Source organism: Ixodes scapularis, unplaced genomic scaffold (genome assembly GCF_016920785.2).
Source record: "Ixodes scapularis isolate PalLabHiFi unplaced genomic scaffold, ASM1692078v2 PGA_scaffold8__174_contigs__length_109621045, whole genome shotgun sequence".
Taxonomy (NCBI): Eukaryota; Metazoa; Arthropoda; class Arachnida; order Ixodida; family Ixodidae; genus Ixodes; species Ixodes scapularis.
The window spans coordinates 35,817,038-35,889,126 of record NW_024609883.1 but is presented as its reverse complement, the minus strand read 5'-3'; the positions used below and the strand labels follow the sequence as shown (position 1 = coordinate 35,889,126).

Here is a 72,089-nt window from a genome sequence, read left to right as displayed (position 1 = left end):
TTTTAAATTCGTCCACTCTTTGTGACAGCACACTTGGGCGAATAAGAGAGTACCGGTGTTAGTTCCCTCTTTGTTTAAAAAAAACAACAAAAATTATTCTAGGACAGCCTTCAATTGGTCTAAAAAAAACAAGCACTATCTCCACACAAGACAACACACATACGCACGCACGCACGCACGCAGAAACACACACACAAGCAAGAAGAAACGTTCAATGAAACCAAACAAAATTTAGAGTGCTGCCGTGCTCGGTTGTGCAGCTCTATAAATTTAACTCAAAAAGTGGGTGTGCGCATAAAAAAGAGGCGCGAAAAAAGAAAAAAAAAACACGATAAAACCTCTTGGAACAAGAATATAAAGTACCCCGTGTTTTCTTCTTGGACGCTGACGTGAATAAAAAACACAACTCGGCTTCGCAAAAAAAAAAAAATAATAATAAAACAACGATTAGAATAAAGCGGTAAGAGCGAGACATCAGAACGGCAATGTTTTAGAGCTCGAAATCTCCACTTCACGAGTTAAAAAGACTTGAGAAAGTTTGCCATCTCCATTTTTGAATAGAGCGGTAGATCTTGGAGCTCTGCTCACATGCGTAAGATTTCTTGAAATTTTTTTCTCGTATTTTACAATTTGTTTTCTCTTTCTTTCTCGCTTGCACGTTCTAAATGTCTTCTTTCTTTTCCATCTGGCTCTTTTTTTCATGCGCTGAGAAAGTGAGGGTGAAGAGGAAACGAGAGAGCACGGGGATTTTAGAACAACGAGTTCTGATTCGAACGATTAGTGGCTAGACCTAAAGCTAGGTACGTTTTTTTCACCACTGCACTGTTTGAACGCGTTCGAATATGAGGGTCAAACGCCAGATGTTACATTTGTTTTTGGGTACATAATCACCGACATTACATTTGTCGCATATAACTGTAACCGAAGACGCCCGTTAGCATTATGTGTAACGTTAACCAACTTGCCTGTTTATCAACCTTGACGTCTGTTACATTTGTCCAGAAACGTACAAAAATACCTGTACCTTTTTGTCAAAAATATAACGACCAACCTTTCTTAGCTGAACCGGCGTTGTAAGTGGTATCAGGGAAACGGGCTTGACAATCCAGTGCTCACAAAAGTCAAACAATCTCAGAATGAACAAATAATAATCTATGCAGTACACCAGTGGTTCTCAACCATCAATATTTCGCGGACCCCTTGAGAATCGGCGGGGATAGTGGAGGACCCCATTCGTGGTGAGAGGAGAGGGAATGCATAGGTGAAATATAAAAATTACTTAATAAATGAGTATAACTGAGGGACATTGTAAGGTAGACCTCTCTTATTCACATACACACGAGAAAATTCGTCCGAAAACTGAAACGTTTCATCTCAATTTGAAAACACACAACTTTTATTGCCAGGCTTGACTGAAACAGGGTTTTGCGGAGCCCTAGAACGCCTTCGCCGGCCCCCATTTAAGAAGCACTGCTCTACAGAAAACTCGGTACTAAAATTATTTTCCAGCAATGCAACTATTAGCTTCCATTTTCCTTCACAGCAGAGGAACCTACATACGATAGCGATATACAATAAGTTGTTCGAACTAAGGGACCCTTGCGTGCGTTAAAATTATGTCACTACTAATTAACGAACATTAATCTTCTAATCACAGAGAAGTCCCAGGGACCTTCTACAAACCGTCAAGCTGCCAACCGCACAAAGACGTTAGTGACCACAGTCTGTTTCCTAAAATAAAGGAATATTTGTTGTCTAGAAACGGCGTGAAGACATGTTTTTTATGTCAGACTCTATAAAAAAGGATATTTAATTGCTCCCTCCAAGAAAATAACAACAATTTCATATAATCCGTGTCATTAAAAAATTAACTTTAAAACAAAGAGAGGACATTTTGCTTCACATTTGCCCCACGGACAAAAGGTATTTCCCCGACCAAACGAAAAATATGCGTCCCAAATATGTTAACCGTTCTTTTTTTCAATACCAATATATCAAGAGTACCAACAAAATACCCGAGTTAAAAAAGGCTATTATTGTAACACGAGTACAATCGCCAGCATCAATTTTTAAAAACAGCGAATCGGCGTCTCGTAGCAGCTTTGCGTGACACAACTGACCATAATTCTAGATCAGGGCTGGGCAGAGATACTCCAAAAATTGTTCGGAAATATAAAATACTGAGATACATGTATTTTAAGGTTCAAGATAGCAATACTGAGATACATTTCTCTTTTATGTAACGGCATATTCCTGAGATACTCCTGCAAAACCAGCAAAGTGTCTTTTATGCAACGGGATATTCCTGAGATACTTCTGCAAAACCAGCGAAAAAGTATCCCGGAATACCAGATACAGATACTTATAAAAAATACATTAGCTCCCGAACAGTGTTAGGTGGGGAGGGTGCAGTTCGTGGCGAATATGAATGGTAATTTATGCTTGAGGGCCATTTTTTTTGTGTGTGTAATTTTACGCTGTTCCCCTTACCTCGAACACTTTATTTATCATAAATGCCGCTAAAGGAAACATGTCATGCCCGTTGAACCAGATACTGTAAACGACTTAATTTTCGCAAGGACCTAATTTTTGGCGAATTTCGCGAATCGCCTACAATTCGCGAAAAATAGGTCCCGCTAACGATTCCGGTAAAATCTAAACACATTGGAATCTATATCGAGATGCCACAGCGTCGCGAAAATTAGAACCGGAAAATAATTCCAGAACTTGAGATTTGACTTAAATCGCAAAATATTAAGCCCACGAAAAATAAGCCTTTACAGTAGTTGAAGAAAGGTAAAGACTGCGTACCACGCTTGAAAAAGACGTCTTGTCCGAAATAAACCCGTGTTTGCCGTGAGGGTGCATCTCAAAGTGTGGTATTATAAGCTTCTGAGTCACCCATTGTGTAGGGAGGTTGTACGACAGGACCATGCTTTTTCTTCACTCAACTCCTTTATGGTGCTCTCTGCAAAATTGGAGAGAGTGGAGGGCTTTGTGAATGAAGCTGATCTTGTTATTCTTGCACAAAATCTTTTTAAACCACAGTTTTTTTTTCTTATGTTGGTGATTGAGATGAATTATGTAATAAGGCGGGTTCAAATTATAAATTACGAAGAACTTGCACCAAACTAATGTTTTTGTATTTTAATTTTTGCTTACAAATGACAACAAATGACAATAAATGACAACGAGATACCTAAGTATGGCAAAGTATCACGATACAAGCGATACATCCTAAATGTATTTCACTACTGAGATACAAATACATTTTTCGAATGTATCTCGATACAGAGATACCGATACTCGAAAGTATCTCTAAAATACTATCGCGATACATCTGTATCGCTATACTGCCCAGCCCGCGTGTTCTAGATCAACCCCCGGTTCTGACGTCGTCCCGTCAGTGCGGTGGCGCTTTTCGTTGGCGGGGCGCTCGCGCAGATACTTCAACTCGCGATAATCTAACTATAGTCTCTGTTCACACGCACAGTCTAAACTTTATTTTTGCAAGCACGGGCTTTTATATATTATTTTATTACAGTTATTACACTTTCTTGCACGACGAAGCGGCTAGGCGTATCGAAAAACGAAAGGTTAGCCCCCAGGTGAAGCTACCATTCATTCTGTCTGATTCACTGCCAGTCGCAGGTGAATGTACCGGGTGATTCAAGGAGACGGCAGGCTCTTTAAATCGACCGGGAAATTCGGTTTCTTAGCCTATCGCGCTACGACTTTGTGCAGCGTTGCCCACAGATGGTGCTTTTTTTTTTTTTGTAAAATTTGCAAAGAGCGAACTTACCTGAGGAAAAAGTAAAGAAAGAAAAAGGCTTAGCTCCTATGGAAACGCAGCGACGCCACCGGTCTTCAAAGATCACGGCGCCGTTTCGCACGGAACACAAGAGATGGCGCAACGAACGGCGCCAACGAACGAGCATACGGAGCCGAGAGCCAGCGTCTTTAGCAGACAATCTTTTCGACTCGAAAGCGGCGCGCGTTCGGCAGGCGGCGACAGTCGCAGAAACAAAAAGAGGCGTGGTAAGAACAAGGCGCTGCAGTTCCTTGTCTGCCAAATACGCCGGCTCTCGGCGTCGTCTGCTCGTTCGTTGGCGGCAGTTGGCGTAGCGACCGCTTGCGCCATCTCTTGTCTGCCGTGCGAAACGGCGCCGTGTTGTTTGCAGACCGGTGGCGTCGCTGCGCTTCCATAGGAGCTAAGCCTTTTTCCTTCTTTACTTTTTCCTCGGATAAGCTCGCTCTTTGCAAATTTTACATAAAAAATGCACCATTTGTGGGCAACGCTGCACAAAGTCGTAGCGCCATAGGTTAAGAAACCGAATTTTCCGGTCGATTTAAAGAGCCTGCCGTCTCCTTGAATCACCCGGTAGTTAGGTAGTGACCCTCGCAGCGGTGATTCCGCAACCACCGCATAGAAGCGCGTTTTTTCTATGTCTCACCGAACGCCAATGGTGGCAGTCAAAAACAATAATGAAAAAAAGGCGCGTTAATACTTTTTATTGAGTGTTTGTAAACGGCTCGTCATCAATAAAAGCAGTGAAATCTATAAAAAAAAATGAACAAGACACGACATAGAATTTATTTATCGCCCCCGCTATTCTACTTATATATTATCTTTTTCTTGGAGTGTCTGAAGCACTTTTCGCGCGTCTGCTGCCAACCGATATGTCTGGTTGGTGGACAGAAAATGGGAATGGATGTATATAGAGTTCGATATTAATGTGGTGCAAGCAAAACCGCCAAAGTAACGGACGCAGAGGACAATGAAGATATAAAACGAAACACTATATCAACAATATAAATTGGAAAATTGTATACACTTCGACGCACCTCAAAATTCGTGGCTAGCGAAAGAAAAAAAATGCTTACACAAAACTAGTACGTCCTCTACTGAAATACGCTCACACAATTTTGTACCCGCACACAGCAGATAGAGTTTATAAACTTGAGAGCGTGCAAAAAGTGGCTGGGAGATTTATATCTAATAATTTCAGATATATTGTATCTGCGTCAAATTTACTAGAACAAGCCAATATCCAGCCATAGCGAAAATAAACAGATTAAAAAATTTGTATTCTTTTATTAACGGAATCTTTAATGGCAGTACTGATGGATACATCGAAGTTTCAACAAGAGCTTCGTCTAGACTAAATCAAACTAGAACTATTAAACAATATAGAACTAGCACGATGTCTTCAAATATTCTTTTTTCCCTCGGGCAATACAGGAATAGAACTCTTTGTCTAACGAAATGGTAACGCTTCCGCCACTTGATATTTTTGTTGAGGCAGTCGCTTCTTCTACGAGAAAGTGCTCGTAAGAAATCACACCAAGTCAATATGTAAGCATGTAAGCATGGCTCACAGATGTGAACCAAAGTATTCGTTAAATAAATAAATAAAAACATATTTGAGAAAACATATGCAAGAAACCAGTGGTGCTTCTCAGCTATTGCGACGGCTTTATATGCCTTCGTCGACAATCTCCCTTCGTGCCATTTTATTTGTTGACGCTGTCACTTGCTTCACTTCGTGGCGATAGCTTACCCACCACATCGCACTAACCCACTTCCGACATTACGGAGTCCGGCCTGTCCACAGCGAAGGACAAAAACGTATGCGCCAACTTCGCTAACCCTCCCCCCCTCCCCCCCCCCCCCCCTTCGTTTTACCAAAAACAAAGTATATATATATATATAAAACTAAAGAGTACAGAGAAGACGGACGAAAATGGAGCTCCGCACGTCGATAAGATTCAGCATAAATTACGCACGCCAACTCCGCCGCTCTGCATTCCAGGAGGTCTGGCTCTTTCCGCGTCACACCATCCTTCAGCAGAAACTTTTTTTGTTTTGTTTTATTATTTTCAGCTTCGCCCACCATTTCGCTCTCATTTTTTCTTCGCCTCACTTTATAGGCTAACCAACTTCCCCACGACTGTCAAAGGGGCGTGGGAAGAAGATTAAGTTGACGGCGATTAGTTTGCTCCGGCGACGAAGCTTAGTTTAATCCGGGTTCACTCAAAATATCGTGCCCCGAGCTCTTTTTGTTTGTTTGTTTGTTTGTCTGTTTGTTTGTTAGCTTTGTATTGGGATATGAGCCACATTTGTATAGCTCTGAAGTTCACGCGGAAGTAGGCGGGGTGTTGTACAGTGTAGCTGCTCGCGAGGGTCTTGTCGCAGCCGCTGAAGAGGATTGAGAACTTCGTATTTACCCTTTCACAAACAACGATAAATTACGAACGTTAAAAAAAAAAAAGACGCTGCCTTGACGTGAATGGAGGTGTGTTCGTGAGACGAGCTCGCCTCCAAGTTTATCAAGTTTCCGCGCTCGTGCCAAGAAATTGGGAGAAGTTTTAGCTCCCACACTTTAGTCTTAGACTGTCCCTGCCTTCAGCAACAATTTGTTTGTGAGGTTCCGTTGTATTTCGTCGAGTTTTGTTTGAAGTGAAAAGCGGTGCTTGTCTACTCTAAGCTGTCGACACGTTTACGACTGAACTGAAAAAGAAAATGTGTTTCGCTCATTTTCAGTTCTTTAACTTTGTCAGGAAATGTCCTAGGTTTGAATGTATATATTTATTCATTCATAAATTTGCTGTTCTCTCTCCATGTGAGTGTATGAGCGAACCTTATGTACAGTTTAAGTTTAGTGCGTGATGCATTTATTTTAAATTTGGGCTGAGCGGAATCATATCACTTATAAACAAAGCCTAAATTATTGTGCTTCGTTTGCATATGTTTTGCTTATTTTTTCTATGATCGAAGCGGTCTTTATGCGAATATAGAAAAAAACGCAAAATAGTAACATTTCGACGGTTATACGACTACACAAAAACCGCTGTTTTCCTTAACTACATAATTTCGTATTCCAAATATAACCTATAAATTTAGTACTACTATTTCGTAACAGTCGATCAAAGAGCACAATTCGCTAACCAAAGTTCGCTCGATAAGTATCTTCGCTTTATGCGGCACAAAAAATGCCATTGACCTGTTCATTGTCTGTTTTCTTTTTTTTTTTTTGCATCAGAAAACCCGCTTAATCAAACTAGCCTTTATAGCTGTTTTGAATTCCAGTTTGCCGTTAGAAATGGGAATGTTATTCGTACTACCATTGTCTATTCCCAGTAGATCAAAGCACACTTTTATATTATTTATTGATATTTTACAATAAAATTGCTTTTCACCAAACCTCATTTCATAAAACATGCCTATGCAAACTCGAACAGGAAGAAACTGATTTCCAGTTAGACGACCCGTTTCGTTCTGTTAAACATCGAGTTAATTTTAACAAAGCAACAGCTCCATGAAACTATCTATGTACAAAGAGTGGCGAGTTCAGAGCCTCTCCTTATGATACGCAGCCAATGGGACGGCAGCATTTGCCAATAAGAATGCCTAGTTACCAATCGCGAAGCAAGGAACGCGAACATTAATTAGTAAGCCAGACCGTGCTTCGTTGAGCTGGCAGTGACAACGGCCATTGTATGCAGCCCAAGGACAAAGCGCGGCGTCAGCAAACACCCGTGAACGACAAATGCAGGCTCAATGAAGAAAGCGCGGAAGCTTTGTGTCCCAAAACGACACTCGAGTCTTCCACTTAATCGATATCGGCCAGGAAACCAACTTCCCGTCGTTCCGATGGTCAACCGATTCCACTAGAATCGACTCGTCGCATCGCCGGAGTTCGTTGGTGTGCGAGCAATTACCTCGACCTTCTAAAGAATTCGGCCCGGGCCAAAGCTTGAGCGCAGTCTTCCGATGCCCATCTTCAATCGGCCTTATGAGCCGAGAGGAGGAGGAGGAGGAGAAGGCCTCTCTTTCCCCCCTCCCTCCCCCAACTTTTTTTGCTTTTTTTGACCTTGGTCGGGAGTTCCGGATTCCCGGGAAACGAAGCCTGACGTCAGCTCCGGTTGTTTGACGTCACGTTGACGTCAGCAGACGTCAGCGCGCGCTGGTTCCTGCGTCCCGCTGTGCGTGCCAGAATCCAAGCAATAGAAGACAAATTTACAATCATTGTTCGCGTGGTTGAAAGCGCTAAGTGGCTTGCTTTTTGTGTTTTTGTTCGTCCTTTCATTTCGATGTTTTTTTTTTTTAGCAGTTTGTTGAATTGATTTTTTACAGTATAAGCAGTGAAATGTTTAAAGAAAGCGGCAGGCGCGTTTAGACAGTTTTTTTGCAATATTTCTTCTAATATATTCTGTTTTTTGTGGCCCAAGAAACTGCTGCATTTTACATGCGCGAGGGTAGGCATGCCCCTACTTGTTATATAGTTCTTTCCTTTTTTTTTCTTTTCTTTAGCCATGCAAACATTTGGGTTTATTCAATTTTCATTGCCTCAAAGACCCACAACCAGTTCGCGCTTTCCACTTTTCCTCTACTTCCTCCTCTCTCACCTCCTACCCTGTCCACTGTTGCCTTTCTTTCCCTCTCAGATGGCGAAGAGGATCTTCTGCCTTGCAGAACCTCGAGTCTGGTTGTCGGCCTTTAAGTTCATTTAGCGTTAACAAACTAAAAATGGCAGATCTATTGGATCCACCATCACCGAAGAGCGCGAAAAGCTGATCGTACAAAAATAAATAAATTATTGCAGAATATGGGAAGACCAGATGCGCCAGGACCGCGTGATGACCCTTTCAACGATATGACTTGTTACCAGAAACACGCTCTGTTTAAATTCATCTTAAATTAAATCTTTTTTTTTTTTAGGGTGGAGTTGAAGGAATGCACTTTTTACGAACACGTTGACGCCTTAATCTTATTCAATTGTACGTCTGGTAACTGACAGCTTAAGAAATGCAGGGCGCTACTTATGATGTTGAGGAGTTCTGCTTTGCGAGTCGTCAGCTTCTTTTGCAGGGGTTGTGGTGACGTCAGAAAGACGCCAAGCTCTGATTGGCTCTGGCTGAAGGATAGGTGGTAGACCTCAAAACAAGCAGTCTTCAGATTACCCACTATCCGTCCGGTCGGAGCCAATCAAAGCTCTGCGTTCTGACGTCACCACAACCCTTGCAAGCAGAAGTAGCAGACGGACTTGCGCTCCGTATAGCCTAACGTTCTTAGATTAGCTCAGTTACGGAACTGCTCTTAGACGCTGCGTGCACGAGCAGTACCCCCCTCACTCACCACTACTCGCCTCCCGTCTTTCGACGCGCCGGACGGCTGCTTTGGTAACTGCGGTGTATTCTATGGGATATGAACGTTTCGAAGCGCAGCGTCTAGATGGCGTTCCACCGTACCCTATATGGGAACACACAGTTTGTAGCAAAAATCTAGATGGCGCTTCGAATGACGGGAGGCGGACTGAAGTGAGTGAGGGGGGGGAGTAACCCCTTCCGCGGGATTGCCACAACTAAGGTAATCTATATAGTAATGCTGGCAGAGCCTAATGCCGAAATCTCGCTGGTTTCGGAGAGATTACAAGATGTTCAGAACCTGCCATGTCCGGCATTTTTTTAGTTTGTCAGTAGCTCTAGTAAATGCTTGCTTTCGGAAATAAATTTACACGCGTCGATACGCGTTTTCTTCGAGCGACATGATATCCAAATTCGCTTCCTTTGTTTGCTGCGTTCCCACAGCCACCTGTTGCAGGAGAGCATTTGCGTTAGTGAAACCAATTGGCGTCTGCCGCAGAAAAAACAAAATCGGGTGAGTATTAGGTACAGCTTTTAATATCCAATAAAAGAAATATATTCTCTTTGTAGCTGAAAAAAAGTGCCGTTTCTTACGCATGCATGTTTTGTGGGAAGCAAAGCACGAAGGTAAACAAGCACCAAAAGCATCGCTTCTTACTCCGACAACCAAGCCTTGTAAGAACTACTTCGCGCTGAGTATGAACAATGCACAAAACTTCCATTTTTTTCTTAAGGTGTGAACGAGTATAGTGAGTTTAAAGGATCGCGCAGGCACAACGAAGGTATGCCGGAATGCCGCGCTCGCGCGCAGAAGGTCGGACTTTGTCTGATTCGCGACTCCCGCGACCTGTAAGGGGTCGCCGTTCTCGACAACAAATGGCGGCCGAACGCCCCTCCAGGTCGAGACACATACCACGTACCAACCCAACGCACAACGCTTGGGCTTAACTAGGCAAGCATAAGCTTCGAAGAGTGTTTGCCTCGATATTTGTCCACTACGTTACAAAACCTGCGGTAGTGTGTTGGCGCCAGTAAGCGTTCTTTCAAAGGCTTAGCTGTCTTCGGGGAAGCGATGGCCAACTGTCTTTCTACACCGCCGATGATTGTTGACACGCCAACAATGTTTGGTTCGCGCGGTTGCGTAGGTTGCGTTCCGAGCGCCCCCGGGCAACACGCTGTTGCGAAAATGAAGACGAGTCACAGGTACAACTATTCCATCGCGCCAACTGCAGTCTGAAATAAGTGGCAAAACGAAAGTAGAATTTTATCAGCTTCGCTAAAGGAGTGCCAAAAGTAAACGTAGAAGATAAGCAAAAAAAAAAAAAAACTATTCAACACACAAACATCCAGAACACTGACGTTTTTTTTTTTCTTTCGGAAATTGTGGCCGAATATTTAGAGATTACACCCCAGTGTCCCAAATAATCAGCAGATTTTCTCGAGGATTAAGGTCCAGAGATGCCATGTGACAACTGAACATATACACGAAGTGAAGCCTAACTTTGCGGCTTGTATCGCGATATAGGACAAAATAACAAAAAAAACTATATATATATATATATATATATATATATATATATATAAAAGATTCGGTCTTATCGCGACTTTTTTTTATTTTAAATTGCCAAACCAAACAAAAATGTTGGCCCAAAAGAACTGTGCTACTTGACGAGCTAACGATTCAGTTGGAAGGTTAATTACATTGAATTTTCAAATAGATGATACTGCTCAGTTTGAAGGTTACGATTCCACCTAAAGAAGGCAGGAATAATTGATTTTTCTTATCTCTACAATAGCGACAGAGTGTAAAATAACATAAAAAGAATTTAAAAAAAAGAAAATCAAAAAAGAATTATTAAAAAGCAAAAAATACTAAATATGAACTTAAAGAAAAACAAGAAAACACATCAAATACATTGTCGGGAAGCACTCTCGGTGTTGTGTTTATGTCAGACGCGTCCCCCTGGAAACATCAGATCAATTATTTAGCAGCTCATCGAGCCACGATGGTATGGACGGCACCTGTTGCATCCATGGCATTCTTTAAGCCGGACACTGAAAGTGTTCAAATATTTTGTTCTTTGTAACGCTCTATAATTATTACGGGAGGTTTGGAGAAAATTTCCAACGCCAGAGATGATATTCTGTCACCAGTATTCGTTTGTATTTTTTAAGCATGACATGCTTTTTAACTCTACACCCCGTTCCGAACTTTTGTCCGACATCTCCGCCCGTGCATTTTCTGCTAAATTTAAAGGAAAAAGCAGCGTCATGGGACATGACGTGACCTATGCTCCTTGAGGAAATTGACGGTATGTAAGCTAAACGTAAACTCAGTTTCTCCGCTCAATTTAGCGGGAAATTGGCGTCACGTGACATGTACACCAACCTAGTTTCCCGCCAAATTTAGCGGGAAATTTCACATCTTGTAACCACAACACAAATCTAGTTTCCCGGCTAAATTTAGCGGGGAAAATCGATGTCAGATGACCTATAGAACCATTCAGTTTCCCCGCTAACTTTAGCGGGAAAATATACGTCACGTGACCACACCAGTTTTTTCACCACTTTCACGTCACTGGCTGCTGCACGGCCAAGGGCAGTGTAGTTGCGAGCGTTGCAGCTTGATGGCGCCAACGCGTGACACTCTCGACTGTATGCCCTATGGCTAAAATTCTGTCTTTTCGGAGTTTATTTCTCGAGAAATTCAGAAAGTGTTTTTCGGAGTTTGTTTTTCGCTGGCGATTCGGGGTTTATCGGAGTTTATTTTTGTTAGATTCCCAGTTGTTTGAAATTCGGGGTTTATATTACCGCGTAAATATTTAGAATATAAAAAAAATAGGGTCCGGGCACCATCACTCGTTGTTCCTAAGGAACCTCGACGTGCAGAAAAGGCGAACCCCTTTGGTCAGTAGCTCCAGATTTCAAAAGAAACTGAAGTAAAATTTCCAAAGGACCACTGACCTTGTAATCTTATAAAGTTTAATAAACTCTCTCTTTTTTTATGTTTATTTTGTCGCTGCGACCTTGAAATTCGGAAGTATTTTTTTTTATAAATCCAATTTAACAGGAGATTTACCGGCGAGTGCTTTTTTGGATGTTTTCGGATTTATCCGAAAACACGGAACCCTAAAGTCTATGGCCTACATAGCTTGCCCGTGAAGTCATTATTGGCAATGCCGGTATTTTATATGTTACGAGCGTTCGGTTCGCCGTTCGTTTAAAACCGAGTTCGAGGGAACCAGTTACTAGAAATAACCGTGATTACCCAACAATGGCGACCCACGCAAGCTACGTATTCGCCGCAATTGGCGGGAGTTGATACCACGAGGCCGTCAGAGTATTTGGTGTTCGAGCAGACTTTCGGTAGTGTATTTATTTATGCTTCAGCAACGCACATCGAAGGGATAAGAAGAATTTCCTTCGGAAAAGTTTCTGTTATATGTCTCTAAGAACATTAGTGCATTGTAGAAAGTAAAATAAATAAAAAAAAATGCGGAACACAAACTAAAAAAAAGAAATCCCGAAGAACACAGGGGTTCGCCGACAGCGGGCGGTAGCGAGTTAGTTTACAAACAAAAAATCGGCGAATATAAGGTATTCACTGGGTGCCATAGTTGAGTGCGTTGTTCATAGTGCATTGCGTGTGTGCGTGTGTGTGTGTGTGGGGGGGGGGGGGGGGTATGGTTAGCCTGGCAGAGGTCCTCACATTCTTAGATTAAGGTACTACCTAATGTCTGCAAAGTAACGGCGATCTTGATGGTGTGGAATGCACGTTGCGGAAGCACTGTGGAAGTTAACGTAGACAACGTAGCAGACACGTAAGCGTTCTCCACCAAATCGCATTAAGGTCTAAGTAACTCAACGAGAGACCCAATCTGTCGTAAACTGGCGCTGCTTCCTAGAGACCGATGACGTGGCGGCATTTCAACGGAGCTTCATAGACGCAATCTTGAAACCTGTTCATTTGTTTTAAAATGAATTTTCGGTATCCGGCAATTCACAAACAATACATTACACTAGTGTTTCTGGACAGCCGCTACAACGTAGACCATATCTAATCAAAGACATAGTTGGTACTGCTCCCAGGGTGTTTCACAGCATTTCATGCATTAAAAAACTTTAAAGCAACAACGGCTGCTTTTTCCTTTTTCGTCTGTGTGGTGCAGTTTTTAAGTTTTTACGCCGTGGCAACGTGGTCAGTGGCACAATCCAAGCATACGTTTGGCTACGAATATCCCATCGGTTTGTATTTGTGTTTGTACATAAGCGTGGCTCAGGAAATAATGTTGCTTAGACAGTTGTGACTCCAGCTGAGGCGTGAAATATAGAACAGTAATAACAGAACAAGTCATAACATAAAAGCCTCGAAGTACATGTAACGGACTGAAGACCCAAAGGGTTGCTGTTCCTATGCCGTTTAAAGCTACATGTGCGCGCATTAAACAACCCCTTCTTATTTAGCTCGCACATTTCACGTTGAAATATGCAAAATGTATAGTTTAGTGTTAAATGCGTTATTATACTCTCGCCGCCATGTACGCCAAGCGGCGCGTTCTTAGCTTGCTGTATCTGTGCAAATATTTGTCACGTTCTTTTTATATCTGCTTTCTAAACTTAATTACAATTTCGACTTGATTCATTTCCTTACAAACTAAAAATTAAAAAAAAATTGTTGCACTTCTTTTTATACGTACAGCGGGCCTATAAATATATATATATATATATATATATATATATATATATATATATTGTGCCTGGCTTTGTATATTCATTTTTTCCAAACGGGGAAAAAAATGCCATGTACATTCCGGAATATTCAAATTCGCATGTCGAATTTTATAACGGTAATTTTCGATTATATTGGATCAATGCAGGACCGATGGTTGTTGGACTTGTTGGGAACATCCAAACAAAACAAAAGAAAGTTCTTCTGATCTGCTGTTAAAACACTTGGCGTTCTCGTGTCCCGAAAGAAGTTAAGTGTCCGCGCAAGACATCCGCTGCTATATAAAGCTTCCATGAAATATCTTAATGAGCTGTCACAAAAACATGGTAAGTGTCGAATAATATCCAATCGCGTCCTACTCATTTCGCGCAACTTTGGTGATTTAGGGGTGAGCAAAGACTATTGTCGATGCTTGCCTCTGCTTAAGATTGAGTGCGTTAGAACCTCTTGTGATATCTTACGACGGGATCATACAGTGGCTCCATCTATTATCTAGCCGTGGAACACATCTGATATATGCATATTTACTATTTTGCCCGCATACGTTTTTGTGGTTTAGGCTTGGAATACTGTTTACAATGTTATAAGCGACCATTGCGTTTCGATAGCAGAAACATTTGATCTAACAAATGCTGCGAAACCTCCGCTCTAGTGAAACGCAGTTCCAGGGCCACCTTATAGATGGCGCCAGCATGCCAGTGTGTTATTTCGTTGTAAGATATCACAAGAGGTTGCAATGCTCTCGGTCGCAAAAAGTCGCAGGTGTGTGAACCAGCCCTAAGGCCGGGGTGACAATGCTTATGGATCCTGAAAAAGGCAGTCTGCAGATATCCGTCACCGCGATATCAGTAACTCGAATGCGTGCCGAGTATCTCCTTCAACTCGTTTCCATGCGGCATTCGAAGCAGGGATCTCGTAGTGAATTGCGTTCAAACCTGTTCGCAGACTGTCTTTTCTGTGATGTATTAAGCAGTTGGACACCAGCTTTGGGGCACTTGAAACGCTGTTTAACAGACAGCAGCCCCGCGAAACGAAACTAAGGGTGAGCCGCCCTAAGCCATGCATTTCTCCAGTCCGACCAATGGTGTGGGGAAGCCAACGCGCAGTTCGTTTTAGTGATATAAAGTTAAGAATTTTAGTTATATTTTTTTTGTGAGCTATATATAGCAATTGAAATTCCAGTTATATTACAAGATCTCGGCTTTGGTAGCGGCGTGTTTCCGTGTACTAAAAGTTCACTTGAGTCGAACATCGAAGAACGGGGAATTTTCAAGCGAGTACTTACTCTATTTTCGCAGTAGTGTAACGCAGCGTACAGTCGGTTACGAAAGTTTACGGACCATGCGAGTCGTGGCCGAGCTACATCACTGCGCTACCTTGCGGTGCGGCACCTACTGTCGAGACACGTAATGCGCGCGTACGCGATCTTTGGTACTTGCAAGCGTGTCAACCCTCCCGCTTCCGGCCGGCGCCATCTTATTTTCACGACTACGGCGTCGGACGCCGCTTCGATCGCTGCCGTAGGCTGCCGTGCTGCAGCGGTATATCGGCGTCGCGATGAGTGGCAAAAGCTGCGGTATCAGCTCTATCTTCCGCCATCCGGCATAGAATCGGTTTACCCAACTCAGCGGCATAAAAACAGCCTTCTACCTTTTCCTTTCTTCAAAAGTTTACAAAGTTATTTTAAATTATATTTAATGGGGTGTGCACTACAGAATCAAATAATTCCTTCTGAACTAATTGTCAGTGATTGGTTGACGGAAATTCAAATACAGACAGAAATTAAAATAAAAAAAATTAAAAAAACAGATTGGCTGTTTTCCTGGTTGCTGAGCTGAGAAAAACGATATCAGCCTGCGGCTCGCGTGGTCCGTAAACGTTTGGGGCCGACTGCAAAATATACTTGGAGGTATCAAACGGTCTCTTAAGAATATAGGATTATTTCGATAAACATTTGAAGTGTCCTTTTATTGTGCCTAAGTAATCTAGTGACAGTTTCCAGTCAACGTTAACATATACATAGTTCATCAAGTGCATCGTCTCTACCACCCCTTGAAGCGCTCTAGTGGAAATAAAGGAAGTGCAGGGTGCAGGGATGTGAAACTGTCAACAACCATACACACGAATAGCCACAGAGCCCACGAATCACCCCACATGTACGAGAAAATTACACCGCAAGTGCAAAATGTGACGCCGTCAGCACTTGGACATGTGGCTGCTCCATATATCTAGGGTTATTAAGGAGAAGCGAGCTTGCCCTTTTAAACGGCAGCTTTGGGAAAGGTGACTTGACGTGCTAGCATCCAGTAACACGCGTATGGCGACTATATATTATAACACTATTTAAAAACCCCAAAAAACAAAAAAAAAATATTTACCTTTCTGCTGTGTTTAAAAAACAAACTGTGGCATCAACTGACGCGCTGCGCACTCTGGTCGACACAAACTCCACCACAATCACATACACACGCATTTTCCCGCAGAGTTTATCGGATTAATGTTTCCGCTAAAGTCAGTGTCCTAGCCAAGCGATTCTCGTATCCTTTCTTCGCTAAATTTAACGAGTAAAGGATGCGACCCAGCTACCGTTCGCATCCCCCAGTCTCCACGGTTTCTCCAAACTAACTCACCGCACTCTGCGTCACCACTGCATTTGCCACGAGTGTAAGACAAAGGGCTAACTTCTTTATTTCTTTTTTTGTTTTTGACGTGATTTTTTGCAAATGTACAAATGAACAGTGGCGCCACCAGGTTCGGTTCACGCCAGACGTACGGTGAGACAACTGGAGGTCCCTAAAGTCTGTTTAACTTTTCAATGGACTACCGAGGGCGCTACGAGTCATTTAATCAAATTCAACGCCGTGTAAATGTCACATGACTGACAATCCAGCGCGCTAAGGTGCTCGATTGACTGCATTGGCTCGTATCACAGCCTCCTATATACTGACAAAACCTGGCAGATCGCCCTGAGAACTGGCCGCCGAAATGGAAAAGGTGGAGCGGCAGACAACGAATGAAAAGAGAACCACGTGACTGGCGCCCCGCTGCGGCGAGACACCGAAACACACTTCTTCCAAGCGAAGGAGTGTATTTCGGGTTTTAGCGGCTACAAAAGTCGTGCCCTGACGTCCAGGTTCCCCGAAACATGGCTCTTTGATGCTCTGTGCTACCAGATCTTCGCGCTCTAAATCTGCGACCGGGCACTTTACGGCTCCGTCGTCGAACTGCCAGGCTTTGTGAGTGTACAGGAGGCTATGCTCATAGCTAAGTCTGCAGTCCATTGCAGGTCGAAACGGAATATAGCAGCGGATGATATGAGACCCATGGGGCCGTCGGTTTGCTAATGACCTTACCCTCTGTTTGTACTTATTTTCAAACTCTTTCATTCTTTTCACCTAATAGTATGAGTGCGGTGACCAACTTCCAACCCCTCATTCGTTCACTTCCGATGGGCCGGTTTCAGCGAGGTCAACGTGGAGGCTAACACGAAAAAGCGCTCTAATTAATAAGGAGAAGGGGTAGGATGCCGTTTCCTTAAAAAGGCACGACCGGTTATTGTAGACGTTCTGATTCGAAAAAGAAACGCCATGGTTAGAGGCTTACGAATGCGCGGGGTCGCTTGTAGCACAACCTTTTAAACGAGAGTGGTGGAGGATTGTAAGTTCGGGACTCGTGAATAGCGAAAGCATTTGAAATATGGTCCTCGGAAAAAGAAAAAAAAAAAAGAGACCTGTTTCAGAATGTTACAAGGGAGGGGCGTGGGGAGTAACAGCAGGTGTTTCATAGGGCTTTTTCGTGGATCAACACAGTCAAATATTAATCTTAATGCTCTCGGCGACACGGCAGAGCCGAGTCGTTTTTCAGGTTTTGAATTATGCAGGTTGCGCGGAAAAAAAGTACCTGTATCAAGGAAAAAAGGAAAGGCAAATTTAAGATGATAAATAAATCAAAACGGGCTGTTCTTTTCTTGACTTCGTCTTGGTTTCTTCATAATTAAGTTTAGTGTACACCACTTTGTTTGCGCGCTTACGTTTTGTAAAAAGAATCATATATATATATATATCACATGTACCAATGGCGGCGTCTGCTGCAACCTGGCGTGCTTTTTTTTTCATTTTTAAACGATATTTGACACGTGACACGACCCGGGAGTGGAAAGCAAAAACAGCTATGTGACCGATTTCGGCAGGCAGTCTTGAAAAAGGCCTGGCTCAGGCCGAAACGTCGACCAACTTTACCAATAATATGTTTTTAAAGACTCCAACAACCGTTTCAGGTGCGTTTTCTTCCGTATATACTTTGCGTCATCCTGCGCTACGTTTCTCTCTCTCTCTCTCTCTCTCTCTCTATATATATATATATATATATATATAACTGAGAAGAAAAAAACCCTTAGTGAAAACAGCAACAACGGACGATTTAATCTTCGAAGTTTCGGCCGGAGTCCGGCCTTCGTCAGGAAGACTCTTCCTGACGAAGGCCGGACTCCGGCCGAAACGTCGAAGATTAAATCGTCCATTGTTGCTGTTTTCACTAAGGGTTTTTTTCTTCTCAGTTTTATACCCACGCCTTCGGCCTCCCGCCACCATGCCCGTTATATATATATATATATATATATATAATTTATTGTGTCTGTCCTTAGATGGGGATTTTATATATATATATATAATAACGTGTCTTCGGGGTTTAGATTTCGGTGGCTTATATATAATGAACCAATTCAAAACGCTTTTAGCAGTTTAAGCAGCTCATCGCTCGTTCAGAGAAAGAAAATGTAGTTCTCCCTTCTGCAGGCTGCACTCTGACTAAGTTCTGCCGTTGCCAGGAAACAGGACAGTAGCAGAATGGCGGGAGAACGAGACAGTGTTAGAGTCAACATTTTGACGAAGCACGTCATACTCTAGACATCCTCCTACTTGATTTTGGTTCTGTCGAAAACTGCTTGGAGTTTTTTTTTATTTCCTCAGCATTAGTCTTGAGCGTACTCCCCCGAAATGGCACAGCAGAACGGCGAGAGCACGTCCCTCGGAGCCAAATGGAGGCTTTCCTGCATGACCGGTGTGAAGTTCTTCTTTGTCTTGCACGAAATATTTGGTGAGTGCTGTTGGCGAGAGATACAGAGCTGCCACGAGCAAGCTGTTGTCGACCTTGGCGGCACACAATTTACCAACTTCCTCTGACGTGCCACAGAGATTGATGGATACAGCACAGACCCGTAGCAGTGTAGATAGCCACTTGAATAACGAATGCACCATATTTTCATACGTGCCTCCCTGTGATTTATGAATGACTTGCCTGCACAATGAGTAGCTGGCTTCTTCCCTTTTCCTCCTCCTCCTCCCATCTCCCTTTCTTCTCCCCCTCTTCTCCTCCTCCGCTCCTCTACCCTTGTCCTCTTCCTCCTTCTCCCTCCTTCTTCCTCTCCTTCTTTTTCCTCCTTCTCCACCTCATCCCTCCTCCTCCCCTCCTCGTGACGTCAATATGTAAAACGTCCCATAATGCAACGCGCGGTTACGTCGACGGCGACGCCGCTCAAGCCGGAAATAGGCGCCTAAGAGCTGCGTTCTAAAACAAAGGCGTGAAAATCCGTAACAGCTTGATTGCGCTAACTCGTCGAGCTGTGAATTCACCGTCCGATGTAACCTTCTACATTCAACGCCGAGTAATGTGACATTTGACATCGAGGTAGAGGTGAAACACGCTTATCACGCGACCTTGTTTAATTGACCTCTGTCCTTTAACGTTTAAGAAATGACTTTGCAAATTAGATTTCTCTAGGTCTACTCCTGATATTGGGTTGCCTGCTTATCCTACGTTAACCTAATCCTTTGGCGTCGGACGATGGGCCATTCTGGAAACGAGGAACGGGTTTTACTACCGCGGAATTTGCTGATATGAGACCAAGCTGCATTAATTTTTATCTGCATCTTTAAATGGGAATTCAATGTTTATTTGAAGAGTTCAAGAGTTGGGCTCCTTATCATGAAGACGGGTACTTCAAATCAAGTAATGCACATTGTGAATAATATATGATCTTCAACTTTAAAATCAGTTCACCATGAACAATATTCTCAGTTACAATACACATACAAAACAACTTTCAGATGGAGACAGAAGCGATTACGCAATAAACAAATGTTACCACACCGCGTGGATGATCGAGAAGATAACGACTCCGTTCATTTAGAAAATTCGCGCATACTCTTACCCCGAGCATAAAAGATAAAAATGGTTCCGTGTTTTCGGATAGATCCGAAGAACTCCGAAAAACACCCTCCGAATTTCACGAAAAATAAACTCCGAAAACACGGAGCCCTAAAGATAAGGTGGCCAAAATGAAGCCTAGTCAGTCGTGCCCTAGCTTTTTCCGGAAGATTCTAGGATATTCGAGATGACAAGTAGAGTAGATAAAGAGCCGTGCACCGTATTGCTGATTTATTTGCTGATTCTCGCGATAGCCAGCTGCTACGCCGACGCACCGTCGCTTGCCGCTGCCGCCGCCGACGCTCGCTGCTGCTTTCTCGACGCGTGTTCTTTTTTTCCGTTTCTGGCACACGTTTGCCCCCATTAAATCTTCAGTTCCTTCCGTTTTCTACCGCCTGATCGTCTGTTATTCGTCACAATATGTACATTTGTACAATAGATTACTGTAACATGGTAATAAAATTACAAAATAAGAAATGCCGAATTATATTTTAATAGTGCGTAGGGCGTATTTTGACCTTCGAATAATACGCAATACTTAGCGACTATCTTTGTTTCAGTAAGAAAATCACTAAAGTTGAAGCCCTTTCCCTTGGCTTTTCAAGTCCAGCCAAGACACTAAAACTTGCTGATGCCGAATCGCATATCGTGGGTCGAATGGGATCCCCGAAGGGAAGCGGACTCTGGTGACAGCGGTCGGTGCATGTACTCCTCAATGTCTCCCGGTCGTTCTCCGCTCACTGACGGGGGCCTTTGAAGGACATTAAGAGTCCAGACGTATCTTTAAAAAAACATATATATTAGAGACAGGGCACATGATCTCAACTCAAGAAAGTGGCGTTGTCTATGCACGAGCCGCGCAAACAAGAATCACGTTACGCGAGCGAACCAATCACCCTTATAAGACGACCGATTTAAAAAAAAAAAATGGCAATGCTCTAAACGTACACCAGCGTCGGGTGACTCACGTGAATTAAATATGCGGTGAACAACTCGACTGCTTCTTGCGCACGAGTTCCGGTGACGTCAGAAAGACGCCGAGCTCTTATTCGCTCTGATTGAAGAATAGTGGGTAGACATCAAAGCAAGCTGCCTCGAGGTCTACACACAAATTTTCATTCAGAACCAACCAGAGCTCCGCGTTTCTACGTCACCACAACCCCTGCCAAAAAAAAAAGAGATAAACTTGTGCCCTGCATATATAGGCTCGACATGTGGCCCCGTGGTACATACAATAGCCGAACGGACATCATACCGACTCGACCGTGAAGGAACGCACTCGCTAATACTCGGAAAAAGAATAGCAATGTAATAAAAATACAAAGCTCTGCTCTGCAATCGTCTCCATGGCTACCGCGACGGACTTTTGATCCCAATTTTCCGCTCTGCAAATTCAAGGGACGCGGCCATTCTCCCGTGGCTGTCCGCTGTGGGTCCGATGGTCGCATGTTTTGCTTTTTGGATCTTAGATTTTTTTCCGCTTTGTTGGACATATTATTAGAAGGAGCACCGGAATTCCTTGGTCTCCTCTTTCTTTTTTTTTTCTTTTATGTTTTGTTTTGTTACCGACGCTGCTTCGATGAGACTCGGGTTAACCCTGTGTCTTAGTGTGAGACAATGGCGTGATGGGTCGCTGGGGCGAGTAATTGGAGTGTGTTAGTGCGTGGATCCCGAGTCCTCTTAGGCGAAAATCCTTGCGTGATGGTTTCTTAGGCACACGATTCGTGCAGGATACCCTAACGGATTACCAGCAAAGGGGATTGTTTTGTGTTATTGTTTAACTCTGAATCAGCTTCCCACAATACCTGAAAAACAAAAACAAAAGCACGGCATAAAATAAACGACGCAATTTTTCCCATTCAGTTCTTCGAGTACTCCTTTTACGAGTATTCGATCGTTTATGTTCAATGTCTCATAGAACAAACAAACAAAAAATTCTGTCTGGATTTCGCTGCCACAGTTCGGTATACTTTAAGTATACTTAAATTACAATTGTATTTAAAAGAGTTCCCCTTTAACTATATTTCGAGTGGGCCTCAATATACGAAGCCACATCGCAAGTATACCTTTTAAAATATCGCAAGTGTAATTTGTATATCTTACAACCCTCCCCCCCCCCCCCCCCCCCCCCCCCCCCCCCCCGTGCGCAGAAGAACACTACTCCTGACGCCGATTTGTCCGTTAGGTAGGACTATTTATTCCAACTACATTTTACTAATCCAAATGTTCGCTCGAAGAGTAATTTTGTTTTACTTTCTAATGTATACAATTCTATTTTATATATGCTCAAAATTACTTCAATTTCAGTGTACATAACAAGTGTCAAGAGTTGAGCGACAAACGTTGATACTTTTATACGTAGCTAATAATTGAAAAATGATACTAATCGCCAATTAGTCTATCAGAAACTCAAACTCTATATTTATTTCCGTTTGGTGAGGGCAGACAAAGAAACAAGCAACTCAGTTGTTGTTTGACCAGCCTCTGCCTCCCCACAGCAGCGAAAGAAAACAACGGCGTGTACATACACATAATGTTTTTTTTTTACCATCACACTTATAGCACAAAAAATAAAAACATTAGATGGGGGAGGGGGAAAGGGGGAAAGTAATAGATTTAGCGAAGTTTACAAATTCCAGGGGCACTCTCTCACACACGAACATGGAACGTACATTTTTTTATGGTTTCATTCAAAACTTCTACATTCAACTCACTCAGGCGATTTAAAAAACGAGGTACTATATTTTTTCAACGTCTGATTCTGTAGTTCGTTCTGGAGTGCAGCACTAACCATGCGTCTACAGACCTAGTTTCATAGGCAACCCCTCTCATCCTAAGGATGGAAATAGACATCAAGATATATTTTTTTTTTTGGCAAAAAAATCTTTTTAATGCAAGAAAAAGTTTATAATAATACTGATTAGGAATCTGTAAAACATTCAATTTACTACTCAGTATTACATATAATACGAACAACTTTTTTTGCAGAGTATGTATCAGTTTTATGCTTGTAGGTGTCGTATTCCCCCATACCAAGGAGCAGGGATGGGCAAAATACATGCAAAGATGTATCGAAATACAAATACAAAATACTTAGTCAAAATGTAGTTAATTACAAATCTAATTAGATTTCAAAAAAAGCATTTAAGTGCAAGATACAAATACAACCAAATGTATTTGGTCCCCCCCCCCCCCCCCCCCCCCCCAAATACTTTTCCAAATACATTCCTCAAAATTTGCGTCAGCGACTTCAGGGCACCTGCAACGGATTTCTGGGTATCTCATTTTAATTTTGGATCGCACGCTCCGGAATTAGTGTGCGAGGCTCTAGTAACGTACTAGAAATATAATCACAAAAAAATGTTATCAGCTTGGACGTAATAGGTGAAAAAAGTACAGAGCTTCAAGCTGCTTTTTTTGTCGATTACATTTTGGTATAGACCAACAAAGAACAGAGACGACCAAGACGCGCAGCACAAGCTAGAGAATTATTTATTGCTGCAACTCGCACCAGTTACGAAAATCTGGACGACCCGCGCATGTAGAATGTTCCAGGCAAAAATATGGATGAAAATCAGGCTGGAAAGCATCACAAGTTGTCACCGGCACTTATTTAGCCAGTCGGCCTGTGAACTTCGATTTCGTCACTATTCGTGCCCTGGACTAGAACCGTAATCACAGACACTAAACGCTTGTGCTTGATTGAGAGACACTGCATTCGGTGCAGAACGTAGTTTTCTTCCTGCTCTGGACACGTCTTAGGATGAGCAAAATGAGTCCTGACGATAAATGTGATGGATGTATTTTCGCCCACAAAATTGTATTTAATTACAATTGTATTTGAAATACCCACGTTTTAGTATATAAATACACACGTCAAATGCATTACCCAATTTGTAATTAAATACAAATTAAAATACACAAAGTATTTGAAATACCTATTTCAAATACTTGTATTTGAAATACTGCTCATCCCTCCCCAGAAGCAATAATTATATTTTGAGTAGAAGAGGGAATTATATATAAGAAGCATAACCGAAATTGGGATGACGTGGCGATATTTGTACATAATAAGTACAACTCTTCATAATGTTTGACATATCGGTTGTACAGTCTCGTCCCGTGACATGTATTGATTAAATATAATTCCGAGAAATTTTGCGCTTTCAAGTATATCTATACAGTCTGTTCTAAGAGAAAGAACGGACGTGTAAAAACAGTTTGTATTTTGTCATCTAAATAATACGGCTTTTGTCTTACTGCCATTTATTTTTAATGAATTTGAATTGGTCCATGCATTTAACTTTTCCCAAAAAAATTATTTGCGGCACTTCTAATGTGACCAGTATCATCCCCTGAAAAGAATATACTGGTATCATCAGCGTAAATATCCAGACAAGCATTTCATCCATATTGTCACGGGTGGTGACCGAAAACAATAAATAAACAGAAAGAAATGAACGTTTCATGTGGCGAACTTGTGCCAAAAATAAAAGGGTACAAAAGATAAAAACAGAGCGTCGCGGGCGTCGAAGTCTGCGTAGCAGCACAGTCGAACCCTGGGCCGAAACTGAATACAGATTGTCACGCGGAGCCCCTTATGTACGCCTGTGGGCTTCTGGAATAATCGGCGTAGAAGGTTCGGCGTGTAGAACATTCTGAGCTCGAACAAGCAACATGCTTCTCGAATTTACCAGAACATTACTTTACAGAGTCAACAAAAATGTGCCTCCACGGCCAGGAATCGAACCCTGGCTTTCAGCGTGGAAAGCAAGCGCGATAACCGTTAAGCCTTTTTTTTTATTTTTTTTTTTTTTTTAATACGCGATAACCGTTAAGCCACGCGCGCGCTGCCTACTTGGCCAGCTGCGCGCGCGGCATTACTCCCCCTTTAAAAATTGCATCGTCCCGATGCAACCCAAAAACAAAACAAAGCAAATAAAAAGAACGGTAAACTAAAGAGTCATTTGGAACACATGAGGTCCACAGTCCTATCGAGCGTAGTACGGCTTCAGTCGCACGACGTGGACGACTTCCGGACGTGGAGGGCGGCGTGACGAAGTCCGTGTTCCGTCGGGCATCACCTCGTAGTTCAGCTCGCCGAGGCGACGAAGTACCTTGTATGGTCCAAAGTACCGTTCCAGCAGTTTCTCACTGAGGCCGTGGCGACGGATGGGCGTCCAGACCCACACCCTGTCTCCGGGCTGGAAGTGAATGTCCCTGCGACGAAGGTTGTAGCGGCCCGCGTCGACGCGTTGCTGGTCTGGAATCATGACTCGGGCGAGCTGGCGGACTTCTTCGGCGCGTTGAGCAACCGCCTGGGCGTCGTCGCTCTCATCGTCAGATGGCTCATGGGGCAGCATTGCGTCCAGCATGGTCGTTACCTTCCGACCATGTACCAGCTGGAAAGGGGTGAATCCAATGGTCTCCTGAACCGCCGTATTGTAGGCGAACGTGATGTAGGGCAACACCTCGTCCCACGTCTTGTGCTCTACGTCGACGTACATAGAGATCATATCGGCGATTGTCTTGTTGAGTCGCTCGGTCAGCCCATTGGTCTGCGGGTGGTATGCAGTGGTTCGACGATGGCCGGTGCCACTGAGACGAAGGATCTCTTGCGTCAGCTGGGCCATGAACGAAGATCCACGGTCTGTGATGAGGACTTCAGGGGCGCCGTGCAGGAGGACAATGGACTCGATGAAAAACTTGGCGACTTCAACAGCCGTGCGATGTCACTAATGTATACATTAAAAAGAAGTGGTCCCAGAGTGCTCCCTTGCGGTACGCCGGCAATCTGTTTCCTGAGATCCGATTGTTTTTTTTATTTATTTCAACATACTGGTGTCAATAACTAAGATAACTTTTAATTATATCGAGAGCAACGTCACAAATTCCATAAATATGCAGCTTTTGAAGTAATGTGTTATGATTGATCCGGTAAAACGCCTTTGGAAATTTTTAAATACTCCGAGTGTTAATCCCTTTATTTCAATTTTTTTTTTAATTTACTTCTTTTATTTTAACAAGACAAGTTCGGTAGAGAAACCCCTCCTAAATCCATATTGACAGGGCGTTAAGATAAAAAACATTTCCCAGAAACTATACAGCCTATGGTGTATTATTTTTTAGTCCTTTTAAAAATATCGGTAAAACAAAAATCGGTTTATCATTTTCCAGGTTGTTTTTATCTCCAGCTTTTATATAGCACAGACACCTTTGCTACCTGCATTTTTTTGGGGAAAAGTTTCCTTTTCAATTGCTACATTAAAAATATGTGTTAAGCAATCCAAGCGACCGCAAAACATGCTTGATAGGTTTAATTTAAAAATCATAAATATCGCAGCTCTTACTATTTTTAAAGCATTGGATCATACTCTTACCCTTTACAGTACTTCAGACAAAATCAAATCGCCTTTTCTACTTTAAATTATTAAAAAAAGATATCGCTGTTTTATGCCATTTTATTTCGTTAAAAGAAACATTACTGTGAAGAAAAAACAAAAAAAAAGAATTTTACATTCAATATTTGCTGTATGCTTGAAAAATACATTAATTATTTTTTTAACCAAAAGCTCGTTTTTTTTATAATCAAAACGAGGGGATAGAAAACCGAGCGAGCTTCTACGAACGTAACTTGATACGTGACAGCGATGAATTAATTTACATACGAAGGGTCTTTTAATTAGTCTCTCGTCGCTAGACTGCGCACCTCTTTGTTTATACTTTCCCCTTTTGATTGAACAGAAAAAATAACAGCACCGCAATGGCGTATAATTGCTTTACTTCTCGACGCGGAACAACTCAATTGTTTTCACTTTTATCGTGAATTTTCAATAATATGCTGGTTTTTTTTGTTTTACTTTGTAACCGTTTATACTCAACCGTATCTATTTTCTTTTAGCGTAGTAAAGTTTTGAACTTGGGTAGGATTAAATTGAAACCTCATTAAGTCGAGGCTCTCATGAGAACTGGCAGTCACTCCTCGAAAATGAGAGTTAACAAACTTACCTCCCAAGCTTTTTTTCTTCAAGATGTACCTCACAAATAACGAAGATTGTAGTAATTTATTTAATTACCACAGATATCCCCGTAATTGCGCGAAACTTGAAATTAGAATACAAGGCACTTTAAAAAAGTAACACAATATTTTTTTTTTCATTTGCATACTATTTAAAGAAAAATACAGGATTAAAATGAACTCGTGGCTTTTTAACAGAGTATCTCCCCCTCGTTTCGTAAAAAGTGCAACAACGCTTCACCGAGAGGTCGATGCAGCGAAAGAAAACATTTTGTTGGTGTCTCCGATGCCAGGAATGCACCGCCGCTTACAGCTCATTCCCTGTATTGAACTCTATTCTAGCTAGCGCTGCTTTGGACTGTCCAAAAAATATAAAATCGCTCTATGCCAGGTCTTTGGAGTATAGCAGGTGCAGAATGTTCTGAAAGCATATAATCCCTCGAATATTTTTTTTACGTTGTTGCATGTGCTGTGTAGCAGGTGCAGAACGCACACTGTCATGCTGCAGCAACACACCAAAGCTCGCTAAATTACGGGACTCCGACCTGGTCAATCTTGGAGTTGTTTTCAAGCAAGTCATGCAGACTACAACGTGCTGCTGACGCTGAGTCCCCTGGGCATGTAATGTTCGGCTATTTGTTCCTCTATTGTCCCAGACGACCGTGGGCACAACCTTGTCCAGTGTCGGAATTCACGGATCTTCTTTTGGTCTCGGTGACGAAGTGTGCTTACAGATCAGCCGCTTGGTGTCTGATTGGGCACAGTGAATTGAACGTTCGACCCCAGTGACAAAGCGTCAAAGAACACCTCTCTCAGCTTCGTAGATACGGAGCAGCGTCTTTCACACATCCACACGGTGCTCCCTGATGTCTGAAGTAAGTTCTCTTGGTGGCACCTGGCGGACACCTTACAGTACCGCAGAATATCGTGAATTATGCGGTGCACCGATCCATGACAATTGTTCAGTTCTTTGGTCATTGCATTGGTACGGACGTGGCGGATTTCGTGTACAAGTCGTTAAACTTGTCATATAGAGTTCGTCGTCGTCGAAGTGTGAGCCCGGCCAGAGCGAAATTCGTCAGTCAGAAAGACAAAACTAATCCCTAAAGAAGGGGAACACGAGGACAAAGGACAAACACAAATCTCCAAACACAGCTAGGTGACTGGTGCGCGACCGAAAAGATCCGCCTAGTCCGGGTATCGAACCCGGGACCTCTCCATGACAGGTGGAGCGCTCTACCAACTAGCTAACCAGGGGTTAGACGTCAGTAGAGCAAATGGGTTTTGTCACCTGGCACCAGTCTGCACCAACAAGAGTGAAGCTTGCAATTTAAGCTTATGATTATAATGCAATTAAATGCTTGTCCAGCTCGCTTGCACCGTTGCATTTAATTGCATTATAGTCAGTCAGACTTGACTCTGCGCTTTCAAATAAACTGTTGTAACACCGGTAGACATATCGAGGTAACATACAGGCATCGCCGTACTGCTTCAACCTCCTGCGGTTAATATCGGCTGTATGTTCAACCTCCACACCCAAAAAATTCAATTACAAAGCACTGATCCTCCCTGATGCAGGCTGTCAAGAGGTCGGCGATTTTGAGATTGCTGTGGTCATGTGACCTTTTTCAGCGGGTCGCTGGGCCGGCGTGCATAGCTCACTTTAGTGGAGGGCAAACGTAAATAATTAAAATACGGTTACATTTAGTCTGCCTTGCATAGACGTCCGTATGTGTGCGTGTATAAACATGTATAGACGCTTTGCACACGCGCCAGGGTACATTCGCCATTGCTAACCTTCTCTTGTCTTACCGATATATCAAGCCACTGAAGCGGCCGTTGACGAGCCTGCACAAAGACCAGTGCTAGGAAGAAGGACTCAGCCGAATCTAAATTGGCAATAATACCTGTCCTGCTGCGGTAATGATGAATCAAAGTGATCGAAATAGAAGAAAACACGAACTGAAGGTCGGTTAAACGAGCTGAAAGTGGCCATTAAATTATTGTGGCCAGAGATAAATAATTATAGATGGTCATTTTAGTAATCGTACATTGTATACTGGACTAAGAAGACAGTGTTCGAAAGCCAAAACCCTGCTGTTTGGTTCGAAATTTTTGAAAGATAGCGAACTATCTCCTACCTCCTTTCCTCCGAAACCTATCTGCCTTTTCATCGTGATACATCCGCGGTACCCAAAGCACGTCAGCGGTACCCAAAGCACGTAAGCGGTACCCAAAGCACGTCAGCGGTACCCAAAGCACGTTAGCGGTACCCAAAGACGTCAGCCGACCCAAGCTCCCATAATTGAACGCGAGCACTGCGCCACCCGGACGTATATGCGCTCGTCAACGGTCAATCCGTCGGCGAATATTTATTGATTCGTCGACGGATTGGTCCCGCAATTCATTGCCCACGAATGTATTCGCATTCGTGGCCAATGACGAGTGACGCGACGGCACTCGTCGTATCACTTGCGAACGACAGCTTCCAAGTTGCACTTAAAAAGCGCGCTGGAAGCTTAGATGTCATCGCATTTAGCTGAATACTTTGCCACGACCAACTGTTTTTTTTTTTCTTTTTTTTTCTTTTGTGTTTCGCATTTGAGTTGACGAGAAAAGCTAAGAAGGAACAAATTAAAAAAAAAAAAAACATTTCATTGCCCCTTTTTAAGCCCATAGGGTGGCATTTTACTATACCCACGCCTTTCTTAGCAGATAATGCTGCAATATCACCTTTGCACAACCATCTAATTATAGCTCCCCAGCCTATGGAATCGCAGCAAAAGTCGATAGGGGGAGGCCAAGGTACGAATCGTGAAGCAAAGAGGGCGAACGTATTAAGCCCTTTCCCCGCACTTCTTCAGCTGTCCGTGATTGTATCGAACATACGTTTTAAGCCTGAAATAACGAGGAAGTATAACAAGCGCAGACACACGACACAACAAAAAGAAATTGTTTTTTCGTCTTCTCTCTGCACTTAGCCATAACCTCAGATATCCTGATATGTACCGCTTCAGACCCAATATTTTCATGCTCAATCAGATCCGTATGGCACTCATTACAAGTAATGATATTACTTGTAAAAATCAGTGTTCTGCCCGTTACCGAAAATAAGTAGGGTGATTTCAGAAAAGATCGACCAAAGGGTGGCTGGTCGACATTTTTAAATCAACTGATGTTTTTATATGACATTGTCTAGTGTCTGGTATAAACGAATTCACACTTAGTTTTGACCAGAAAAAAAATTTGGAGACAAGAAAAATCGTAAGGCAGGGAGAGGTGGACAGTTGCAATAACGCGCACTGCTGGAGGGGGCAAGTTTGAAAGTGAATAATTAAAACAATAAAATTAGGAGAATTTTAAAACTTTTTACAAACAAACTATAGGTACAACTTGCTTGTAATATAAAGTAATAATATTCATTAAAAATTTATTTAGTTTTCTAAAAATTGCCAAACATGCCTGCTCGAACGACAAATGGCAAACTTTGGAAATCTGTATCTCATGAAATAATTTAATCATTATTACATAACTTGCAGACATTATTTTACTAATATATGGCTATTATTGAAAAAATAAATAAGGTATCTGAGTGACACAATAGTTACAATATATTTAGGCAAACATGGGAAAAAAATCAAACAAAGAAAAATTCCAATGCGAATTAAAAAAAAACACCACCTTCGATTTTTTTAAAATTTGGGTACCCTGTTATACTCTATTTCGGCATTCATTTCTATTAAGAACATGTTGCATCATTGCACTGTGAAAGAAGAAACAACTCTCCAAAGTAGGGTCCTTTTTCAAAGCCTATACTTAGCAGTGTCCTATACAAGAAGTGACTCTGAGTTCCAGTTTTATGAAACTTGCACAAATCTTTTATATACATTTATTCAGATGAGGTCATTGATAAAAAGAGCGATCGGTCACACAGTAAAAGGGAGGAGAAACTATATACAGCATTTTACATAAGCGTACAAAGTGGTATCATATTAGAGACTAATGATTTGAGAAAAGATGATGCAGTGTGAAGTTGTACCTTCCGGTATATTTTACATCTAGAGTAAAATAAATAACTTTACTTCCACACACAAAAACAAAGATATAATAGTAAAATATTTAGGTTGGCTGTGTATTTACGATTACAAACAATTTCAGGTGACGGATGCCATAGTGCCTAACTGGAGCAGCTTCGATGCTCTCGGTGTATGAATGAATCGTGGCAAGCCGATATATTTTATCCTGCTCGAGGATAACATTTTGGGATTTTTTTTATAGTGATCAGATAAAAATTATTAGTAACCACCAACAAAAACAGTAGGTTAAATACCCCGTGAAGAAAAATGTGATAAATAAGATGTCCCTGCATTCAAAATGAGCAGTCCTTGGGAAATCAAATTCGGCACTTTACGCTAAGGTTTTCCTCGCTGTACCCATTTAATAAAGTTGCTTCCAAGCAGATCCGACTGTACGTGCTACATATACGTCACAGGTCCCTTCTGTTGATGACTTGCTGAGCCGCCACGCGTGCCAAGACTGAATGCCAGGGAAGGCGCGCACCGTCAGCCACTCTTCTTTTTTTTGTTCACGATACCGAACAACCTCATTTTCGTCCAGATATACAAGATGCACGCCTTTCAGTTTCTTTGATAGAACGCTCACCATTGTCCTGGCCGTCTGAATTGCGCTTACTGAACGTTCTCTCAGGTTGTTCAGCGTGGCATGGTGCTTCACGAGTCCGCCAACTCCGTCACATGCATTTTTCCCATGTCCAGATGCAGAAAATAACCACTGGGCTTGTGATCAATCGTCCTTTGCAAATTGGTGAAGCTGGTAGCGATTCTTGAAATGACTGGCGGCGCCGTCACTTACGTACGTCACGTACGAGTATACCGCAACGTTGTCTTCAACCCACTCCTTCACTTTTTCTAGAGCCAAGCAAGCGTGAGCGGCGTCGTGACACAGGTCCTCACTGATAATGGCAAAGCTGTTTGTCGATTTTCTTGTCGTCACTACACATGTAAATATCGAAACTTGTTTTTTTTTCCAGTGATATGCTTGCACTTCGTCAGGAAGCACGATGGTCCAGTTTTCAGCAAAGTCAAAAGGAAAGACAATGCTCCCGCGTTGCATGCACTGTTTTTCATCGTAGATCGCTTTACCTTGCGTTTGCCGGATATGGTTGTGAAGTACCCAACTTCCAACCGTCACTTGGATGACTTTTAGGAAAGTCTCAGGTTCCAAAGTTTTTTTCACAAGGTCGCCGGACTCCCATGTTGCAAGCACAATCTCTTCATCCTCAGGGATATCAAGTTCCGGGAGTGTAAGAAACTGGCCTTTTGGGCAGTGATCACAGTCTCCTTGAAGGCACAGTTCTGTTGCTGGGTCGCACAGAAATGCCGAGTTCATTTCACCAGTGTTGAATGTTGAGCCTGTAACGTTCTCTAGAGCGGCAATACAAAGATAATAATTGGCGCAGCGCACACAAACGCACACTTCCTGGTGTGGAATACATTGGACCCATCTAGGGCGCAACGAATAAAATTTCGTTAGCCCAACGCCGGAATCGGGATGCTTGTCTTTGTATATACGGAAGGCCTCTCGTATTGAGCGTGTCATGAAGCGCTTTGGCACGAACGTTTTCTCTCTGTTGAGCATGACAGAGATGACGTCCTTCTGGTTGGGACTTTGGCGCGAACATTGTAGCTCGTCTTTCGTGAAGTACTCTAGGGCAGCAGACAGGTTCTCAGGGCTCACCTTGCACCTCGTGTAAGGATCCGGCTCATACCACACGCCATGCTTTTCCTTGAGTTTTCGGGATTTACTGATGAGGTACATTGAGGCCTGTGGAATCATCTTTTGAACCTCATTCTTCGTCAGTGTTGACGGCAGGAGTGTAAGCAGTTGACAACGTTCCCGGAGAGAGGTGGCGGTTTCAAAGGCCTGCCGAAAGTTGTCCACCCACTCAGTGCATGTGGAGCATGTTGGTTCGGACGACCCCGATGGTGCGTCCCTGTCGTACGCAATACGTAGCCTTGAGCGTATATTCTTGACAGCAACCTGCTCCAGTTCTGTCTGCTTTTTCTTGACATAGGCAGGCCTGTCCCGACTTCTTACGACGCTTGGTTGTCTCAGCGGCGACACATCTGTAGGTAGTATGCTGCGATTTAGATCTTCAATTGCTTCTTCAGCTGGCACAAATATGTCAGGGCACTGCTCTGAGCTTCGCATCGAGATCTCCTTAGTGATGTGCATGAAGCAATGGTAGCACAGGTAGTCCGTCGCACTCACTTTGGTGGAACAGTCAGGCGGAAGAATTTGCTTCAACGAGTTTAGGTCCAACTAGCCAACACTTCGAAAATTCCGCTGCTTTGGTATAGTCTTTTTGTGTTTGCAAAAGTAATCTGCACAAAACACTCGTTCGGAGCTCCAGGACGTCTTCATAATGTATACATAAATAATAGAAATTAAACCCCAACTGATGGCATATAATTGCCAAGTGAAAGAACTACTGGGTGCACAAGTGACAAGTCCGAGGCTGAGGAGCTCACTCACTGCAAACGTACATTTGAAAAGAGAGGTCACAACTGAGGCTGTCGGCAAAGCTTGATCCACGTCAAAGGAAGAAAGAGGGAAAGTCTCCAGACAAAAAATTGTGGTCAGCGGCCTTCGAAAAAGACTTTCCGGAATCGCACTGTCGTCCCTCCACGCGCTGATATGAAAGCACCCGAGCTTCTACCACGTGGTTCATGACACAGCCTGAGCCATGTCGGCGACCGGTTCGCGAGGGGTTGGCGGTGGGGTTACGTTGATGGTCACTCGGATTAGCCCTTGCTGTACTGAGCTACCGCCTGCAGTGCCTTATCGCCGGCTGGGGTCAACAACGAGAACACACACACCCTGTCTACACCAAAACTACAAGCGTTCACCGCACACGCGTCGCCGCCGGTTTTAGGCTTTTGTGAAATTGCTTTCTTTTGCCGCGGAGAACCGCCTTATCTTAACTACGCGCCTGAAATCCTTCCAGGCGGGCGTACACAATATCAAGCGTTTCGAGAAATGCCCGTGGAGTAGAACTATGGGAAAATTCGGAGCCCGCGATGTCGATATCGTCGCCGTTGTGTTAGTACGCCGTCGCGTACTGCAGTCCCCCGTTGGGGGAGGGGGGGGGGGCGGTCTTACTACGATAACATGGCGACAGCGTTTACACTCTATGTATTTACGCGAGGCTCGAGTATTTGGGGATAATGCTGCCGGTTGGTGTGCCCCTTTGTGCCTGATATTATCGCCCGTGACGCCAGCGAGTGAGATGGCGACAGGCATGACTGCTCAGTAAACAGGCGTCGGCGGCCATGTTTTGCTGGTTGAAGCGAACCCCCTTGTCCTTGACAGCGAGCGGGGAAATGCGAAAAAAAGATTGTATCGGCCGTTTTGCCAGAACTAGCGACGAGTGTCGTCTGCGGTTTCCGGCAACTATTTTGCCATAATCGTGAGCTTAGCGAGGAAATGATTTTTGCTAGCCACAGAACACTACCACGCAGAAAGGGAATGCTTGAACATGTTTTTGTTCTGGATATATATCAGGGATATATATGAGAGAGAGAGAGAGAGAGAGGTGAAGGTAGAGCGGAAGAGGGAATAGCATATAGTGTCGCAGGAGAATAAAGTAAACAAAGTTCCTAGTGGCCGATGGCTGCATGCTCTTTTCTCGGATCACTAGTCCGTAATATGATACCTCTTTGTACACAGTAGTTTCTCCTTAATTTAAGTGTGTGAACGATTTCTTTAGTTATCATTGGCCTCATCTGAATAAAAATATATAAAAGATGTGTGTTGGTTTCATGAAACTGGAACTCAGAGTCAGTTCTTGTATAAAACACTGCTAAGTGTAGGCTTTGAAAAAGGACCCTACTTTGGGGAGTTGTATCTTCTTTCTCAATAAAATGATGCAACATGTTTTTAATGGAAATTAATGCCGAAATAGAGTATAACAGGTTACCTAAATTTAAAAAAAATCGAGGGTGGTGTTTTTTTTTTTTTATTCGCATCGGAATTTTTCTTTGTTTGATTTTTTTTCCATGTTTGACTAAATATATCCTAACTATTGTATCACACAGATACCTTAGTTATGTTTTAAATATTAGCTATATATTAGTAGAATAATATCTGCAAATTATATCATAATGATTAAATTATTTCATGAGATATAGACCTCCAAAGTTTGCCATTTGTCGTTCGAGCAGGCATGTTTGTCAATTTTTACAAAAATAAATAAATTTTAAATAAATATGATTACTTTATATTACAAGCAAGCTATACCTATAGTTTGCGCCTAAAACGTATTAGAGTTCTCCTAATGTTATCGCTTTAGTTATTCACTCTCAAACGGGCCCCCTCCATCAGTGCGCGTTAATGCAACCGTCCACCACCTCATGCCTTACGATTTCTCCTGTCCCCAAGTATTTTTTCTAGTCAAAACTAAGTTTGGATTCGTTCATACCAGACACTAGACAATAACTTATAAAAACATCAGTTGATTTGAAAATGTCGACTAGCCATCCTTTGGTCGATCTTATCTGAAATCACCCAGTAACGAAATAGCGTTACTGATTAGCTTGGAAAAAAACTAACGCGTTACAGAGCGCCTTTACCATTTTGGAAATGTAGCGAAATACCGGTGTCGTTGCTTGCCATGACTAACGGACGTTACTTTCACGTTAGTTTGTCGTTACTTTGTGCTTCACTGCTAGTATATAACAGCTGTTAGTACATGACTGTAGAGTCTCAACCACAAACGTCTCTACAAGATTGTCAAACACTTCTTGAGAAACGGGAGCTTGACGCATACGGTCGATTTCCCTATGCTTCGATCAGCAAGGGCGTGTTGGGAAAGTGGGTTGTAGTCTCGGTCTTTCGTTTCTTTGAAATTATCGCGAACCCTGATCGCTTCTGCGAATGGAAGAACTGACGGAAAATAAGAAAACAAATTAGGACTGATGCGAAGCACCGTTGTTAATTTCTAGATTTCCGGGGTGGGGTACAACCAGATATTAACTAAATAAACTGCATCACGAATTAGTATAGAAAAAAACTCTAACAAATATCAAATATGCGTGTTGATATATAACTGCCATGATTTTTTTACCCTCCTTCAAAAATATACAAGTAATTTAAACTAAGCCGTTTCCGAAGACTTTTCTCTGGCCTACATAATGAGCATTGTAAGATATTGTCACGGGTGGTGACCAAAAAACAATAAATAAACAGGAAGAAATAAACGTTCAATGTGGCGAACTTGTGCCAAAAATAAAAGGTACAAAAGATAATAACAGAGCGTCGCGAGCGTCGAAGTCGGCGTAACAGCAGAGTCGAACGCTGGGGCGAGACTCTGCTTTTACGCCGACTTTGACGCCCGCGACACTCTGTTATTATCTTTTGTACCTTTTATTTTTGGCACAAGTTCGCCACATTAAACGTTTATTTCTTCCTGTTTATTTATTGTTTTTTCTTGGTCACCACCCATGACATTCTGGTGATGTGCGGGGTACCGCATGTCTGAGCAGCGCACCCCTCCGAGTTCCCGCAGTACGAGTCCGAACCCAGGCTCCCGAGAACCCAACGAAGACACCACCGAGACCCGAGTAAGTCGCCGCATCCAGGGCCTAGACCCGGAATACGGACTGCTGCCAACCAAGGGCAAGGAAACAAGGAGGACGACGATGCCCAGCCAGTTGGAGACCCCGGCCGCTCCTGCCGTCGTTTACCTGCCCGTCGTACCGCGGACGGCTGCTCCATTCCACGGCGAGCAGTACGAAGACGTCGAAGACTGGCTTGACCAGTATGAACGCGCTGCCTACTTCGCCAGCTGCGCGCGCGGCAATATAGCTTAAAACCTGCGACTAAAACAACGATCTCGAAAAAAAGATGCGTTCTTTTGGCTAAGAAAGCTTAACGACGCATTTTAACGGGAAAAAAGTAAGTGACATTAAAGAATAAATTACCCTTAATGTGCTTTTCAAATTAGAGTTCGAAGTCCTGGATGTGCTCAGCAGCTTGGTTTTCGGCATACAGAGCAGACATTTAAACAGCAAATTGTCTGACTTTTCTCAGTTCAAACATGGCACTAACCCGGGCCATAATAATGAAGTTTCGGTGGCCACTGCCATCTTGCACGAAAAGTGAGTGCGAGATGGCAGTAAAAGGGGCTTTTATAGCAAGCGTTCTAAAACGGTATTTTTGGTAAGAGGCAGAGGTTGCATGACAGAGGCAACTGCACAGTACACGGACTGCTCACAAACAACACACCTCATAGCCACACCGGTTTTAGTCACAGTCCGGTTTAGGCCACACAAACAACTAAAAGAGGACACCGATCGTTTATTATAACTAACAATTATAACCAAAGAAGATTATTGGTGATTATAAACAAAGTATAGCGCCGACCGTATTTTGGTTATAATCACATGCATACTCGTAGTATATTTACGTGTATATATAATTAAAAAGGGTACCGAGCGTTTATAAGCTGCTTACACTAGTTTCTCTTTCACATCCAAAAACCTTTTTTATTCTTTCTTTTTTTTTTCTCTCTCACGCCGGCAGCAGCAAAGTAAGGGCGAAGCAGACGAAAGCCATCACTATTTCTGCTACGAATATGTCTCTCCAGAAGAATGGTACAGTAGCCTTCATACACAACCAGGAACTGCAAGAAGGATAAAGCAGGCGCAGCGTCCAGCAATAGATAATCCGGTCTTTCAATGCCAGGGAGTTGGGGACTGACTGCAATACAAAGAAGGTGCCGTCCGTGGCGGTTACGCAGTCTTTCGTCTAATTTTTGAGGCGCCATGGGAGAAAGGATGCCCAGAGGATTTAGCGGGAGGCGACCTCAGCTAGAGACCGCACGTTTGTACCACGGTGGCAGGGATTCTAAAAGATGGTTACGTCTTTCTGGTGACGGACGTCTTTCTGGTGACGGACGTCTTTCGATCGTGCGATAACCTTGCCACTTGTTTTGGTTCAAAGCGTGGGAACGTCAACGCCTCCAAATTTAGAGTTTGTTCTTTCTGTTGTTGGCAGAACGAGAATTCATTTATTTTGAAAAGAAGGATTTGACCACCTGTAGTAGCTAGGGACGATTAGGCAGAATCCTCCGAGCGGCTTCAGACCGTTGCCTTCTGCGCGGATGTCTCTTTCCAGCGAGACTGTTGCTCCTTCAGGGCACGCAAAGACTGCACAGGACGCTTAGGAATTTCGCAAAGCAATAATCTCGCGTCTTTTGGGCCCGGTCGTGGGAACGTTCAAAGTGTCTTCCGAGGGAATTTGAAATGACGCCATTTATACTTAGCTTTGTTAGGATTTCTTTTCCACTTTTTGTAGTGTGCAGATTAAAAAAAAATTTGCTTTCAAACTGTCATGCGGCCATTTTTCTTAAAAAGTAACGGGTAACGCAATTTGATAGCAGATACCGTAAAATAATAACGACGTTACTTTACTCGTTACTCATTTGAGATTCTAACGAGTACGTTAGTACGTTACTAAAAAAACTAACGCGTTACCAGTAACGTCGTTACTTGTAACGTGCTACTTCTAACACTGCTCGTAATTGAATATATGAGGGTTAAAGCCTTGTGCGTCCCATTACGCGAAAAGTCGTCGGCGTTGTCCCCGAAAGATAGCCATAAATATGCGTCATGTACCACCCGCCCCTTAAGGTCAAAGCGGACGCACCTCCGAAATAAAACCCAAATAAAAGCATAGTAACGCTGATGCTTCGTCACGAAATCCGTGAAGCCGACGTGGGCGCCGCGCCTGCGACGTGGGGGAGTTTTAAAGTAATCTTGCAGTCATTTGATCGCTTTTATGAGGAAGTAATCGCAAGAGTAATCCTATTACATTTTGGAAGTGCTAAAATGACTTTTAACCACCACTACTTCTCCCCCCCCCCCCCCCCCCCCCCCCTTTCTAATGACGCCCTTTGTTTGTGCAAGTTTCCTACCAAATAATCTTCGAACGAGGACTCCGAGAGGAGGAGGGTTCACCAAAATCAGAGAATTAAGAAGGCAGGTAGATTTTAATTTAGTGATACAATATCGGACAGTGTGAAAAACTAGCAGAAAAATTTGTCCTTGGGAAAATTTGAAGTAATCAAAAAGGTACAACAGTTATTTTTTTCAAGTAATGGCTAATCACTTTCCTTCCCAAGTAATCGAGTAATCTAATTGAATACTTTTTTTTAACCAAGAGTAACTGTAATTGTGATCGATTACTTTTTTTTCGAGCACCCGTGCTCAAGTACGAGGACTAAGCTCAAAGTATAATGTAAGTTGTTTTTGTTGTTGCTTTTTAGCCTGCTGAAGTTTTCTTTTCATTTGTTGATAAATGAATGTAAACTGTCTCCTCTCCTTAAGATGTTAATGGTTGCATAACATTAAAAGCGCGCAATTAAGGTCCTCTTGCGGCTAACAGTTGCCGCATGTGAATTGCTGTGACGAATATACGAGATAAAATTGTTGATATCGAACAATCGACGGTGTTCTTGTTCTGCTTTCTTCTTTTTGAACGATATATATACTCACTACCCTTCCTCGACTATATGTTTGTTGCAGATGACGAAAAAGTTATTTCTTTCCGGTTGCTTGTATACTGTTAATAAAACACATTGAGCCAGCTATTTCTGCTGAGTTTTTGTTTTTCATTATTGTAAGTGAAAACAAGACAACCGACGTATTGCATCTATTTTTTTTAAATTAAATGTCTTATTTTTATTTGTTGCTCCTGCACAGCAGTTCGCACAAAGAACCAAGTTGAAAATAAAACTACACGCTATGTCACAATACCGCATGCCCGTTAAAATCTTCCTCGGACACTTTCAGTTCACGATTCGTATTTCAATAAAACAATCATTCTATCCTTACATTCGTCTACCACAATTTACATAAAAAGACCTACAACTAGTTGTTTCTGTTGTTTTTTTATTCCCCAAGGTTATTTACGGTGAACGCGCTTATGGTCCCAACAAAATTTTACAGCTGAGCTGTTAAAGGCCCACGACCAGTTCGCGCCTTCCACTTTTCCCTTATTTCCTTTTCTCGCTTTTTCTACCGTGTCCACTGTGGCCTGTTTCTTCCTCCCCTTTGAAGAGGAGGATGTTCTGCCTTGCAGAATCTCGAGTCTGGTCGTCGGTCTTTAAGGACTAGTTTCCACAGGATGGTGTCCCCCGCAAAGATATAAAAAGAGCGAATTTTGGACACCTACCGCCATCTATGAGCGACGGCGGCAAGCCACATATCTAGTATCCGTCGTCGCTCATAGATGGCGGCAGCCTTTCCATTCTGGCTTGCCGACTTGCGGCCGACCATTACTTTCCGTTGTACATCTCCGCTGGTCTTCCTTCTTCCTCAGGGTGGAAAGGCTGAGAGTTTTTACTGAAAAAACTGATGCACACCATATCGGCAAGGACTGTCAAAATTCTCTATCAGCACATACATCTAATATTTACTTATTTATTTAGTCGATTTTTCACATATTGCTAACCGCAAGCTCAAAGCAGGTCGTTACAAAGCTTATAAATAAAAGGACCCCAAACATTAAATTTATTATTTAGAAAAGCAGAACTTTTTTAAGAAAAGCACATAGAGCATATTTGAAGGTATATATCAAAAGCTCTTAGCGTTCGAAGCCGCTTGCCGCGCAAGACAATAGATCTTGTGATCCCTCTCTTCGAAGAGTGACCTGCTGCCCTTAGCGTTCGATCCGCTCAAAGTAAGTTTACGACTAAACCAAGTTCTGCTCTTTGCAGCACCGATAGCGGCTGTCACAAATCCCGTCCAATAACGCAGTGTTAGAGATAGGATTGCGAAAAGACAGTTATAATCACACAGGTCTTAGAAAAGATAAACCGAAAAGAAACAACCAAACCATTACGACTCTGCTGCGTCGTCAAGCGCCAATATATCGTGCACGTTCGAGGCCGCTCGTAAAATGCGACCCTCCCTATCGATTGGTGTTTCACCCATAAAAAAAATACAAACAAAGATTTAAAAAAAATCACGCTAGAATTCTCTCAAAACAATCACAATAAAATTTGAAAAACGAAAGAAAACGCGCGCACCTTTTTTTTCGTGAGCATGACAGATTGTGCGCCATTACTGAAGAGCGTGTATGTTCCCATGGTCCATTGGGCAACTCTTCTTGGCTCTGACCTTCCCTGCCGGTCCTGCGATTCCACTCACACGGTACAGCTCACGCCAGAGGACGTCCATGTATTTTTTTTTTTTCAGAAACATCACTCACTCGTGCTACCTGAAGACTCTGACGGCGCATTGATGTCACGATGTCAATAACACAATTATATTCCCGCCAAACGTTTTTACCGAAACACTGATCCACGAATAGGCATGACGCGGAGATCCCTATTGGCGACGAGCGCGACCGAAAGCGTCGCTGTGGTCGGCTTTTCACGACTGGCAAAACGCTGACTATGACGTCGGAAAAGGATTTATCATCGACGGAAATAAGAGGAACGAAAGAACTTTAATTTTGACGGTGTTGGCAGTGTTCCTTTGAGAGTGCAATGATTTCAAGCTTCCACCATGCTATTTACAAACACCATCTAACTTGTTGTTTGCAAGGTAATGACGTCACAAGGGGGAACCGTTGGAGGGCGCCACCATAACTTCTCGCCGCTAATAGCACTGACAGGATGGTAACAGAAAGGATGTCATTTGGTCGTCCGCACCTACAGCGTGAGCTTGCTACCTTCGGTAATGCTTCGGTGAGTCGCGAGCCTCGAGCGTGCGCGCGCAGCCAGAGCACGGAGGAAAGCAACGAGTTCGTGCTGGTGGCCGGGCATCGCAAAGAGACGCTCTGCCGTCCTCAATCTGCCAGTGACATGTGCGATGAGAAACCGAAAGAGAGAGAGGGAGGAGGAAACGAAAGCGAGCGGGCACCTCAGAGCGGTGATCTCTGGTTCGACTAATTAGCGGGCAGATGCAATGCTATGCGGAGAGCAAGTCGTCTGCTTCTTGCGTAGGGGTTGCTTTGACGTCAGAACGACGCCGAGCTCTGATTGGCTTTGGTTGGAAGGATAGTGGATATACCTCAATGCCCGACGCGTTCAGGTCTACCCACTATTCTTTTTTTTCAATCAGCCAATACCAGCTTAGCGTTCGAACATTATCGCAACCCCCATGCAAGAAGCCCACGAACTTGCGGTCCGCCCAACTGCCTTTGTCTCCACTCACACTTCGAACGTGTTCGATTGCCAAGCGTCGGCGTCCAGCGTTCGCGTTCGAACGCGCTCGAACATCGAGTACAGGACAAATACAGTTATGCGGAGCGCAAGTTCGTCTGCTTCTTGCTCAGGAGTCGGGTAACCTCAGACCGCCGAGCTCTGATTGGCTCTGATTGGGAGGATAGTGGGTAGGCCTCAATGGTATAGCTGCCTTGAGGTCTACCCACTATCCATCCAATCAGAGCCAGTCAGAGCGCGGTGTTCTGACGTCACCACAACCCCCTGCGCGAGTAGCAGACGAACTTGGGTTTTGCATAGCTTTGCATCCACCCACTATAATCGTTCCAGGCAGAGCTCGGCGATCTGACGTGTCCACACGCGTTCTCGTACCCTCCTCTCCCTCAGTTCTTCGGCGCATAGTTCATAGCTGGCAACGCACTCACCTGATGCGGATGGTACTCCTTCTTAGCGCGCTTAACCAACCCCATTTGGAGCCATCAAAGGCCCGTGCACTTGCATTTCGACGTCATCACGGTCAGATCGAGCGTGTACAGAGACTGCATACGAGTATTGCGTCAGCGCTCGGCTGGGCGTCGTGTCCAATCAATGTGCCGAAGGACGTTCGGCGTCCTGCTCGGGCCCAATTGCTTAATACTTGCAACATCGAGTGTGATGATGACGTTCCGTAGAGGGAGAGGAGGCAATTCGCAGGTTGTGACTATTCGATATATGTTGTAACCACGAGGGAAAAAAAAGGAAGTTTTGCGCACTACTCATGCGCCGCGCGAAGTGGTTAACTGGATTTGGTGGTTGAAGGAGGAAACGCTGCCTTTAGCGTTTGAAACGTGATACGTTTTGATAATATAGCCTAAAGCTAATCCGAGATGTACCCACATGTATTTTAATTCGACGCACAAAGGGGAAATTTAGCAACGCTCCCAAGTAGCCTGACCTTTTTTTTTTTCTTTTTTTTTTTTTTCGCTGAGGTTTTTGAGGTGTAAAAAAATATAGGTGGTGTTACGATAAACATGTTCGTGTTTGTATAGCGTTTAAACAATAAGATGTAAGAGTCGAAGGGGTGGTTTAGCCAAGTCTGTTGTGGAGTGCGTCTTATTTAAAACAAAATCCTAAGGACCCTCCCACCCTCCCCCCCCCCCCTCCCCACACACACACGCCATAGTGTATGATCTCAAGTAGAAGGAGCTCAAAAACGCTATTAGTAACAAATATTGAGGACTGAGAGACCGAACAAAAATACTGCCGGTCAAAACAAAAGAACAGTGTGATTATGATGTTTTGAAAAGGTCGCTTGACAATCCAGAGGATGAAGCCTGCTCCTATGAGACTAGGTACTTCTCGCAAAGTGACTTATATTGCGCGGGAAGAAAGCGATTCTGAAACAAAACATGTTCTGCAGATAAAAATATAAATTTGGGACGGAAGAAACTTCTAGTTACAAATAAAATATGCACAATTGTCCTAGCGAACTAAAAACGGTAAAAAAATTCAAAAAAACAATTTCCGTGTTTGTGTTTAATCTTATAATCTGGTTGAGTACAAAGGCGCTCATCTTTATGCAATTCGCAAAAAGCGGCTGTAGACGCTTTAGGTTTGGAAGATTCGTACACAAAAGTAATGTGAGATTTTATTATATATTATTATTGTTGTATCCGACATTCTCTATGAAAGATTGTCATCACAAAATCGTTCCCACTACACTTTTTCTCTTTAATTTACACGATGTTACTTTACGGGTCTATATTCTTGTATGACAATGTATCATGTGACATGAATACTTCCAAGATACGATGTCCAGTGGTTTTATGTTGTATTTGTTTTTTTCTGGATTCCATAAAATTTTCAAGTCGGGCTAGCAAAATCAGGTTTGTTTACACTTCCATTCCACGTCGCCTATATCGGTTCAAAATCAAATTTCCCAAAGGAGAAAAACGAATTCACAAAAATTAAACGATAAACAAATGACATCCTTTACGGCGTCGTTTGCCAGAAGTGAAGTTTCACACCAAATGTTTTTGCCCGTCCTTCTACGAGGACGGCGTTCGAAGCTGAAGCGCATGGCCGTCTCGAGACTTCAAAGACAACGTGGCTCTTGACAGAAAATATTAAAAAAAAATAACAAAAGAACAACGTCGGCTGCAAAATGGGTTTATATATTACTGGAAACTCCTCTCGATACCATTACGAAGTATTCCATTCGCTCGCCTTTATCCCCATTTCTCCCAAAGCGTGAATTCTTTTTTTTTGCCAAGTATTTTAGTCAGCAGTCGCTGTAGTGTCTGCGTCACCTTACGATGGACCACAGCGTAAGCTACGGCTCATCCCAGGCAATCGAAAGCTCTGACTGCATCACGTGACAAGGCCTCCTGCGCTTCGCCGCACCCCTCACCAAGGTCACGTGCCACTTACGCGGCATTTGATTTGATTTCGATGGCTCGCCTATCGTCTGCTGTGGTTCATCGTCGGCTGAAACGGAGTGTAGTCTCGTATTCGAGCAGGGTGAGAACGTGAAATAATGCTGAAAAAAAGAATAAAGAAGAAAAATCGAACCTTTTTAGACGACGTACGACGGAAACGGCGGTGATGACTTTGCCCACCGACGACTCGAACGAGATCTGAAAGAGAAATACAAATACTCACAACAAATACAAGAATTCAAGAAGACAGGAGGCCGTGAAAATTGAAATTTAATTTGAAGCAGAAAGAGGTTATAAAAAGACAAAGAAAACAAGAAACTCGATTTTGACGTTTGCGGCGTTGTAGTGAGCGCGCTTACGACTGTCACGTGGAATGTATTCAATTTATTTATCTACTTTTCTGTTTTCTGTCTTTTCTTTTTTTCCTTTCGTCTACCGTGAATGATTTCGGAAGTGTATTGCGGTCCGACAACAATTCGTATATATTATGAATTCAAAGACTTCAAAGGGATGCTAATCCTTGTCCACGTGACTGCATTCGCAATACGAAAGAAGTTTTCTACAAACTTTCGTTTCAATAAAAAAAAAAACTGTAACTTAACCAGACTGCTATTATGCTGCCGGAAACGCTGTGAACCGGTGTGTTTACCGCGTTTAAAAAAGTGATCCATCCATTTCCGCCTGATGACGTCATAGGAGCATAACGCTGCCGGCGGTCGCGATCCTGGTGGCGTCCCAGCCGCGGTGCTGGATGTAGCAGACGCCTGTTCTGCCGCAGGTCGCTCCCCCATGTCACAGTCCACGGAAGCTTCGGCAGTCATAATTTTGGACGCCTGCGACGACAACGACACTCGCGCTCGCTCGAGCTTTTCGCCTGCATTTCTACGATCAACCGCCAGGATCGCGACGTGCAACAGCACGACACTCCGCGGCTTCTGTGACGTCATTTGTTTCCTCTTCTGGAGCACTTTTGATGTATGGGCGCGATTGGACGCTTTATAAACACTCTAAAGTTTATCGTTTTCAGTTTATACCGATGAACCTCGAGTATCAATTTCCCGAGCCGGCTTCATCAAAATTGGCAAAAGCTCGGGCAGTTGACGCCAAATAAGGAAAACGTGAGCCTTAGGTAGGGAGCTTTATCTAGCGCTGCACTCGGCGTTGTACACGTTCCTTCGAAACAGGAACGAAAGCCCCGTTTCTTGTTCCGTCTCAAGCTTGGAACAAGTTTCCGTTACAAGTGTCAGTGGTTCGGTAAAAACGCGTTTCCGTTACATTTCTGATATTGAAACGTGCGGTTACGTTAACATCATTTTTGCGCATTTTAATGAAATGTTGTTCTTTGCAATCGGTGTAAATAAAATAAAGCGAGCCACCGAAAATGCCCACATGGAATTCTGTGTCGTGTCGCCAAAATCACATTTGTTGAAGTCGTTATGTGTTTTCGAGAAACTCACTGACACTTTCTCATTTCTTGATTTCGTAGGATGAAGCAGTCGGCAATAAAGAAAAACCTGAATGCCTACCAAATTCGGGTAATATTCTAAATAAGTAGACAAAGAAAAATAGATTGCCATTCCTTCAGCCGTTCTCTCTAAAGCTTAACAAGTTCCCGTTCCAGTTCCACCGATACAAGATGGAACGGTGGTGTTTCTCCGGTCCTCCTAACAGGAAAGCGCTTGAGGAACGTCGTTCCTTAAAACACCGTTCCGCAAAACGCCGGCTGTACTTCGTGTTGGCCCAGATCACACCCCGCGCCGATCTTTTTCACGAGACTGGGGGTTTTTCCTTCGAAAACCGCGCCTCTTAGAAAGTTTTCGAATTGCGTACAGGAACAAATGCACGCGCTGTGATAAGGTGCTAAACTGGGCCAGTTGGTTCACGTTATACATGATGGAGAAAACAGCTCAGAAAACTCGAACACCGAAGAAGAACACGACAGGACAGTGCTGTAACAGCCTTGTCCTGCCGTGTTTGTTCTTCGTAGTCCGCTTTCTCAGAGCTGCTTTCCCCATCATGTACGAAGCGCTGTGAGTTCACGTTAGCGTTGCGTGGTCTACGTTGCGCATGCACGTCGTCGCCATGCGCCAATCCAAGACCGCAGTTCGGGCTCCGCGCACGCGCAGTGGGGAGTACGCAACGCTAACGCAAACCAGCAGTGCTTGGCGTTCGCTCCTATACGCCATACTAAAACTCATTATTAGGCAGTTTTAGTATAGCGTTGCTGGCTCTTACGTACAAAATACGCAGTGGTACCGGTACACTAAAAACTACCTGCTTGGACCAATTTTAGTTGCGCGTTTCGCAAACGTTGCCGAGTGAATATCTCGCGTGATCTTCTTTGTTCAATTTGCCAGGGCCGTAGAATTCCGCGTCATCACAGCGCCACCGTGGCTCTCAAGATAAATTAGCTATGAAAACGTTTCCAAAAATTGCATTCCAAATTAAGGCAAGCCGTAGCTGCCCGGTCAAGCGCTCTTCTCTACGGGTATGCGGAGGCAAGGAGTGTCATGTGTAACCAAATTCGATCACCGAGCCTCCGTCAATCGTCAAGTGGAAACGGCACCCTTTTTTCAGTGATCTCAAGGGAAAAAATTCATGACCTACTTATGCCCAGTGCACGGCTATAACTTAGGCAATTTCTTGAACGGTCGTTCATCCGTCGGCGACAAACTGCGCGGAGAGTCTTAGCATTGAGCAGATAGCAGCGTTCACGCACATTGCGAACGTCTGCACCAAGCACCCCTTCAGCTGCACGGCGATCTAACTCGACTTGGGTAAGTCCCAGAAAGAATTACCGAGCAGACAACCACATAATTTCACGTAGCACCGAACTTCGGGAACACCATGTCACCCATGCTGCGGCAGTCGACGTAACCGCCATCTTGAAACTGGCGCTTTTTCATGGGTCGGAGCCCGAGACCTCTCGAGAGCTTCTATCCAAGCCCGCTAGTCCGGAGCGAAAAATCCCCAGCGTTGTGTGCATGCGCAATACGCTAACCATTTTATTGCGTTCTGCGCACGCGCAATCTTGACCCGCATTTGTTTGCGTACGTAAAGTTTTTGGGTACTGTCCACTAATACTTCCTATTATGTTGTCTCTATCTCTCTAATCGGTACCTGGACCTTTCACAAGTATTCAGATCAATGACGGCGCCCTGTTTTCATCTACATAAACTCCTGAAACACTGATTTTTTTGTCCCATACCACAAATAGATATCATATATAAACATACATGTATATATAAACATATATCATAACACATATAACATATAAAATTAACATAAACATATATATAACATATAAACATACATACATAAAAATATGCAGCCTTAGGTTTTCTTGATAAAGTTAATTGTATATTTTCTTATTAATTTTTAAAACTTTAACGTCCATAAAACTTATCCCTCCAATCCGACGCTCGATATTTTAATAACCGAGTTACTTAACAGGAAACTACTTTTGACGGCATATACTTTTGCTTTCACGTGATCAGTCAAGGCGTGCAAGAAATGAGAGTTAAGCGAATGAAGCTCTATGATTCAGTAAGTTATTGAATTCATACTGGATTATTTATTTTACATATGCGAGACTAGAAAAACGTTCTGCCACTTGCTGGTGGGTAGTTATATATAATTCGTAAATTCCGCCATACAAGGAACAATGAAGCTCAATATGAAGATACATTGAAATCGAAGACTGTGTATGGGGTAAATTGAGATAAAGTCAGGCGAGCGGGTATTTTTTTTAGGAGAGACTTGCGCTGGAATTTGAAGCTTGTAAATATTAAGCGTTGTGCTTAGTATCTTTCGATTATTCGATTAGTTCTTACTTCTCTGTCCGAGCTCATCTTTTCTCTCCGTTATTAATACAGAATACCAGGCTTTCTTTATTCAGACGAAAAGAATAAAAATGCGAAGGACTTCCATTTCCTTTTTTGTTGCTAGTTTCACTTAAAGTTCTTGAAGAAGTACATTTAGGAAAGAAAAACACCCTGAAGACATGAGCCATACTCCGCTAGACGCAAAAAAAAATAATAATGGCACACTTATAATGCAACACGTTTGAGGAAATGTGTATTAAAGGGGCGATGCAACGATTTTTGTATTTTGCACAAATACCGCTTAGAACGGATCCCTGACGTTAATGACCTGTGGAATACCCGTTCGTTTTTCACCACACACAATCGAAGTCGCAGAAAATAAAATAAAGAAAACGAGCTGAGTTTACCTCCTCAACTCGCAGCCAGAACAAGCGGCCACGTGATCTGGAGCTGATCATATGCCGCCAATGTTTAGCATAGCCACGCGCTGGGGTTGGCAAAGCACAGGACACGCGCTGAGTTTCAGACATTGTTATCATCATCATCATCAATGTTTATTCACGTAAAGATGTACAAAGAAATGTCTGATTAGTCATCTGGATCCATAGCCTACATGGCTAGTAATGGATCCATTAAAAAAACATTCACATTTAAAACAATCCTATAGGCATTCACACAATCTATACATAGCTGCACAAATAATATAACTACTAGTACGGAGTTAACAGGGTGAGTTGTACACTTCAGATGAAATAAATCGTTTTAATGAGAGTACAAAATTTGTTGCTAGTTTTATATTAGATGAAATGTTATTCCATATCTTCGCACCAATGAACGATATTAAGCGGCGCCCGTAAGCATTGTAAGTTATCGGCAAATTAAGGTTATTATAATGTAGTTGTCGGGTTTCACGTTTTGGAAAATTGAATATAGAAGAGTGATATGGAGTATTGTGGGTTAAAATTCTTTGGACTAAAGTGGCAGTCTTATGGTCGCGAGCTAAGTTGATGGGGAGTAGGTTTAATTCACTAAAAAGATGCTTAGCTGATGCATGTATAGGTGCTGCTGCTATTATCCTGATTGCCCTTCTTTGCAGAATGGTAACTCTCGCTAGATATGACGCGTAAGTGAAACCCCATGATTCAACACAATAGGTTAAATGAGTATGAAACACACCGAAGTAAATCATGCGTAATGTTTGTTTGCTAAAATGTTTCCGTGCTTTCACTAATGAAAAGCATCCGAAGGTTAATTTTTTACATAGCTCGTCAATGTGGGGAGCCCAGTGTAGTGTTGAATCTAGGGTAATTCCTAGGTATTTATAAGTGATAACTTGATCGATGTGTAAACCTCCTAGATGCAGGTTACATGTAAATGATTGTTGTTTCCGATCAGACGCGAAAACAATGAACTTAGTCTTTTTAATATTTAGCACCAGCTTGTTGCAATCAAACCAAGTTATCGTATTTTTCAAGTGGTTATTTGCTAGTAATTCGGCCTCTTCAAGAGAATGATGTGATACTAGTAAGGCTGTATCATCGGCGTATAAAACTGCTTCGGAATGTCTGAGGCAAGCTGCGTAATCATTGATGAAAAGAGAGAAAAGTATCGGTCCTAACACCGACCCCTGTGGTACACCAGTCTTCACTATCGCGGTTGTAGATTGATTATGGGAAATTTGTACAAATTGGGTGCGGTTTGTTAAGTAGCTACGAAAAAATTTGCCAGCTGGCCCTCGAAAACCGTAACGCTCAAGTTTTTGTAAAAGAATGTCGTGATTAACAGAATCGAAAGCTTTTTTTATATCGAGGAATATGCCTATAGTAGTTCTATTTTTGTTGAGGGAGGAATTGACTATTTCTGATACGGAGTGTACTGCTGTGCCTGTAAAGAAGTTTTTCCGAAAACCATGTTGATTAGCAACCAAAATGTTGTATTTCTCGACAAAGTTCATTATTCTCGCGGCAATTAGTTTTTCAAATAGTGTATTAATGCAGGACAGAATTGTAATCGGGCGATAATTAGCCAGGTCATTAGGGTCACCACTTTTGTAAATTGGTACTACTCGCCCAATCTTAGGTTTTTCTGGGTAAATTCCCGATAAAAATGCCTGGTTAAACAGTTTTTGTAGTGGGTAGCACAGGATGTCAATGTTGTCTTTCAATAGGTTAACCGAGATTTCGTCGTGGCCCATAGCTTTGTTTGATAACATTTGTCTGGCAACGCCAACAATTTCGGCGGCTGTTATTTCTACGTAAACAAATGTATTAATGCATGGGCTCGGTAGGATAATTTTTGACGTTTCATCTGATACTGCAGCTGAGGATGTACCTATGCTAATGAAAAAGTCATTGAACATTGACACAAGGTGCGCTTAATCACAATTAAGAATGTTCAAATCTGGTAAAATGTTACATTGTTGAGAGGACTTCATTACAAGGTTAATTGTACGCCATATTTCTTTGGAGCTACCGTTAGCTTTGGCAATACGGCTGCTAAAATATTTCTTTTTACGCTTCCGCATGGTGGATAGCGATAGGTTCCGTGCAACTCTAAACTTTTGCCTGTAATAGTCGTTGTCCTTGTTTTGCTTCATTTTGTTATACCAGTGTTCCTTGAGCCTAATTAACTTCAGTATCTCCTCGTTCTTCCAGGGACAAATGGGAGAATAAAGCTGTGCTGCCCGGCGAGATACGAATTTGTGTGCTATACAACAAGATTTGAACAGTGTTGAAAAGGTATCATATGCATTGTTAGTGTCGGTAAAATTGATCTGAGAAAAGTTTGTCTCCTGAAGGGACCTTTTAGTTGCCTCGTAATTCCACCTTGATACACCATGGCCGACTGTGGGTTCTTTTTGAAGGTTCTTTTCTGCAGTGGGAGCGACAATAAAAGTAGGGAAATGATCTGCGACGTTTTCTGTTATAACCCCAGCTTTTACGGAGCTGTCTTCAAAATTGGAGAGTATATGACCTATTGTTGAACAAGACGTTAGTGTTACTCTTGTTGGATCTGTAATATGGTTCTGGAAGCCGTAAGATAGTAGGAGGTTCCGGTATTCTGTACTTGAGGGTCTGTTATATTTATGTTGAAGTCACCACAGATAATCGCTTTGTTATTTTTGTTCGCAAGACGGTACAACACATCTTCCAGCTTTTCTAGGAATGCCCGAGTGTTTGATTCTGGCGGTCTGTATATTACACCAACAATGACTCCACAATCCAGTTCCGCAAACAGCATGTCATACAGGCCTGTTTTTGTCTCTGTCAAGTTTGGTAATATCTTATATATGGTTTGTGAGGATATGTATAATGCTACGCCACCACCTCTTGAACTAGCCAATCTTGGCAGGGATAAAAATCTATAATTAGGAATGTTCATAAATTCATCTTTTTTAAGCCACGTCTCCGAGATTGCCACAACGTTGTACCGCTCATCCAGCCGCGTCAACAAAGTGACCAGTGGATCATAGTTTTTGTTTAAGCTCCTAACATTACAGTGTAGAAGGCTTATAGCTTCAGAGCTCGTACACGGCATGGTGCACGTCACACCGTTACGCATTTCTAGCTCGGTGTCTTGGTTTTTGAGGCTATGCTATCTTAGCCAGGTCATCTCGAGAAGCGATGTGAATGACATTCGAATGACATGGTTCGGCTGTTGTCGTCATTGCAGCGATTGGACACAAGACACTAACCGAATGCTTCTCGAGCTGTCGATTATCACGAGCCCAAGTCGAGCATATCCACGCCAAGCTCGGGTCCAATCTATGAGCCGCATTCAAATATCGTCACTGGGCGGTACTGCTACCGCCCAGCTACGTCATCAGGTTTTGCGAAGGTGACATTGAATGAAAACACTCGGTTTTGTCCTCGAAATTACAGCGCAACAAAGGAGTTTCTTGGTCAGTAGCGTTACGTGCGAGTATCCTTGAGTCCCACTAGTGCCAGTAAGCTCGTGTAAAGTGAAAAACATTACAACTGAATATCGTTGCACCGCCCCTTTAAATACTGAGTTACACACTAACCACAGCAATAAAGAGCAGATACTGCTCCCGTCAATACGAAATACGAATTAATACCTTCGCAATAACAAGACACACAGACTTTTGTGGCGTCATTTGTCGCCGATTCGTAACCACTTTTGATGCGCAGGCGCGAGAGGGAGCTATACACACCATGCACCGTACACTCTCCGAAATAGGGGGTGTAGTGCTTACACTCCTTGTCCATTATACATAACACCCCAAAATTACAATTTGACGTTTAGTCCACTGACGTCGATCCGATTACAACAACATTGACGAGCGGCTTGACAGTCGAGTGTTATATATAACTTATTAAAATAGCTAATGCGCGCATTAAGGACTACAAAACTTCAATGTTTTTCCTTAGTCTATGCCGCGTCACCTTTTTTACTGCCAAGGGGATGCAGTATAAAATACTAAGCGTCCCCATAAGTTAGTTAATTACCTAAAGTTTGTGGAATAACCTTTGAATTATTGAAATTAAACATAAGGTACAAACTTGTTGAGTGTTACGTGAAACTACTAGTCAGTCAATTTTAGAACGACTCGGATTGCGTGGAAAGGGCGGTAGTGCGCTAAAGTTACCGCTGGTGCCACAGGTACGAGGCTGCGAGCGCACCGCCAGCCCTGCGCGTGTGGCACAAATGGGAACTTTAGCGCATTACCGTGCTTCACACGCGTTCTAAAACTTTCTCACGTTTAGTGAAGAAGTGGTTTTCGATGACACTAAGCATTTTGAGACTTTTTACTTTCAATTAGTTATTCAACTTATCATGGCGATTGTACATTGATATTATGTCCCCTCATCCGTGTAACTCATCTGCGCAAACCGGGTTACTGTAGCTTTCGCAGCTTCTTTTTAGAACAAGACTGTCAGGTCTAAAACAAATAGCACCCTGTACAATTTCGCGACGACAGGCACCAGCGCACACCAAGTCCTATCTCGAATACGAATATCGTCGACGGACATCAGATCCGTTGGAACCCAGCCATTCTGCGCAACCGAATTCTTTCAGCGCTAAGCCCACCCGGCGTCCAGCACTAATCCGCCCAGTTATCTGCGTACTTCACGGGCTCCATCCCTTTCATCGAGTAATTAAGGAAGCATGAATCGAGCTATTCATCGCCGCGGATGGAGCATATATATAGATGCCAACGCCGGATCGGTCAACGTGACCAGCGACTGAGTTACGATTAATATGTCACAGAACGCCCACGACGAATTGCACGGTAAAACTGGATCTTCTGTACAATCGCTATCAAACCAACTGGAGCTTTAGACCATGCTTCTGTCGCGAGGCGATGGGAACAACCAATTGCAGTATTTCAGCATCCACGTACAGTAAAAAAATGCTACCCCCATAAAAATTTGTTTGTATACCTCGTTTCTCTCAAATAGGTTAAATTTACATAAACTTGGCTATCACATTGTCCAATATCATCGGTGATATTAAAAAAAAATAGAATTAGAACAGGTCTGCGCCAAACGAGCATTAAAATAATTCTATTATCGGACGCATTACAACTAAGATAAATATACTTTTTTTAAACCCCATTAAACAACATTAACGCTCTCTTTTTTTTTTTTTTCTGTTGCACAAAGGGGGCGATTGGTTCCGAGTCCTCGCCGAACAGTAACGTAACCTTCCTGTCCAGTTCATGCTGCGTGTCCGCTTCCAAAAAATGCAGGATTCGGAAGATTTGGAGCAGAATCTACTACACTTGGTCGGCACAAACACGATAAGCGCCTCCAGGATGCACTTTTGATGCTGCTTGACTGCGGCTGTTTTGAATCGTAGCTGTCTGCTACGATCGCACCAATAATGAAACATAATATAAATGGCGCCCACAATTTAAAAAGGTACCCCGATACAAAAAAAAAAAAAATTGCGATTAAAAAAGAAGGCAAAGCGTACCGGTTAGTGGAATGATCAATTGCAAATTCGATGCTAACCATACAATAGCGACAGAGGTTGCGACTCTAACAGAAAGCGCGATGCAATCAGCACGAGCGAGCGGTAGCAGTCATTTTAGGAAAGGGTTTGGAGTAATGATCGGGATTAAAAAAATAAATAAATAAAACGGGTGGTGATACAAAAATAATGCGGAAAGGGGTCTGATTAAACTCAATGGACGCCTCTTTATTGCCAGAGAATGCCGCGCTGTTTCGATTTCGGAGTGCTGGAAGCGGAATGGGCGCCGCATTTTTCTCTCTTTGTCGCCGGAACTGGAGTTTTCGAATTCTCCAAATGAGCGCTCCGACGATAACGCCGGGTTCAATTCGCGTAAACAGCTAGAGGTGAAAAGTTTCGACTCGATTTAGGACGCTCCATTTTCGTGTACGTTTGTATGTGTGTGTGTTTGTGTGCCTGCTGCGTTTCAGCGCTCGGGCTTTGAAAGGGTCAAACCGGGGGTCGGTAACTCTGCGGGAAGCAAGCTGACTGTTTTCGCAACAAATGATCAACAGGCTAGATATAAAAGAGGGTTGCTTTCGGCTGAAGGAGAGTTCAATAGGAAATTTTATTATGAACAAGTTGAACTGTTCGATTCTTATTGTTTGATTTATTTAGTATGAAGCAAAGCAGAGGCGGCTATAATTAAGATATAAACATCCGATTGTCGCCCTCTTTCACTGGGCATGTACGCTCTAAGTGCACTGTTCTATAAAAACGAAGGCTTCGACAGCTCCGTGTACCGTAATAATGTGAGACTGTCAGTTTAACGTTTGATATGCTCGCAAATTGTTTCAGAGAGGATAGACGAAAGAATTCACTGGTTGTATTGCGAGAAAATAGCATTTGGGCCAGGATCTTGGCGGGTCGAAATGGTTCGAATCAGGTTGATATGGTTAGGGTAGAGTCCGGTCGGAACAATTCGGAACAGATCGGGTCGGGTCGGGTCTTGTCGGAAGAGCTCGGAACGGGTTGTGTCGGGTGGTGCTGATTAGGGTCGCTTTGGATGTGGGAAGACTAGGCTCTACTGAGATGAGTTGGTGAGATTGCAGATGGGATCACACCGGTAAAACTGGGGCAGTTTATACGGGGTAAGCTCAGTTGTAGCCACTTCATTTGGCCTGGGTTGAATTGTGTTTTGTGCACCTCGTTCTGTTCGACTATTTTAGAAAGAAAAAATCCCACACCTCAAATTCATTCATATCATTAATTGTAACATCCTAAAATGTACGTTAAAGAATTCAGCTATAAAGGCAGCAGATCTGACATAATATTTTTGTTTCGATTTAGGTTTAGAGCGGAGAACTACAGGAATATTTTAGAATTTTGTGTAATCAAAACTGTCGCCACAAGGTTCATTCATATTCCTATCGGATGTCCTATCTTGTTAATTTATACTATATAGAAACATATCACTCTGTACGTGTGATACTGTGAACTAGAATAAAAAACACATTTTGGTTGAATTCTATACAAAGTGCTGGAGCACTGGAGAGAGCGAAGCCCAGGAGCAAACAATGACTCCTGATCACACGCGTAGCGTACAACAAAAGACATCGCTCTTGTTTTAAAAGTGCTGCGTACCAATTCCGTCGTCACTCCTTATTCTCTCTCTCTCTCTCTCTCTCTCTATATATATATATATTAAATAAGCTTCCCCTTCTTTGAATGCAAGTACAAATTACACGATGTTGAACGCACGCGCAGATGATTTAGAATTAAGCAATCACCGATCGATAACCGGGAGAAAGTAGATCTAGGGATCCCTCTCTTGTATCCACCAGCTGGAGGTCTCGCAACCCAAATGTTCCTGACATAAGTTATTAACGTAAGACTGAGCATTTACAGAAGAAACAAAAAACAAACGTGAGGCCCCACCACCCCAAAGTACACTCGGATCCATATGTTTATGCGTACTGCCGTACTGCATGTCACCCAAACAGTCACGCCCTCTCACGGCAGCAAAAGAACGCAAATGTTGGGAACTTGAACCGAGAGGCGGCGCTGCTGCTACAGGGCGAAAACGACGAATTGCATTAGGGGGAGGCATTGCAATGAGGAACAGCGTCGACAAGAGTTCTTTGTCTTGGCTTAATTAAGGCAAGGAGCGCTTGACAACGTCTGCTGTTTTGATTGCTTTCGTTTTTTTTTTTTGTGTGTTTTTCGCTTTTTTGAGGGGCTGATTCTACTTAGCAGAATCTTATTCGTTGCTTTTGTAGCAGTTCTGTGCAGTCGTGTTCCTTCATCGTGGCGGAGCTTCAATGGAGGAAGGAATCATCAAAGAGCGCCTCCACCGCCATTTTGTTTTGGTGTACGCATCCATTTTGTTGCGCAATAAGATTGTCACGGGTTTGAATCAGTATTGGATCTCTGAATTTCGATAGGCCCCATATCAATTATATAAGAACTACGTGAGTAAAGCACAACTTAAAATTATGTGAACATTATGCATAAAGATGAATATAAAGAGAAAAACCGATAGATATACCGTCATGTCTTGTTGATATGAACACACAAGTACCCCCCCCCCCCCCCTAAGCATCCATAATGTAAGTCCGTCATGATAACAAGACAAAACTGCATGCATATAGTATACCCATGAACGTCTACAAAAACGTTCGCCGAGATAACGGTGCGTTCATATTAATAGGGTTCATATTAAGTATACATGATTGTACGCAGATATGAAACTACGAACTTATATTTATAAAGACCAACAGACGAAGAGTCAGACAGATGCTGACACGCAAATAAAAAGAGACGGACAAACACAACCAAATAGACAAACACATAATCAGCGGACAAAAAAAATAGACAGGGTAATAGAGAGAGAAACAAAGACGAGAAAATAAATAAAAAAAGAGGGGCAGGGACAGCCACATAGTGTCAGAGATAGAACAAAGATGCAGATCGAAATACAGAGAAAAGGACATAAAAAGAAACAGAAATCCAGATAAAAAACGCAGAAAAAACAGACAAAGAGACAGACAGGCCGTCAGAGATACAAGAAAGGAATAAAGTAATGAATGCACTAAGGTCACAGGAAATCGGCGGCATTGTAGTCCTAGAGGTAGTGGAGATGCGGGCACTAATGCTTTGCGACGATTAGTTGGCACAATTCAGGAAACAACTCCCTCGTTTTCTGGGCTACGAAGTCCCGTACCTATTAAGTGTAAAAAATGTAATTACGCATAACCCGCATACAAAAGGTAATTAAGTTAACACAATAAAAAGTGGAGATAACTCAAGAACAACATCGCTTAATATAGAAACAAAGTACTAACGTAAAAATGATAGCAATCGTATTAAACATATTAAACTTTATGAGTTGCATTCAAGTATTCTCACGCTCATTGATTACAAACACGTCGAAGAGTATTGAATATTCTTAGCAAACGACATAGCTGACGTAAGATTCATAAGCACTATACACCAAAAATCTGTGTTTACTTTTTCTAACGTGACGTAGGTCGTACAATATATACAGTTAAAAAAAAACAGGGGAAAGATCAGATGTCTGGTACAATTTGAATAATATTAATAATTGTATAAATATATATATATAGCAGTTATAGTTTTGATCCTGCAGACGTCATTTTAAGAATTAGGTCGCGGGTTACGCCTGGTACATTTAAAATATATTCATATTGCCGCGCGCGCAGCTCGCCAAGGAGGCAGCACGCGCGTGGCCTAACAGTTATCGTGCCTCCCTCCCACGCGAAAAGCAAGGGTTCGATTCCTGGGAGCCGTGCATCTTTTGTTATTCCTGCAATTTAGTTTTCTGGTAGATTCGAGAATCCTGTGCGGTGTTCGAGGTCCGAATGTTCTACGCGTCGATCATACTACGCCGACTATTCCAGAAGTACGTATTATCGGAAACAATATGAGCGTGAACGCGCCTCCGCTTATCGCCGCAGAGGCGCGTTCACGCTTATATTGTTTGCGATAGTACATAAGGGGCTCCGCGTGGCGAACCGGAGTCAGTTTCGCCCCAGCGATGCCCGCGACGCTCTACTGTTCTCTTCTGTTTCCTCCTTATTTTTGGACACAAGTTCACCTCCATTAAACGTTTCAGTTTACCCAGTTATTCTTTGGTTCATCTTGTCATACGTGACAATATTAATATTATTCAAATTGTACCAGACATCTAAGCCCTTCCATCTTTTACAACTGTATGTATTGTAGGACCTATGTCACGCTAAAAAAGTAAATACACATTAAACAAAACACGTTAAAAAGTAAAAAACACAAACACACACACACACACACACACACACACATATATATATATATATATATATTGTGGGGAACGGAAAAAGACGAGAATAAAGAGGACCGACGACCGGGGAACGAGTTGGCACGCGGGGCAGTCGAGGCTTGAACACCGCGAGAACTGGTGTTCGTTTTCTCGTTTCCACATTTGGCGACCAACGTGGGGCTCGAACCCACGACCTACTACTGGCGCCCAAAGTGGGGCTCGAACCCACGACCTACTACACCAGCACTGTATTTGAAAATTGCTGTGAGATTCTCGGTATCCAACATAATTGTACTTCCCCCTATCACCCCCAGGCCAATATCACTGAAAGAGTAAATCGCAACCTCCGGGCAATGCTAATTTCGTACACTAACGAACACCGCGACTGGGACTCTTATATCCCAGAGATGGCCTTTGCTATCCATACCACAGAAAACCGAAACACGGGATTCAAACCGGCACGATTGAATTTTGGTCGGGAGCCATGGAAAACATTATAGAGCTTGCGCCAGATGCTCGCCCGTGTCAATCACACTCGAGGTTCGCGCAAAGACTCTGCGATAATATCCGAAATAATGTGACACATGCCCGGGGGAATATCGAACTAGCCCAATCACGACAACGAACCCAATATAATAGAGGCCGGAGAAACGTCGAATTTTCTGTCGGAGATCTAGTTCTCCGATGCACTCACTTACTCAGTAACGCCAGCCAAGGATTTTCCGCTTCACTTGCCAAACGATGGGAAGGGCCATTCGTGGTCGAGACGCGAATTACACGCCTCGCATATCGATTACGGTGCCCCATAACCGGCGCACGCCTCGGACCTGTTAACGTCAATGACTTGAAACTTTTTATTGAACGTGGCGAAGGGTGTTGAGAGTTCAGTAACGTCGTCTCCATCTTGTCTAATTGTGCCTCTTCCTGACCTCGACTACCTGCAGCCATGCCGCCAGACCGACCGTGGTCACGGCCACGCCACCCCCGCGGCGGTCGTCTTACCATCGGTCGCGCTCCCCGGCAGCCGCAGTCTCGGCCATCGGCCGCCTCCTCAGCACCCACGGCGACGCCCCCGAACCCATGAGGCTGCGACGTGGTGCATCATGGAGCATCACAGCCTCGTGGGGTTCGCTTCCCGCCTGCGCTGGGACCTACAGCCACAGGTCCCACAAGGACTGGCGCCGACCGACGTCCCATGCACCATTCCAGGGACGCACCCTGAATGAGCGGTGCGCAGGGGACACACCGTCGACCTACACCGACAAAGAGCGTGCCGGGGTATGCGCCCTGTGCCACGTGCCCATGATAGCGGGGGAGAGTCATCTACACGGGGCCCTCCACACCGAGCGTCGCCAACGACAAGAGAACAACGCATCGGAAGCAACTCGGCCGCTAACATCCGCCGACGTCGAGGCGGCGCTCATCGTCGTGTCGAGATCGTGCACCGAGAGGCTTAGGGCGCCTAACCAGGCAGCAGACCCACACGAAGATGTCGTCATTGACGAGTTTTAATCCGCCTCCCTGCCAACTCCCTCCTGCCTCATTCAGCAAGCCAACGGCCCCGAACGCGGTATAGAACACCAGGAGCACAGTGAACGTCTCCCGTTCCAGCGCATGGCGTCGAGAGTCAACACTTTGCAGTCGAAGCTCAGAGTTCCAAAAGCCAGAGTCTGCTTCCACCGTCCTTCCCGCCAGCCGTCGCGCCACCCCAAGCTCTCCGATTCGCGCCCTTTCAAAAGTTCTTTGGACCGCACGTCAGATACCGTTCGGAGTCGCAGTACCATCGTACGGTCCTCCGTTCATCTTCGAAAAGCTCAAGACTCGCAAAACCGCCATGGGAGCCTCCTTGGTCGACATCACACAGTCCGGCGTGGAGAACCTCGACAGCGACGTCTGCTTGTGCGCCCCGGATGCCGAGTCGTACACGCTATTCGCCGGCCTGTTCAACCCGGTGATCGAGGACTACCTCGGCGGCTTCAAGGCGACCGACAAGCACCCGCTCACGCACTTCGGAGACCTCAGCACCTCGGTCAACGTAGACCCCCCACGACCAGTTCGTCATTTTCGCCGGCGTGCGCTGCGGACGCTCGTTGCAAGGCTACCCTTTCAACCCGTGCCTGACGGAGGCCCAATACAGCGAGATGGAAAAGAAAGTGACTCTGCGTATGCTGGAGGGCGAGCTGTAGGCCACCTACTACCCACTGGCTGGCATGGGCAAGAAGACGCAGCAGCAGCTCATCGACGGCCACTTCCTCTTCAAGTACGGCGACCGCTTCCTGCAGGCGGCCATCGCTGCCGTCAAAACCAAACGCTCCCTTCCCCCGAAGGGGGGGAACGTGTGGGGAACGGAAAAAGACGAGAATAAAGAGGACCGACGACCGGGGGGCGAGCGGGCACGCGGGGCAGTCGGAGCTTGAACACCGCGAGAACTGGTGTTCGTTTTCTCGTCTCCACAATATATACATATATATATATATATACGGAACGTGCGTATTACAAGAAAATGCGAGGTTTGCCTTTCTTCCTTGTCAAATTTTGCACAAAAAAACAGAAGTAGGTACTGCTAGAAAACATTTTCTAGATTTTAAAAGCTTCTTTTGTTTAATAAAAAGTTAAATAAAAGGTTAGTCGCTGAAGTCCGTTGGCACTTAAGAAGGTAGGGCGAAGGAAAGAAAGTTCGGGAAAGAGCTAGCAGAAGGAACGTTGGAGAGGAGAGAGGGAAACCTCCTCCTCTCCAGCGTTCCTTCAGCTTCCTCTTTCCCGAACTTTTTTTCCCTCGACCCGCCTTGTTGAGTCGCAACGGGCTATAGTATCCTAATTATTTTCCGAAACGCGGCCTCGCAAAACAAAGTGAATGAAAAGCTCGGTACGTTGGGACACTAATAGCGGATTAAAAAAAATAAGCCCCTGCTCGTACCTCCTTTATTTATATATATCTATATGTATATATATATCTATATATATATCGACATAAATTAAAGAGGTATACATATATAAATTATATTGCTTACGTAGCGGCAAACATGAAAAGAAACTCTGCCAAAACAGAAATATATTTTTTACACCGGCAAGAATGTTTTACCGGCCCTCCAGTTTAATTAAATCTCCATATATATAATCGTTTTTTCGCATAATTTAAGCTATATTCATCGACGAAAAAAAAAAACATAAAATACGGGGCTCTAAGTGTAGAGTGAGACGAAGGAAAAAGTTTCAAGGAGTACAAAAATCGAAAGAAGACACTTTCAGACGTAAACATTACAAACAAAAAATATGTAAAAAAAAAAAAAAAAAAACTGACATCGAATTTTGCAGATCGACTAAAATATGAGCCGCTTAAAACCGTCGACCATATAGATAATTTAAATATATATATATATATATACCCTTAAAGATGCCCCTTGGCAGTTGTTAGGTATTAATAATCCTTAGCATGAAAAATTCCCCCAGCACTTATCGCCACCCGGTCTTCTTCCTTGACTTTTAGAACGCGTGTCGTGCGTGTCCGTCTGGTTTTTATTTTCTTTTTTTTTCTACGACATTTTCCGTTCGTTGCTAATCAGCGTGCGTTTTTCGAAGGCCGATGGCGAATATTTCATCGCTCATAATTAATGCGATCCCTGGATCGGCTCCCCAGGGGGCGGGAGTGAGGCATATCTTCGATCCCACGTGGAATTTCAGGAGGCATCGACGAGCACCCGAATCCCAAGGCAACTACTGTCGAAACTTTATTTTCTTTTTTTTTTTTTTTTTTAAACTTTGGGTCACAATGGAACCCATCTTTGTTTCGTCATCTGGGTCGCTGCGGCCGTATGATGAAATTCGTCCCGCCGTGAACCGCAAGCACTTGGTGTACGAAACCCTTTTCGTAGACCGCTTGCATATTAGTCACGCACCAAAAAGCACGCAGCTAGTGCAGTGCGGTGACGTGTGACAAGTGAATAAACGCCTTACCCGGTACAGCGCGTTGCTTTTTCTCGGAAACCTGATCACGTACTCGTTATATTTTTAGACAAGTAACGGATATCTTGTTACTTCTTTGGAGTTATGATTATTGTATAGTGACGTAATTTGTTACATCCCCCCCCCCCGGCCACTAAAAAAAAAAAAAAGTTACACTTACATTATTTTTGTGTGTGTTTCTAGGCGTCTAGTTATACGAATTCTTTCCCTTTTCCTACAGACCGTCAAAACCAAAACCGTAAAAAAAAGATAAGGTAATTGTGTTAAGCTTCTGTGTGGGCATAATATTTGTTCAATTATGGCTCCTATGAATACCTGCAACGTTAAAACAGTAACATTTTTTTTTAAATTTATAAATAAAGAGTAGCGCAAAAGTAATGTGCGTTACTTTTTATCGGTAATGGTAAATGAACCGCGTTCCTTTTATTTCCTAGTAACGTAATTGTTACTTTATTGGGGTGACGTCTATAGCACTTGTAGTTACACGCGCTGCACGTGCCGGCGTCTGCAGCACTGGCTGTTCTAAAGAAAACATGTAAATCAAATGGTACTTCCCACGTGCGTTCGTCAGCGTCTTACTTTGATTATTTACTTCGAATATTTTAAACTGACGAGGCTTGCACGAGCTGCGCGAGTCTTTAGGTTCCCAGCGTTCCCCTTGGAGCTCGGGAAATTTGGCAAGATGTCGATTGGGAATGTCATGAAAATGCCAAAGTTTAAGTTCTATCAAATTTGAATTTTTTCAAACTTGTAACGCAGACCTCGACAAATGTTCGATTGAGGTACCGCTTCAACGCGCTTGCGATGAATTTGAGAAGGTGCTTGTTCCACCCGTCGTAAAAGTTGACCAACTAACTAAATCCTTAGTATATTAAGCGTATGATTTTTATTGCAAAATAATTGGGAACCATCTTCTAAATTATAAAATAAAGTACCGGGTAAATAAAAAAAAAATTTTGTGGACGTCAAGCGAAGCTTTTTAAATTACAAAACTATTTACACAAAATTATACAAAATTGGTGAGAGAAACAATATACGCCTAGAAGCGGAAATGTGTGGAACATTTAACAAAGAAAAACGTTTTTTTGTGTTGTTTTTTTGTTGGGGAGGGGGGGGAGGGCTGGGTGGCGCCAGCTACCACCCCTTATGAAAGGATGTAGTAGGCACAATCCATACGTTCACCCATCGTCAAACCATTCCAAAGGTTCGAAGGGTCGGCGAAGCAGTCCAATCTCCATATTCAACACTCAACGTCAGGTTCGATCAAACGTGTCCAACATCTTAACGTTTAATAAATTCTGGTACAGCCTGAACCGATGTGGGTTACTTACAAGGCGTGACGGGGAAATGTGTTGGTGGACGTTGCGTCATCAAGTGAAAAGATGACATCTTGCGCAACGCCCCTCGCGTGAATACAATAATGTTGTTTTTGATCCCGATTGGCACTTGCCCGTGGCAAGCTCAAACATTTTTGTGGGTTTTGTTTAGGGGGAAGTTCTAGCTAGTGGAATGTGATGGCGTAGCTGAGTTCCTCCAATAAATAATAAGCACATCTTTGAAAATTGGGACGCCGGACGCTGACGGAGTCACGAGAATAAGGCAGGCAATCAGGTTTGCTTGTCCTATAACGAGGTGGCGTAACATGTCGGACAGAAGCCAGAGACAGCTTAAAGGGACACTGAGGGTATTTATGCTCGCACAGGTTTTTACTTGAACATGACGTGCAAGATCACAACTATACCAGTACACACTTTGCGGTTCGAAATTCTTTTTCTTTCCGCCCGAAAACAGTCGGTCGAGAATTGGCCGGTTTAAAGGGGTCATGAAACGATATTGGGTTGAAATGTTCATCACTTAACAGAGGCGTACTTGCCCTTGTATGGTCCAAGTATAGTCGCACGAACCGCCACGGATTCAGAAGCTTCGTGATCGCGGTGAAATTGCAACGATAAAAGGGGACTATTTCTTTCAGTCTTGCATTAGCAAAGCTTTATAACGTAATGTGGAATCGAAACCATCCACCTGACGACAGTCGAGCGCGGCTCGTGGACTGGACACGAGAACTGCGTGAGCACTCGACTTCGGCTTGTTACAATCAATTCCTCGGCGGGTACTCGATTAGTGGCTCGTGTCCAACCACTACGATGATGAGAATAGCCGAACTCTAACAATGCCCGGAGCTCAGCACGCGTTTCCTGCCTTGCCGACTCCAGCGCGTGGCTATGATTTACGTTGTTGGCAAGGATAGACACCAGGTCGCGTGTCCGCTTGTTCTCGCTCCGAGTTGAGGAGAAGGACAATGTTCACATTTCTAGAATTTATTTGCCGACTTCCATGTGGCACACATTGAATATTAAATAACGGTCATAAAAAAAATGTCGCACAGATTACAGGAGGTACATGTACACGTCTTTCACAATATGGCGATGTACCGCGGTCATACAGGAGGCTGAACTACGCGATGGCGGCCCACGAGGGACCAAGGTTGCGACAGACGTCGGGCCGCTACTTCAGAACTGTCGTTCGTGGTACCGGCCAACCGATCTTCAAGCGTAGAGAAACTAGCGGATGAGAGATAAGTGCAAAACAATGGACCTTTTTCCAGTAAGGAGCGCCTCATGACGGTTTCGCCGCCTACTGCAAATGGAGGGCAACCGGACTCGCCTTCTCCCATGGAAACAGATTAGTGTCGCAAGAAAACAGTGCCCCCCAAGAATGGCGAAAGGGCGGTCAAGGTCAAGGGAAAAGGGTGTGCGCGTGCGCAGACGCTTACTGGAAAAAGGTCCATTGCGCGACAGACGGTGCACCAACTTCGTCGTCTGCTTCACACGCCGGAGAAGCGGAGAAAAAAAAAAAAAAAAGCGCGGTCCGGAGCAACCACGTGACTTCCGGCCATAAGCTTCCGTGCTCGTGTTTCGGTTTTGGTTTCGAGAAGTTGAGGTTTTGGGCTTTATTACAGATATACGTGCCTCCATGGCGACACATTGATTTCTTATTGTTCTGACTCCATACTAAATCGCCTTGCAAAAATTTTACTTTCTATATACTATTAATCTTGTCACTCCTGAGCCAATGAGATTGAGGTCTTCCACAATAAAAAAAGCCGAAGCACGAATTACAAAGCAGGAAGTGAAAACATATGAAGCCACTCTCTATGTTTCTTAAGTTCTGAAGGGTTATTCATTTAATTATTTATAGATATCGCTAACCATATTTTATAAAATGTGACTGGAGGGGTTAGGGCATTTTAGAGCGCTTCTCTTAGGCGCCTGTTTCGGGGTTGAGCGGTGTCGTCGTCGGTGTCGGCATCGGCGTAGCCGTGAGCAATGTTTCCCGCTAAAGTTAGCGAAAAAATGTCCTCCCTAAATTTAGCGGGAAAGTGTTTCCATTAAATTTAGGGGGAAACTTTCCCCGCTAAATCTAGCGGAAAAACTGACTTCACGTGACCTTAACACCAATTCAATTTCCTTGCTAAATTTCGCGGGCAAAGTTTCGCAAAATTTAGCGGGACATTTATCGAAAATTTTCCGCTAAATGGGAGGGGAGCAGGAGAGCAAGAGGGGAGGGGGAGGAGGGGCAGACTTTCCCTCCGTACCCCCCCCTCCTCCTCCTCAAGAGCTGCGCTCTAATCCGGCATTACAGAGAATTGTAAAGGTCTTTAATTTTTTTTTGCAGAAGAAGTTCAACAAAACTATTATTAAATGTAGTAAATACAAAATGGCAACATTGAAATGCTGCAACAAGAAGTACAAACACATAGTCGACTTTCCACGGTCAGCCTTCTGGTGATTTAAAGATAACTCGACTGAAGACAAATTGATATGTACTTTAGGAAGACTGTTTCCCCCTGTTCCAGGGGAAAAAAAAGTGCATTTAAGAGTCAGCGAGACAAAGGTATGGAACTATACGTCGTCTCATCCCACGATGGACTAAAGGCCAAAGCCACGGGCCGCCAGCTCCGAACACGTTCCACGCTAAACTACGACACGCTTGGCAATGATTAGGTTTGGACGAATAATGCTTCGAATCAAAAAACGCTGCGTCACTGTTATAGCTTCGACACCGCAAAGAGCCACTACGTCGTGGCTTTTGTTGCAATGTAAAATTGTTGAGTCACTCATTGCTCAATCCGAACCTCTCTGTCCACCCATTCCCATCAGTGATCCGAGACGCCGGCACCGATACCTGCATCGAAGCGAAATACCATGCAATGTCTAAGGGCTCGCGATTGGATCTGGCGGTTTGTAGCTTCTGCCTTTAGTCCATCGTAGGGCGAGACGAAGTCTTTAACTTTCTTTTATAGAGCCTTTTTGTGCAAACTTCGCGTAGCTGGGATCGTTCTGGCGTTACCTATATTAAAGAAGCAGCGTTAAAATCGCCATTCTGTAACGTGTACCATAATAGAATAAAATGTGTTTTGCGTTACTTAAGCTATGTTTGAGTATAAGAAATGCCGCGGCAGCGGCGTTTAAAAAAAAAAAACGAAATCGATTATAATAATAATGTAGCTAGATCAAGCCTAAGATTACAATCATTTATTTTTTCTCGCGTGTCTGTATTTTTGTTTCGGGCACAACTGCTTTGGAATAGGACTAGCGGAATCATGTGCGATATCCTTTTCTTGTTACATTTATGCTTCTTGCCAAACTCAGCTTTAATAACAAAAAACAGTTAAAATGTTTCAGGTTTTTTAAACCAGCAGCTGTCTATTTTCCTTTGGGACAGTGGCAGTATTAAAATCATAAAAGTAAGGAAAGAAAAAAAAATTCGGGGGGTCGCGTCTGTACAAACACGTGAACGATATAGACACTTGAAATAACAGGTCTGAGCAGGGGGCAAAAGTAAACCCAGAAAGAGAACCATGAAACCAAAAGCAGATTATGCTACGCTCTTTGTCATACGAAGAGCGCACCCGAGCGGGCTAATGTATTACAATTCGCCCCTTTCCCCTCCCTCCGCCTTGCACCCCCTTTCCCCATTATCTCGCCCCTTCCCATCTTAACGCGCGCGCCTCCCGCGGGGAAGAAGTACTTTCAGTAATTTACGTACCCATCCTCGCATCCGTTAAGAACTCCTGTGCCCCCCGTTTTTTCTCGGGGCTTTTTTTTTTCGGAACGGTACTTCATCTTTTATGCATAATGTTTCCTTCGCAACTCCATCCTCTCCCCCTGTTTCTTTTTTTCTTCTCTTTATAGTATTTTCCTCCCTATTCCTAGCTTGCTTCAGGCAATATATTATAAATAAATAAAAACGTGCGGCTTTTTCTTCGACGCCTTGGCGCGTTTTTTTTAAAAAGCTTTTAAGGCAGTGAAGAGCGCAGCACCTCTTTATTTAAGTGTGTATTTTTTGTATCATTTTTTACACCTCGTATAGAAATTGTGACACTTTTTTATCACATTTGACAACGTTTTCACAATCTTTTTTTATTTTATGGTTTCATTCTTTACGTAGAAGACAAAGCGACAACTTCGAAACGCTTTGAAGGACGCTTAGAAAAAAAAAAAAAAGACATTTGAAAAAAGGGTTTTCCCCTCCTCCCTTTTTCAAATGTCTTTTTTTTTTTGCGACATTGGGTTATGACAAAAAACTACGCTAAAAACTACAAGGAACCATCTTTACTGGTAAAGAGGCACAAAAAGTATTCTACGCGTCATCCGTGTGTAAGACACGGCCTTATCGTTCCCGTCCTTTGCTCTTTTCTTCATTTTGGGTTTCTTGGTTTTCGTTCATAGTCTTCCGAGGCGATCTAACGTCGTCAGAGCGATCAGAAATGGAAATCATTGCGGAAAATTCGCGAGAATAATATTATAATATTTTGAACCCGAAATAATTGTGCTCGAGGGCTCAGAAATTGAAGCGGTGACATTATGCACTGCGTTCACACATACGCGGACAGTGTACATAACGCCAGTGTTGGCCGTAACGCGTTGCCAGTACCGGCGTCACCGGTGACTCATTACTTTCTTTCGGTAGCATAATAACGCGTATTAGTTACATTTTTATAGCAGTAACGAATAACGTAATTGTTTTACATTACATCTGCTTCCCTATACTTAGATAGTAATATATATATATATATATATATATATATATATATATATATATATATATATATATGAACGTAAACATATCTCGAAGCTTTTCGTGGAGTTTTATTACATTCTAAAAAATGCCCGTGCGTTTGCTCTCCCGCACAACACTCGGAGAACCAATCGCCGCAACTTACGGAGGCAGCTCAGCAAATGACGATGCCGAAACATATGTTTAGACCAAAAAACGCACTCTGAGTTGTGACATTAGCATTGCTTAATGTCACAACTCAGACTGCGTTTTTTCGTCTAAACATATGTGTTGGCATCGTCACTCACTGAGCTGACTCCGTAAGTTGCGGTGATTGGCTCTCCGAGTGTTGTACGGACATGCAAACGCACGGGCATTTCTTATAGTGTACATATAGGTGGACATTTCGGCCTGGGCCAGACCGTTTTCGAGACTGTATATATATATATATATATAAAACTGAGAAGAAAAAAACCCTTAGTGAAAACAGCAACAACGGACGATTTAATCTTCGACGTTTCGGCCGGAGTCCGGCTTTCGTCAGGAAGAGGGTTCTATATATATATATATATATATATATATATATATATATATATATATATATATATATATAGAACAGCACCTGGGAACAAAATAGTTGAGTAGGCACCCGCTAAACGGTAAGCATTTTTCCAATTAACTTCTTCTTTTTTCCGGCCGTTTTTTCTTTGATTGAAAGAAAAGGAGAACGAAGTCTTCTCACTTGACTGACGAAGAGCCTACCAGGCCCGAAACGTTTCATCAATCTCTTTTTTGGCAACCTCCTCGGCTAACTCCTCTAAGGGCTAATATTGTGTTGAGTATATATATATATATATATATATATTATTGCACTCGACTACATACCTTCAAAATAAAAAAAAAACACAAAAAAGAAGAATATAAGGTAATTATGTTAAATATCTTAAAATATGGCGCTCATGCATGCCTGTAACGTCAAAGCAATAAAAGGTTTCAATAATTAAATAAAAAAGTAACTCAAAATTAACGTGGGTCAATTTCTATCAATAAGGCTAAATGTGACGCCGCGTTCCTTTTGTATTGAAGTAACGTAGGTCGGTAACGCGCTCCTTCTTGAAATAACAACGCATTTTGTTTTCTTTCTTGGGTAACGTCTACAGCACTGCATAAATCACACGGCCACAGTTGCTTTCTCTTTCCTTAATCATTACATAGCCGTCTCAAGGCCTCTTCATACATTTGCGCTTGAGTGTGATTGACAACATTGCCAGGGCTTGTCACGAAAGAAAACACTGGGGCGCTATCTATCAAGTAGCACTGTAACACTTACGGTTTGTTAATAACTGAAGGTTTGGCAGCATTTCCGGGATCAACTCTACGCACTGCCCATGAGAAATGGTCGCGTATGTATATACCATTTTTCATGAATAGAGCGTAGATGCGATATCGCAAATACTGCAGAGCCTTCGGGGAGGTTGGTAGAAGGGTTTTATAGGTAAGGCAATCGCGGCGGGCGGAGCTTGGCATAAAACTTCAAGTCCTGTGAAGCCTTGAGTCTAGTAATTCGCGGATTGGAGGTGTTCCACAATACTACTTCACGAATGGCTCGCTTCGTAGGGGGCTGAAACAGTCAGTCACGCCCAGACGCAAACGTGTAAACCAGCCTTAAGATAAATGCCCGGGCTGGCCGCACTGTCTTTTACTCGCAAGCAATCGTTTACACGAAAGTACAGCGAGATGCGTGCAGCAACAACCGAATGGGATAGATCGAGCGTCCCCTGCAAATAGGCACACAAGTTCGAATTCGTACATTCGTTGCATTAGACATTACTTCATTCGTTTCTGGCAACCCTGGATAACAGAATGGAGGTATGACGCTTAACAACAAAAAAAAAAAGGATATGTCGATAACTTGTCAATACACGCATGCACAAAATTATACTAAACGTCAAGAGCAAAAAAAAAAAAAAAAAAAAGGCTTGTTTCTTTCGCCTAGGTAAATAAACTGCGCATCGCAGAAAGCTGTAACTCCGCGCGAGTGTGACGCTAGCGGTTGGGATAAAACGCGAAAGTTTGAGTGCATAACATTAGCAGCAACAAGAAATCATTGAGAAAGGCAAAATGACTCGCTGAGCCGACGTACACCTGAACCTAATATTGTCGAAACAAGAAATGACAATATGGGCGCCAGCATCTATTTCGGTGAAAACAACTTGTCAGCAAGACAAAAAGCAACACCATCTTTCTGGCAAATGTTTTTCTATGAAACGAATGCCATGGGCGTCCAGAATGCCAGTTCCTGTTTTGACAATATTAGGTTTAAGAGGACGTCGGCTCATAGAAATTTTGTCTTGATCAAATATTTTTTGGTCCAAGTAGCGTCATCTGACATACGTTAAAAGTTCTAGCACCACAAACGTTTAGCGATACTCTCGAGTTTCACGTATTCAGAGCTGATAAACCTGGCGATCTCTTAGAGACTTTCACACTTTCGATCGCCTTTCCCTAGGGGCGCACAGGTGGTAGAGCTCCTCCTCGCCTACTCCTCTAGTCACGTGACCTCCCACGTTAACCACTCAGCATCGAGCTTCGCGTCGATGCTTCTCAGGCTTCACGGAAAGCGGAGCACCTAACCAAAAAAACGTTTCAAGTTAAAACATACAAAGAGAAAGAAATTCCCCCCTTTTCTGACTTTTTAGTCGCAAGCCAGTAAGTCAATTACAAATTATCTTTACTCAATGCGTCGAACTCTAGCGTTCAAGCCTCTACGTGTTTTACTTTCTTGGTGTGGATTATATGGCGACACATTTAGCTTTCACCCTAGCTGAAGTAACTGTCTCGGGTTTCATGCGCAGAACTTTAAACAGTCAGGAAATAGAGGTGTCTCCAATTTTCACAGAAACCTCGTGCGTTGCCACAACAAGCAATTAACAACTTAAAAATTGACATAAGCAGCTGCATCAGTAAGCTCGTTCTAGCAACCAAGTAACAATTTAGTATTCAGTGACCCTTCACAGACTCCTCGCCCGTGCGCACGCGCACATACCGGCCATTTCATAATACGTTTCGCTGCAGAAAGGGAAATGAAGAAGTGGTATGTATACACGAGACTCGACGCAAAGCCATTCTTCTCTTCCGTGCATTAAAAGGGCTTGTTTATGCATCCGATATCTACTCATACCAGCGGCAGTATATAGCGCGAACGTTGCTCAATATTAGATATTCACAGCGTAAGTTACGTAG

At 43.3% G+C, this 72,089-nt stretch overlaps 2 pseudogenes; both read left to right on the top strand.

The window, feature by feature from the left end:
- Positions 1 to 55,251: 55,251 nt before the first annotated feature.
- LOC120836796 lies at positions 55,252 to 60,335 on the top strand (annotated as a pseudogene).
- A 102-nt stretch (positions 60,336 to 60,437) lies between these two features.
- Positions 60,438 to 66,575, top strand: LOC120836795 (annotated as a pseudogene).
- The last annotated feature ends 5,514 nt before the right edge of the window (positions 66,576 to 72,089 follow it).